At 41.3% G+C, this 72,089-nt stretch overlaps 1 long non-coding RNA gene across 3 annotated transcripts; it reads right to left on the bottom strand.

The window, feature by feature from the left end:
- Positions 1-18,584: 18,584 nt before the first annotated feature.
- LOC133475856 (uncharacterized) lies at positions 18,585-71,115 on the bottom strand. Of its 3 annotated transcripts, none has more exons than XR_009787951.1 (3): positions 70,752-71,115; positions 52,700-52,779; positions 18,585-18,660 (listed from the first exon to the last, which is right to left on the bottom strand). It is a non-coding gene; the product is annotated as an uncharacterized LOC133475856 (long non-coding RNA). The 3 variants fall into 3 exon arrangements; XR_009787950.1 differs by lacking the exon at positions 18,585-18,660 and adding an exon at positions 49,423-49,601; XR_009787949.1 differs by lacking the exon at positions 18,585-18,660 and having other exon boundaries at positions 52,533-52,779.
- Between the last annotated feature and the right edge of the window lie 974 nt (positions 71,116-72,089).

Genomic DNA, 72,089 nt, shown 5'->3' with positions numbered 1-72,089 from the left:
AGCCAAGGGCAATGACGGATAAGTAATTTGTGGATTATTGCAATTAGCATGGCAAAGTACTTACAGGGATCAAATTAAAAAATTCATTAAGGTGCACAGTTAATTAAGGAACACTTTTGGGGGCGCGTGGGATAAATTATGACACCTAATAAATGTCTGACGGCCCGCCTTAGCTCCCTCGTTTGCTCTCGTCTCCCTCGCAGGAAACGCACTGCCTCTTAGCAGGAATAATGTTAGCCTCGCTACTTTTTTTTCTCAGTGGATTATTTCTAGTGGTTTTTTTTGTTTCTATTGTGCGGTGTGGCGGTTATGACGAATTACTGGGGTGGGTGCGGTTGTCTTGGAAAGTGGAGTTGACCCCGTGTTGCGCTGATGCATCCGAAAACGTGCCGAGACCAATAAAGGACTGCCCCCTATATGTCAACATTGGAATTTAACTGAGCAGTGAATTTAAAAATGGTACAAAGGAGTTCGCCTACTCTAATTTTCGAGTTCTCATTTGACAGTGTCAGTTGAGGCATTTTTTGTTGCAAAATTCCGTTAATAAATTAACAAGCATCAAAAACAAAACATTTGTAATTAGTCGCTCATCCTCATTTGGATCCTTTGGTAAAGTATATTTTACATGGTTTATTTCATGGTGCAGATAATTGTAGATTCTTTGGAATTGGGGGTTGGCTCAGTGTTGTGCTGCTGATGAATCAGGAAAAGTGCTGAAGGCAATCATGAACTGCCTCCTATGTGTCAAAACTGGAAGTTAACGTAACTTAAAACATGTTCAATTGGACTTAACCCACTCTGGTTCTCAGTGACTCAGATGAGTGTTGTTATTTGTGTATTTGTATTTATGCGGACGATGGTGGATTATTTGGAAATGGGAGTTAGGCCAGTATTGCACTGATGAATCCCAAAAAGTGCTGAGTGGAATAATAGATGATCAAAGTTGGAAGAAAACCATAGTTTGGACCAGTATTCACATGAAACTCGAACTGAAAAATGAAAAGTTAGCCCACTCTCGTTCTCAGTGGCTCAACTGACAATGTCGGAAACCTAACCCTAGCCTTGACGCCATAACCCTGGCTTTAAAGCCCAAAACCCTAATCCTGACATTGAATGCTAATTTGTTACCCTTAACCTTGGTCTGAAATCCTATTTTGCTCCCACAACCCTGGTTTGAAACCCTAATTTGAAACCCTACCTTGCATTCATCCCTCTGGGTTTGAAAGCTGGTCCAATGAATTCATCGTATTGAAGCTTTTTCTTGACATTTCTGTCTGCTTGTGATTTGCAGCTGTGTATAATTTCCCTTAAAAAAAAAAAAAAAAAGAAACAGAATGTGATTCAAGTGAAGTGTTAGAAAGCAGCACTTAGCTCGTTAGCTCTTAAGTAAACGCCCGTGACCTCCGCGGGTTGTCAAACACAGCCGACCGGTGAGCGGTGGGCTGTTTCGCTGCAGGTGTGCGAGTTACAGAATGATTTACTTGGCTGTAACAAAAGCACAAAATGATGGCGATTGTTGAAGGATAAACAAATGAAGAAGAAAGATGAGGCGTTGTTGCGAAGATGCTCATTTGCATACTAATGAAGTCAATACTATATAAACTCAACACATGATGACACTCAATACAACTTTTAATAACGTTGATAATAATGTTACTGACTTCTTACTGAATTGCCAATACAGCAAGCAAATCTGAAACCCTGAACCAAGATTTCTAACCCTGATTTTGACCTCAAACCCTAATATGAAAAGGTAATCCTTCATTTGAAACTCTAACCCCAGTTTGAAACCTTAACACAGACTTAACTTCAAACCCCAACTCTGGTTTCAACCCCTAATATGAAACCTAAACTCTTGTTTGTATCTTTACACCTGTCTCAAAACCTTACTTTCAAGCCCTAAATTTGGATTCAGACACAAATTTGAAACCCTATCCCTTGTTTGAAACCCTAACCCTGGCTTAGAACTCTAATTTGTAACGCTATCCCAATCTTAAAACCCAAATTTTAAACCCCTACTTTGGCTTCAAACACTGAAAAAGGCTTAAGACTCAAATTTGAAACCCTTGACCCTATCTTAGAACGCGAATTTGTAATCATAACTTCAGGTTCAAACCCTAACACAGGCTTAAGACACTCATTTGAAAAGTTGAGCCTGTCTTAAAACTATAACTTGAATGTTGGAAACTTTTATCCTGGCTTCAAAACCTAATTTGAAACCTAAACCCTGTCTTGGAACCTTGCTTTGAGACTGTAACCTTGGCTTGAAAGGTTATTTTTTTGAAAATATTTTTTTAAAAGACCCCCAAATCTTTAGAAAATAAAATAGATATTTTTTTAAAATCTAGAATTTGAAATTTAAATATCAGACTTTTATTTTCTTAAAAAAAAAAATCCAACTCATCTCCCAAGATGATGAATTTGTGAGTCAAGTCGTTGCACGTCAAAGTAAGAAACTCGCGTGACAATCGAGCGAGCGAATCTTTTTTTGCACTTCTTGCGGCTAAATTATTAAGCGTGTATTTCATAACGTTAGTGACAATATGTTCAAGTGTTTCTTCGCTCCCCCTGTGGAGAACAGATGGTTCCTTTTACTTTCTTTTTTGGGGGAGTGGGGGGGGGTCGCGGTGGTCTTTTGGCCACCTGCCCCGCTCTCATTATTGATGCTCACAGCAGGACTTGTTAGCGGCGGCACGGCGGTGTGGTGTATTGATGCGGGCGGCCACACGTCAACATATTGACATCATGTTCAAGGGGAACATTCATCATCACTTAAAGGGAGATGGGGGGTGATGGTGGGGCGGGGGTGACATCCGGCCGCGTGCCAACACCTCAGAAGCCACTGACCTCCTCTTGTTTGCCGCGTTCCCGCTCGTCGCACATCTGACAAACGCGTCGGGATAATTACTTTTGGAAAATAGGCGGAAGCACGTTGGCAAGTCAGAGAGAGAAGACGGTAGATTAAAAGCAGAATGATAAGGAAGCACTCACGTTACATATTAATTAAGGGTTACAAATGTGTGGGTTTTTTTAATTGGAAAATTGGGCTGGTTTGGGAATTTGATGCATGGACATAAAATATTGCAATACGTATGATTATCATTTTTTTTAAACAACTTTATTCTTATAAGATTCAAAGTTGCAGAACACCTGATTTTTTTTCCTTTTTTTTTTTTTTTTAAAAAACTGACTTTTTTACTATTTTTATGTCATATGTAACCATCCCTTTTCAAAATAACCATATGACATTTTTATGTCATATGTATAAACATGATTACATTACGTTTTTCTTTAATAAATACGTTTTTTTACACTAAAAATACCATTGTTTTACCTCGTAAAAGTACACTTTTTTACTAAATCATATTTTTTGTAAACCCAATTTGTTTGTTGAAAAAAATACAACTTTATTCTCAACAGATTCAAATAGTTTTCCTCAAGTATCAATTACTCAATTTTGGGGGGGAAATAAAGCTATTTCTTTTAAATATTACTTTTTTGTTGTAAATATCTGACACATAGCAACATGCAAAATATCTTTATTGTAAATACCTGACTGACAGTATTTCTTGAAAAGATGTTTTTTATTCTTAACATAAGATTCAAAGTAATTTGTTTTCTTACAAAAAGTATGACTTTATTCTGTTTTGTTTTTAGCCACATTCTTGTAAAGTTGTGATTTTATTGCTATTTTAAAAATGTTAAACTTTACCTGCCCCTAAATCAGACTCTTTATAAAGTGTTATTGGGTTATTTTCATACAATTTGATCAAGAATGGTAAAGAAACTTCTAAAAAATAAATCTAATTTTTAAAACAAATTTTTTTCATGCCGCCTTGGTTTTATATTGGTAAATGTCTCCCATACTGAAACAGACACACTTAAAGACCTACTTTTGAAAAGTTATTGGTGATTCAAAATTGAATTGAAAAATTGACGACTGGTTTGAGCGTCAGCCTCACAGTCCTGAGGACCGGGGTTCAAATCCCAGCCCCGCCTGTGTGGAGTTTCCATGTTCTCCCCGTGCCTGCGTGGGTTTTCTCCGGGTACTCCGGTTTCCTCCCACATCCCAAAAACATGCACGGTAGATTGATTGGAGACTCTAAATTGCCCGTAGGTGTGAATGTGAGTGCGAATGGTTGTTTGTTTCAAATGTTCAAATATGTGCCCTGCGATTGGCTGGCGACCGGTTCAGGGTGGACCCTGCCTCCCGCCCCAAGTGTAGTGAGGGGATACACAAGCAATTCGCATAGCATGAGTTATTTGTCCCAATAAGTGAGTGGCCCCACACCCAGCGAAAGCGTCCCAGGGTTGTGTGCCTGCGGACACATGCAAGTGAATTGACACCGCTTCGCATGCACAAAGACTGGCAGAAGTGTCCTGTAATTGCTGTGCCCGCACCGCGGAGGCTGAGGACCCCGCCCAATCAATCGAGGGGCGGGATCGGGGCCGGGGTCCACCCGAGAGCAGCCCGGTGGACGGGACACGTCCCACACCGAGGAGCCCAGGGCGCTCCGCCGGCCCCACCGACAACTGGGACCCTATATATATATATATATATATATATATATATATATATATCTTTGTTCTTCTCCATGAAAGAGAGAATAATGACCAAAGGTGGCACTGAAGTAAAGTATTGATATGGTTTGAAAGCGTGGGTCCACGGCGAGACCTCCTTTTTAATCACACTGTTCTCTTCTGAAATGTGGAACACTTTCATTCTCTTTAATCCTGTCCCGCCACCATTACAAGCACTCCCTGACGTTTTTTCGACTCGGAAATATGTCAGGGATGAAAAGTTGAATGCATTATAATTACGGCGGCGTCCGTCCCATCCAAAGCCGGTCTCTCTCTCTCTCTCTCTCTTTCTCGTCCCGTCCCGTAAGCGCGCGTACCGTAGCACTCCCATTAGTAGTGGGGCCGATTTAAAAGGCTTAGCCGAGCTTTATCTACCCATTTAAGGACATGTAAGAGTGCATTGTGGCGCTGAGACAATGTGCATGAATGTGTAATAGCCTTTAGGATTAGAGAATATGCTGCAGCACTTTAATTACATATGAGACGCAGACCAGGGACAGACGGAAGGGAAATTACTACAAAAGCTTCCAGCGCTTTCATCTCCGTCAAAGTTTTGATGCCGTAATGGATCCGAGGAGACACGCGGGCCCCTCGCTCGCTCGTTCAGTCGCTGCGGTTTGGACGACACGCTCGCTTTGAAGTCAACTCTGCTCTACTTGGACGGCAATTCACTTTTGGCTCGACAACTTTTAAACGGAACTTCTTTTTTTATTGTTGTAAAATTACACCGAGGTTAGGGTTTTAAGCCTGAGTTAGGGTTTCAAACAACAAAAAGGGTTTCAAATTAGTTTCAAGTTTCAAATTAACATTTCAAAATGTGCTTAGGGCTTCAAAGAAGGGTTATAGTTTTAAATGTGGGTGTAAAGCTGAGTTCAGGGTTTCAAATGTTAGGTTTCTTGCCTGGGTTCCAGTTTTAAAAAAAAAATGCTCTAAAAAATCAATCTGTAAATTGTCTGTTCTTCTTCTTCATTCATTGCAGTCAGCGTCCTTTCCGGTCATGCGGCGCGTTTCATTTTGTCCCAACCGGGACCCTCTCAAAGTCATTACGTGCTTCCCGGTCTCCCCGGTCCTCGTTACCTTGAATGACCGGACCTACGGAGGGAGGGCGGAAGAGTGGGGGACGGGGAGGGCGGGGCGGCCCCCCTGCCGTTCACTAACCGGTACCGAATGGCGCCTCTCCTCCGGGGCCCTGACCTGCATACTGACACGGAGGACGGGCGGACAGATGTCGGCTGTCAGCCCAGCGACGACGTCGTCGCTTCTGCTGGCATCCACGTAAAAGCACTAACAGTGAATGTGGATTATTTGTAGTCCTTGTTGTTATTTCTTTTGTGCAAAGTGGTGGTGATCATGAATAACCAGGGATCTCGTTTGATGTGCGTCGCGCGTCTGAGATGCACAAAAATGAGCAGGGCCGCATGAAGTACGTTCAATCTGCGTTTTAGGATGTAGAGCTATGGCTTAGTACTCTGGCATGGTGCTGGAAATCCGGTGTATTTTTTTGGATGAGACAAGACTCTACAGTGCACCTCATTTGGTGGCACATGTGCCTACTTTCTGAATGGTGCAGCAAAAAAAAACAAAAGAGAGGCTGCCCAGTCATTTGAGGAAGACAATTTTTTTTTTGCAACTTGAAAGCAGACACAGGATGGGTTTCATCATCATGGTCGCTAAACCAATCAGCGATGGCGAAGAGCCTCCGTCCGATTGGCCCTGTGCATGTCTGTGTGCGTTTGAAATGTGGACGCTCACGTACACGAAGTTAAGTTTTCCGACGACAAGCCGGTAGCTGCAGTTGCAGAAAGTTGAGCGGCATAAATTGAATTAGTTCCACCGCGACCGATGTGGGAACATCTTGGATTCTAGCTAGATGAACGCAGCCATCCCGCTAACGCCAACAAGCCGGTATGTCTAATTTGTATAAAATCGAAACAAAACAACACAACTTAAAACCCCAAAGTGACAAAATCCATTTTAAACCCAACCATCCCACCCAATTTCGTCAGCTGGGAACAAAAAACACGGTGGGACATTTCCAGTTTCCCGTCATCTTGCAGTTATGGAACCCTTTGCTTAACGATGCAAATAAAAAGGTGACAGCGTATATGTTGCACGTATGCTCACATTATATACAGTATAGCGTTACTATTGTAAGAGTCATTGAACGTGTCACCCAAGCAGCATTTAAAGAAAGGATGCAGACTTTTAAAAAGTAGTACAAATTGGCATCAAACAGGTTGTTTTGAATTATTTGTGCTGTTATTAATGTTGCTATAATTTGCACTTTTTGTGAACCAACTTGACACTTGATTGGCAGTACGTTGCCGTTAAGGCATTCATGACTGTTTATACCTCTGTGCCAAATGTTTAATTTCATTTGTTGAAATGCAATTTTTGTGAGCAGAGCCTGAGTCTGTTTTATTTACATTTTGTATCCAAGATACTTTATTTATTCTTCCGCATTACAATGTCAATGTTCACTATTCTTAGAATTAGAATTAAAAGTAATTGTTCTTAAAAGGATGTACTTGCATTATTATGCTCTAATATCATTATATCAGTGGCATAAAAAATCATCAACTATACTATCGTTTTTCGTGATAGTTTTTGGGAAAATATACCGTCCTAGAAAAATTTGCTATACTGATGGTGGCTGGGAAGTGCAAAACAATTGTTGTTTTTTTTTCTGAAATGTAAGTGTTTCGGTTTTCGTTAATTTGTTTTCTGAAATGTAAATTAATTTCAACTTTTGTTAATTTTTTTCCTGAAATGTAAAAGAGTTTCGCCTTTTGTCAATTTGTTTTCTTAAATGCAAATTTGTTTTGGCCTTTGTTAATTTTTTTCTGAAATGTACATTTGTTTCGGCTTTTATTCATTTGTTTTCAGAAAGTGAAAAGTGTTACGACTTTTGTTATATTTTTTTTCTGAAATGTAAATTCCTTTTGACTTTTGTTGATTTGTTTTCTGAAATGCAAAAGTGTTCCACAATTTGTTATATTGTTTGGCACTTCTCAGCCACGGTACATAACATATAATATTGCAAGAGCAATGGATAACACAAACAGTATAAAAAATAGAGTAGCAACTGTAATAAAAATGTGCAATATAGCGGGACCGCAAAGGAAGAATCGTGATATCGCTTACGTGATGTTAAGTTGCAGGGACTCATTATCCCGGGACTCACGTAGTCTCAAGTATAAAATGATTGATGAACAGTGATGACGTTCTCCAGAATGCCGCCATTTTGAGTGCCGAGCAAAGTAACGCTTTACTTTTCTTGGGAAAAGTAATTAGACTACAGTTACTTCTTCAAACCAGCAACAGTTTCTTTTGAGTCATCAGTGTCTCTCATCAAGCATTAATTTGTGGCTTGTGATTCGAACAAAACGCAGTCCGACTATTCAATAGCATTAAACAGTTCACGCATTTCTCAACTAACAGGAGAAAGCGATTGGGAGGTGACTGTTTATTCTACAATGCACAGTAACGGTACAGTACCATGAAAGTGCAAAGAAATACACGATGTCACTATCGCCACACTATTTTTGTTATTTTCTTGAGTAAAAAGTGGATTTGATTGTTGTTACTTTTTTATTTACACATTATTACTACTGTGTTACTGGCGTGTTAGACGCGCAATGCATTGTGGTTTATTTATTCATACCGAAGTCACAAATCGTCATACAATAAGGACTTACAATACTCATCTTAAATAACACTTACAATGAAAAGTGATAACTTTCAATTTCTGTGAGGTGGTTTAACGTGCTGCACGGCTGACGTCGCGTACATTTCCAAGTAATGGGTACGGTGGAGTTAATGCTTTTTTTGTACTGTGGATAAGTGATATTCCTGCCACTTGGCAGCTGCTTTCGAATTTAGTCACTTTTGAAATTAAGTAATCAGTAAAGTAACTCAGTTACTTTTAAGCTCAAGTAATCAGTAAAGTAACTAAGTGACTTTTTCAAGGTAACTGTGGCAACACTGGCTATGAATAACTATTAAGAGCAGCCATCATATTAATTTTAGGACACAAAAATTGTGTGCGCACATGACCAAGCATGCCGTGGATTTTTATTTTGTATTTTTATTTGTAGTTGTTTCTTTCCATTGTGCAAGGTGGCTGTTATTAGCTTTAATAACTGGTGAGTGGAAATAAGTGATCGCATTCAAATTGGATCAAATATTCACACGTATGTACAGTACCTGTGCATGCCGTGGACTTTTATTTTACTCTACAAATTATTAAGAGGCCCGATCGTGTTGTGAGCCACTGAGCGCTAGTATGGACTAATTCCATTTTGCTCATTTTGTAACAGAGCGATTGAAAGTTTGTGGGGGGGAAAAAACTTGTGTTAGTTAGCAGTTAATCCTAATTTGGTGAAGTATGTTTTCCATTTTTTATTTAATCCAACGCAGCGTACTTGCTGCCTCGTAGCCCCCCTGTCCCCTCGTGAGGCGGCTGCGGGGCATTGAGGAGCAAACTACAAGGTTATATGGGTGTTGATGGGGAGAAGCTGCATAATTAATTTGTATATTCTAGCATGACAGATGTTTGATTTTGGCCGTAAAAGTAATTAATAATAAGAGAGTACGGCGAGAGGCAGATTGCTGCAAGATTATTTATGAAGACTCCTCACGGAGCAATTTCTGTAGCAGAGTGTGTGTGTGTGTGTGTGTGTGTGTGTGTGTGTGTGTGTCAGAGTCACCTGCTCCCTTAGCGGTCCCAGCTGTTAGCATAGCTATTAGTACTGCCATTTATGGAGATTAATATCGAGAAACAAACAAAACAAAAACAAAAAACATAACAAGAAACAAGGCTCTCTAATTGTTCAAACAACATGGCTGGATTTCCACCAATAGGGCATAAACACGTACATTACAAATCAGACATCATTAGAGACAATAAATATGATGTAAATATTGTTCATTAGACATTATTGACTATTAAATACGATGTAAATATGGTACATGAGAGCATTACATAGAATGTCAACATGTACACAAGAGGGCATAAACCATAAAATTTATGTAAACGTACATTACAGACCTTAGACCTTTACATAATTACATATGATGTAAATATGCTAAATTAGAGGTGTGTGGAACATTAAATATGATGTAAACATACATCAAAGATCATAAACGATTAAGTATGATGGACACATGTGCATTACAGATCACAGACCATTAAATAATGTGCAAATATTTTACAATCGAAATCATAGACATTCAATATTATATAAATATGCTACATTAGAGGCATGTAGAGACATAGTTAGCTTTTCTATTAATGCTGTTATTGAGGTCTGTATGACTTGAGATGATTAAAAAAGGAAAATTAATGGATGCCAGAGTAGTGACAAAGGGGTGAAAGTCATCTCCTTAACGAGGGTGTAAATCAGGCACGGAGGCCGTTAGCGCAAAGTCTTGTTGATTGTTTGAATGTGCTGTGCTGATTGAAGCCATCACGCAGCGTGACACATCTTGTAACACAGCAACATCGTCTTCACAGAAGAGCCCGCACAAACTATATTATTTTTATTAGCTGATAACAACGCCTTCAGAGAAGACATCATCGTCACCCTCCCTCTCTCACTACGCTGTAAAAGAAAAATCAGCCCCCGAAGCCTGTTTCACTTAGCAGCACGAACTTTGGGAGACACGTCCATCATGAGCAAACCCACACAAAAGTCTCAGAAAGGCATACCCCAAAAGACACACGAATGCAGCAATTCTGGTTTGAATGTTTCATTTCCATTGGTCCTTCAAAGACAAAATCTGTGGGAGTATTTGAAAATTCAGCCCCCAAAGCCAGTTATACTTTGCAATGTGAAATTTGGTAGACATGTCTATCATGAACAGACCCACAAAAAAGTCTCAAGAAGCCATTCCCCAAAAACACAGGGAGTCTGACAGTATGGTTTGAAGCGGTCTTTTCAGGGGTCATTTTGGCCGTTTATATTGGTTCGTCAAAGAAAAACTCCTTCAAAGGGGATTTTGAAAATTCTGATTTTGAAGCTTGTTTCACTTAGCAACAAGATATTTGGCAGATATGTCCATGATGATCAGACCCAGAAAAAAGTCTGAAGAAGCCATGCCCAAAAAGGCACAAGAAGGTGGCTATTTCGGGGGTCATGTTGTTTCCAGTGGTCCTTCAAAGAAAAACTGCTTCAAAGGAGTTTTTGAAAATTCAGCACCTGAAACATGTTTCACATAGCAACAGGGGAGACGCTAGGATAAGAGGTTTAGAGGTGCTGGGCTTTCATTTTAGCCCAACTTTGGGCTACAAACATCAATGCCAATCAGTAAGCTATTCAGTAGCACTTTGGCTTTAATATTATCACATGTACAACTAACTCTCATTCCAATTCAACGAGTGGACAATGCCGCTCGTTCTGACCTACTGAATCGTTTACAAGCTCGAAAAAAAACGTCAGCTAACGGAAACGGTTCTAAGTCGGAACCGGTTTTCGATTCCCACCCCTATTCAGCACCCCCAAAAATAGGCTAGAAAAGCCTATGCGTAGCAATTTGAAATTTGGTAGCTATGTCCAACATGAGAAAAACTCTCAAGAAGGCATGCTCAAAAAGACAGGAAGTTGGCCATTGTGGTTTGAAGCAGCCAAGGGAGTTTTTGGAAATCCCCCAAAGCCTGTTTTACTAAGCAACATGATAATTGGTAGGCCACAAATAAGTCTCAAGAAAAGACAGGGTGTCTGCAATTTTGGTTTGAAGCGGCCATCTTAGGTGATCATTTTGGGCATTTCTGGGTATCCTTGAAAGAGGGACGGCTCCTGTATTTTTGCCTCATTCTTACCAAATTTGCATCACATACAGTAGACAGATGGATGACAATAAATCGGGAAAATGTTGATATTTTGTCCTTACTTGTGGATGAGGCATGGCAACCAAAGTTGATGACGCCATGAAAAACCTTGGATTCCAGAAATTTCAAGCAAAGAAGACAGTCATCCAGAGCCTGAGAGATATACTGTATATACTGTCATATGCTGCCCTGCAGTTCCTGGAGGACTCTTTGCGTCCTCTCTCTCTTCCCCCCTCCCCTCTCTGTTTACAGCACCTGTCTTCAATCAGCCTCATCACCCCCGGTATTTAAGCCTGCTTGTTCCAGGAAATCCTCGCCAAAGTATTGCAGCCTCTCCTAGCGGTACCACGGCCCACCGTACTCAAGTAAGCCACTTAACGCCTCGTTCCCTTGTTAACTCTTGTGTCTCCTCGTTCCCAGTGCTCCCTTGTGTTCCTGACCCACGTCATTCCTGCCCCCTGTCAACGCCGCCGCCTGCCAACACATCCAGGACCACCTCCGTAACCTTTTGCTCAATAAACCGCTCATCATTTTACATCTGCCTCCGCCTGCTCTTGGGTCCAGCTACTCCCCACACGTGACATATACAAATCAATCTCTTACATTTAGCAGCTCATATCAAATAAATGATGACAGATTTCATCAGCACAGATGAACAAACAAATAAAACTGTACCGGTATAAATCAGGACAAACAATAATGATTCTTTCTTTGATGAAAGTGTAAGTGTTTCACAGTGAATGCTTGTTTCTGTGTATACTGTACAAATATACAGTATATGAGCGGCCATTTGCATGAATGATGGATCGCCGTTGAATGAGTGTTTATGACAAATTAGAGGCCTGCATTTCCATTCCACTTATTTTGCCTTTAATGCATGTGTGAATCAATTAATTCCGCTGCAATAAAAAAAGAAGGCCGCCGTAAAGTGTGTGCCGAGTTAATGAGTCCGGCATTACCACATCATTACACCAGCTGGCATAACAGAGCATGTGTTGTTTGTCATAATATGTGCTGACACGCTTAACAGTCATAAATTGTTTGCTACGCCATGTTTGGTGACAAAGACGGAAGGCCTCGCGCACTGATTTCAGCGGGCTGCGCAACCCCGCCACACACTCAAAATGATCTATAAGGATAAACAGACACAAGCCAGACCACCTAAATGCTTAGCATCCATGGTACAATATTGTATGTCCTGCCTTTCTGTACCGCCATTGGCTGACTTTTCAGTGGCTGCTGGGACACCTTTCGACAAAATCAACTCCTGATTGGTCGTGATGTCCCTGTGACATTGCATTCATCACAAAAGGCATAAAAAAATCAAATGGTTGATGTTTGATTTTGTAAAAAAAGTACAAAAGCTCATATTTGAAAATGTAGTCCCCGAAGCCAGTTTCAACTTAGTAATGTGAAATTTGGTAGACATGTCTATCATGAGTAGACCCAAAAAAGGCTCAATAACCCATGCCTCAAAGGACACAGAAAGTCAGCCGTTTTGGTCTGAAGTGTCCATTTTAGGGAGAATTGGGAAGTTTCCAGTGGTCCTTCAAAGACGAGTTGTTCTAGACCGTTTTTGAAAATTCATCTCAGAAGCAAGTGTTACTTAGCAACATGAAATTTGGAAGACATGCATATTAAAAGCAGACCCACACAAAAAAGTCTCAATAAGCCATTGCTAAAAAGACACAGGAAGTCGGCCATTTTGGTGAGGTGATGGGCATTTTAGGGAGAGTTCTGAATTTTCCGGTGGTCCTTCAAGGACGAGTTGTTCTGGAGACTCTTTGAAAATTCAGCCCCCAAAGCCAGTTTCACTCAGCAATGTGAAATTTAGTAGACATCATGATCATGAGCCATGCCTGAAAGTACATAGGAAGTCTGCCACTTTGTCTCAAAGCAGCCATTTAACGCCCATTTTACATGTTTCTAGGTGTCCTTCAAAAGAAGACACGTCCCAGAGATTTTGTCTCATTGCTACCAAATTTGACCCCAATACAGTATAAGAGACAAATACTGTATTTGATGCTAAATGGTGAAAAATACAAGTTTTGATCATCCCATGTGACTAGCGCATGGCAGCGATGCATTATCCATCCATTTTCTGAGCCGCTTCTCCTCACAAGGGTCACGGGAGTGCTGGAGCCTATCCCAGCTATCATCGGGCAGGAGGCGGGGTACACCCTGAACTGGTTGCCAGCCAATCGCAGGGCACACATAAACAAACAACCATTCACACTCACATTCACACCGCGGGGCAATTTAGAGACTTCAATGAACCTACCATGCATATTTTGGAGATGTGGGAGGAAACCGGAGTGCCTGAGAAAACCCACGCAGGCACGGGGAGAACATGCAAACTCCACACAGGCGGGGCCGGGTATTGAACCCCGGTCCTCAGAACTGTGAGGCACACGCTCTAACCAGTCGTCCACCCTTCCACCAGCAATGTATTAAGTTACGGTAAATGTCATACTTTGGGGAAAAAAATTCCAGATCAGAGACAACAGCATTGTACAGTAACTCACCCAGCACTTGTCCATCATAGTAAAAAGTAAAACAATTTATACTGGAAAATCCCAGTGATAAAGATCAAGACATTTAATCAAAGATGGACCTCGCAACAAAAACAGAGTTCAGGCCTCCACCCAGCTATTACTTGCAATCTAAGCCATATGTTTAAGGATGCGCTTGCAATCTCCAAGATGAAATGAAGGATTTATGTTAGGGGGGAAAAAAATCTCCATATTGGTGAAATGATTTTCATCTCTTGCCGCTGTGATGAATTCCTTAATCCGCGTCTCATTGTGACGAGCCATGTAATTACATACGCTGGGATGAATAATCCATTTTTTCAAGCTGCTTGTCGTAGCAGACGCGACATCAGTGGATTACGTCGACTTTCACTCACGGAGTCAGAGTGAACGCGGGTGCTCTTGACCCGTAAACTCTCTGGATTTTGAAGTAGTATCAGAGGTGGGATGGGGTCTGTGGTGTCCCTTTAAGATCACTGCATTGGCTCCCCATGTGTTTAAGGATGGATTTTAAGGTTCTTATACAAGTTTTTAAATGTCTTAATGGTCTTGAGCCATCATATCTATCAGATATGCTTTTATCATATCAACCCTTGCAGGTCCCGAGGTCCTCCGGAACCGGCCTTTTAATTATTCCAAAAACTAGAACAAAATTCAGCGGCACGGTAGACGACTGGTTAGCACATCTGCCTCACAGTTCAAATCAGGCCTCACCTGTGTGGCGTTTGCATGTTCTCCCCGTGCCTGCGTGGGTTTTCTCCGGGTACTCTGGTTTCCTCCCACATCCCAAAAACATGCAAGGTAGGTTAATTGAAGATTCTAAATTGTCCGTAGGTATGAAAGTGTGAATGTTTGTTTCTGTGGCCTGCGATTGGCTGGCGACCAGTTGAGGGTGTACCCCGCCTATCGCCCGTAGATAGCTGGGATAGGCTCCAGCATGCCCGCGACCCTAGTGAGGATAAGCGGTATGGATGGATAGAACAAAAAAATCGATGGAGAGGCTGCATTCAGCCATTATGGCCTGTGCCTCTAGAACAGCCTATCAGAGGGCATCAGGAACGCAGTCTATTGATGCTTTTAAAAGGAGGCTCAAGACTCACCTGTTTGGTTTAGCTTTAAACTCATTTCTTTATTATTCATTTAAACAATGATTTATCTACTTATTTGCTTATAGATTTATCTATTTCTTTTTTATTGTATTCATTTATCCCTTGTTTACATTTGTTTTATTCCTATTTTATCGTATCTCTCATTGTCCTGTCATATTGTCTTTTAGTGTTTTACGTTTTACTCCAGTGTGTCCTGATGGGAGTCAGGATGATGGTGTCTCCTGCGTTCGGTCTGCCCCCAGGGATGTCATCCTGCAGTTTCCCCGGAGCAGGGGTCCCTGCACAATGCGGGTGTTCTCTGTGGCTACGGGCTGTGGCACCGCTCATTGGCATTGAAGGGTGGGGTGGGGGGAGTGGTTACAGCTACTGCCTGAAAAGATGCCGGAAGTCTGACTTTCTGGTTTAAAGCGCTTTTTTGAATCTCTTATTAGTCAAACACAAGATATTTTTTGAAAATTCAGCCGCTGAAGCCAGCTTCACTTAACAAGGTGAAATTTGGTAGGCATCTTTATCATTAAGACAAACCTTTTTGATAATTCTGCCCCTAAAGCCAGTTTCACGGAACAACATGCAATTTTGTAAGCATGTCTATCATAAGTAGATCCACAAAAAAGTCTCAGGCCCATACCGAAAAGACATAAGAGGAAGAAGGCTGCCATTTAAGTTCAAAGCAGCCATTTGGTCCTTTTCCAGGAGTCTTTCAAATTGTTTGAAAATGCAGCCCCTGAAGCTATTTCCTCTTAGCAGTATAAAATTTGGTAGGCATGTCTGTCCTGAATAGACCCACAAAAAAGGCTCTATAAGCCATGCCTGAAAAGCTACACAAAGTCTGCTTTTGATTTGACGCAGCCATTTTAGGGTCATTCTGTCCATTTGGAGGTGTCCTCCAAAAACAAACCCAATTTCCTTCAAACTCTGTACACTTTTGCATGTTGTGTAACTAAGCAACGTGGATGCCAACATTTTGAGGAGTCGTGTCCCGAGTGCTGCGTGGCAACTCGAGGAAGCAGATGGAGTATCGCGGAAGCTCGCTCGGTCAGCGTGGCTCATAAGCTGCTCAAGATTTCATGTCTGGGCCCATCCTTGTCACAGCTTGTATCACCTCGGCGACAGATGTCACCGACAGCCGATCTAGCCAAGCCCCCCCCCCTCGCCCTAATCATGTGTGATGATCCGGGTGTGACACAGCGCTGTGGGAAATATGTCTGTCAATATTTCTGCTGCGGGCAGATGCACCGGCATACCGCCTGCACGTCTTGTAAACTGTTTACTCCAGTTTCTTCTTCAGAGTCCGTTGTCTAGTAAGACAGAATAACTGGGAAGCCAGGTGGGCTGGCAGGTAGTCTGTGTGGCGCATATACGCATTCCTGCAACTAACATTAAGCCAGCTAAAAAGATCAGTTTTTCTGCCTCCCTCTAAATATGGCAGAAGTCGGCCAGATTTTGACAATATTTTTCACTGTATATTTTGTCTAATATTTTTTGGGGTATTTTTCATCTAATATTGTGTTTCCTGTTTCTTTTCTTTTTTTTTCTATTTACGTTTTCCATGTTTTGTGTATATCTTTCTAATAATTTTCATATTTTCCCAATATATTCTTTGTTCTATTATCTGTTTGCATTTTTTATAATTATTTTAAATATTTTTGTCAAAAATGTTGCATTTTTTAATGATAGTTGTGTATTTTTTGTTTAATCTATTTGTGGTTTTTGTCTAGTATTTTTTTTCTGATATTTATTCCTCCTATATGTCTTTTTTTAATAATATTTTTGTCATAAGGTTTGTGCTTTTTTTTTTTAAATATTAGTTTTTTGTTGTAACATACTTGTATATTTTTAAAGCTTTTCTTTAATATTTTTCTGTTTCTTCTAATATTTCTGTATTTCTTCTAACACATTTTCATATATTTTTCATGTAGTATTTTATTTTTATATTTCATACTTAGCATCATTTTATAATAATTTTGCCTCTTTTATCGAATATCTATGGTCTAATACTTTAGTTTTTTAAAATATTTGAATATTTGTTTCTAGTATTTTGTATTTTTTTTGCCTAGTATTTTTCCTCATATTTATGTTCTTTTTAAATCATATTTTGTTATTTTTGTGAAATACTGTAACTTATATTTTGGTTATTTTGAAATAATATTTTTGTTTTTGTTGTCTAATATTTATGAATTTTTGTTTTGCATTTTTGTCATAACATTAATTTCCATCCATCCATCCATTTTCTGAGCCTCTTATCCTCACAAGGGTCGCGGGAATAACATTATTTTATTTTGTTGTATTTTTCTCTGGCATTTTTCTATTTTCCTTACCATGTCTGTATTATTTTTGTATTTTTCATATAATATTGTATTTTTGTCAAGAAATAGAATAATTTTATTTTATTTATTTATTTATTTATTATACGGCGGCACGGTGGACGACTGGTTAGAGCGTCAGCCTCACAGTTCTGAGGTGCGGGGTTCAATCCCCGTCCTCGCCTGTGTGGAGTTTGCATGTTCTCCCCGTGCCTGCGTGGGTTTTCTCCGGGCACTCCGGTTTCCTCCCACATCCCAAAAACATGCATTAATTGGAGACTCTAAATTGCCCGTCGGCATGACTGTGAGTGCGAATGGTTGTTTGTTTCTATGTGCCCTGCAATTGGCTGGCAACCAGTTCAGGGTGTACCCCGCCTCCTGCCCGATGACAGCTGGGATAGGCTCCAGCACGCCCGCGACCCTAGTGAGGAGAAGCGTCTCCGAAAATGGATGGATTATTTATTATACTAATTTTCATTTCGTATTCGTTTTCATTTTTTGTCTAATATTTTTGTATTTCTTGTCTATTTTTGATGCAGCATTTTTGTATTTTTCTTAATGTTTCTCTAAGGCAGTGGATGGCCTTAAGGGGGCTGACTGATGAGCATGTCTGCCTCACAATTCAGGGTGGTGGGTTCAAATCCAGGCTCCAGCTCAATGGAGTTTGCATGTTCTCCCTGTCTGTGCCTGCCTGAGTTTTCTCCAAGTAATCCAGTTTCCTCCCACATTCCAAAAATATGCATGGTAGGTTAATTGAAGACTCAAAACTGTCTGTAGTTGTGAATGTGAGTATGAATAGTTGTTTGTCTATATTTTTTCTGCAATTGGCCATTAACCAGGTCACCTCAGCCTCTCACCCAAAGTCATCTGTGATAGGGTCCAGCATACATGTGACCCTAGTGAGGATCAATTGGATGGATGTTTGTCGAATAGAACTGTATTTATTTTCAGAACATTTGAAGCATTATTACTTTGATTTTGCATGGGTACCTATTGTTTTGCCTCGTGCCGCTCCAATTATCAAATCCATGACATTTCTTTTAACAATATTGCCATAATTCAGATAACCTTGACCATTTAACATGTCATAATTGTGATTTGAATTTCTTTAATTTTTTTGTCCCAGCCTTACTATGTATAATGGTAGTGTCTAGTTGAAACAATGAGTCACATTGAGGGGGAGGTGAACTTGCATACTTGCATGGAGGCCTTGTTTGCGTGTTTTTGCTTACCTTGCACTTTCGGACAGGTCACGCATGTCCAGTGACATCCTCGTCGGCATGTTGTGCCACACAAGCACGCTGTCCCTAAAACACAATGTGGCATATGCTCAGCTAAGGTGGCGCCATCAAGCGTTGTTGCTGAGCTCAGCATCACAAAGAAACCCTCCGGGCAAAAGTTTTCCAAAGTATTTCCCATCTCGGACAATAAGGGGAGGAAAAATGGCAGCATTGCATATTTGTTTGTGCCGCTGGCCAGCTAGCTCAATGATGCTAGCTTCTGTCTTTCCTTGACAGAGACCACCCGGGAGTGGTCCCTCTTTGGAGGACACCTGGAAATGGAGATGATGACCTAGAAATAGTCGTTTCAAATCAAAACGCCAGACTTCCTGTGTCTTTTCTGGGATGGGTTCTTAAGACTTTTTTTTTGTAGGCCTAACAAATTTTATGTTGCTAACTTAAACTGGTTTATTTTCAAAATGTCTCCACTCCGAGTTTGTCTTATGTAGGACCCCCGGAAATGGTCAACTTGTCTCTAAAATAGATGTTGCAAACCAAAATGGCAGACTTGCTGTGTCTTTTCTGGAATGGCTTCTTGAGACTTTTTTTGTGGGTATAATCGTGATAGAAACGCCTACCACATTTTATGTAGCTAAGTTAAACTAGCTTTGGGGCGTTAATTTTCAAAGACTCTCCAGAAGGAGTTCGTCTTATGTACAGGTAGTACCCCGGGCTGTTTAAAATGGCTGTTTCAAACCAAAACGGCAAAGCTCCTGCATCTTCTTGAGCATGGATTCTTGAGACTTTTTTGGTGGTCTACATGGAAAGACATGTCTACCAAATTATATACATATTGCTTTGTGAAACTAGGCTCAGGGGCTGAATTTTGAAGAACACCTGGAAATGCTCAAAAGGACAAAAGGACATTGCCCATTTCAAACCAAAATGGCTCCTTGAGACTTTTTTGTGAGTCTACGCAAGATAGATATGCCTACCAACTTTCATGCTGCTAAGATGAAATTGGTTCAGGGGCTGAATTTTGAAACAATTTGAAGGAAATGTGTGGAAATGGAACAAACAAAAAAAACACCTAAAATGGGTGCTTTGAACTAAAATGGCAGCTTTCCTGTGTCTTATCGGCAATTGCTACTTGAGACTTGTTGTGGGTCTTCTCATGATAGATATGCTTGCCAAATTTCATGTTACTAACTGAAACTGGCTTCGGGACTGAATTTTCCACCAATGGCCCCCTGGAAATAGACAGAATGACCTCCTTAAATGGCTGTTTTGAACCAAAACAGCAGACATCCTGTCTTTTGTACGATGGCATCTACTCATGATTGACCTAACTTCCAATTTTTATGTTGTAAGGTGAAACTGGATTCACGGGCTGAATTTTCCAAAATTCTCCAGTCGAGGTCTGTCTTAAGTTGGACCCCTGGAATTGACCAACTTGACCCTAAAATAGCGGTTTTGAACCAAAACGGCAGACATTCTGTGTATTTTTAAGCATGGCTTTTTGAGGGTTAACTCATCATAGACATGCCTACCAAATTTCATTTGCTAAGTCACGTTGTCTTCGTGAGCTGAATTTTCAATTCATTGGCTGGCCAGGAGCTCGCATTCTCCTGTGTAGCCCTTCCGACATATGCTGACAAGATAATAAAAAAGGTGGCATTAAACATGGCAGCAGATTGAGTTTTGCTGGGGTCCTCTTCATGGCGAGTCCCTTCCTTCCCCTCTGGAAAGCTTTTTAATATAAGGCAGTTAATGCCGACGGCCGTGATGATGATGATGTGTCTTCCACACTGTAATTTACAGCCACCAGAGCTCCATAAATGGGGGAAGGCATTGTTAAATATTTCCATTATGCGCAGAATGTCAGCGGGTAGTAGTAAAAAAAAAAAAAAAAAAAAAGGCTTTATTCCACTGTCTTTATGCCTCTCAGTCTGTTGTTGTTGTCAGCCATTTTGAAATCTGTTCAAATTCAGTGAATATCTTAATGTGCGTGTAAAATATCATCGAGTCTTTTTACAAAGTGACTCCGGAGGCCGCCGCTCTTTGACCGGGTATTAAAAACACCCCCCATAAAGACTGCTGGGTTTTTACGACATTTTTTTCCCATCCTTTCTATTTTTTTATATGCAGAAATGATACATCTTTCTTTAACGGTGCCGTAAAGGTTACACAGTCATTTAAGCAGCAGTTGGGGCAGATTGATGTTGATGTCGGGGACGGCGGCCAATGAGAAGCGAGCTCCCGAGCGGACGGGATGACATTGGAGATATGCGGAGGAGTCAAAGTTGGTGGCTCAAAGTACTCTGATAAAGACAATCGTCTCAACTGGCAGTTTGATGAGCTTCGCCGGGGGAGCATTTGCCTTCTTACGCAGCTAACAATGTCTGGTTTACATGGTTCAAATTTGGTAACAATCTCTCATCGTCCATCTTAAGGATTTGAAAAGGACAGTTTCACACCACACACCAACCCGGCCGCACCCGCGACCACAATCACACCTCTGACCTCTGCGTTAACCATCCATGAACAGGATGTGAGACGCATCTTCAAACAACAAAAGATTAACAAAGCGGCAGGCCCGGACCACGTGTCCCCATCCTGCCTCAAAGTCTGCGCGGACCAGCTCGCGCCAGTCTTCACTCAGATCTTCAACAGATCACTGGAAATGTGCGAAGTTCCATCCTGTTTCAAACGCTCCACCATCATCCCAGTCCCCAAGAAACCTGCAATCTCGGGTCTGAATGACTACAGGCCTGTCGCTTTGACATCTGTGGTCATGAAGTCCTTTGAACGTCTTGTGCTGGACCACCTCAAGAGTGTCACAGGTCCCCTGCTGGACACCCTGCAGTTTGCCTACCAAGCGAACAGATCTGCGGATGATGCAGTCAACATGGGACTGCACTTCATCCTAGAACACCTCGACAGTGCAGGGACCTACGCGAGGATCCTGTTCGTGGACTTCAGCTCAGCGTTCAACACCATCATCCCTGAACTCCTTTCATCCAAGCTTCTCCAGCTCAGCGTCTCACCTGCCATCTGCCAGTGGATTTACAGCTTTCTGACGGGCAGGACACAGCAGGTCAGGCTGGGGGAGGCCACCTCATCCACACGCAGCATCAGCACTGGGGCGCCCCAAGGTTGTGTCCTCTCTCCGCTGCTCTTCTCTCTCTACACGAACGACTGCACCTCAGCGAACCCGACTGTCAAACTCCTGAAGTTTGCAGATGACACCACTGTCATCGGCCTCATCAAGGACGGTGACGAGTCTGCATATCGACAGGAAGCGGAGCGGCTGGAGCTGTGGTGCGGCCGACACAACCTGGAGCGGAACACGCTCAAGACTGTAGAGATGATCGTGGACTTCAGGAGGCATCCTTCGCCACAGCTGCCCCTCACGTTGTCCAGCTGCCTTGTGTCAACCGTCGAGACCTTCAAGTTCCTGGGAATTACAATCTCCCAGGACCTGAAGTGGGCGACCAACATCAACTCCGTCCTCAAAAAGGCCCAGCAGAGGATGTACTTCCTGCGGCTTCTGAGAAAGCACGGCCTGCCACCGGAGCTGCTGAGACAGTTCTACACAGCGGTCATCGAATCAGTCCTGTGTTCTTCCATCACAGTCTGGTTTGGTGCTGCTACAAAAAAGGACAAACTCCGACTGCAACGGACAATCAAAACTGCTGAAAGGATTGTCGGTACCCCCCTACCCACCCTTGAGGACTTGCACGCTGCCAGAACTAAGACAAGGGCGTGCAAAATCCTCTCGAACCCTCCCCACCCCGGTCACCAGCTCTTCCAGCTCCTTCCCTCAGGTAGGCGCTTCTAGAACTGCAAACTAGAACTAGTAGACATTCCAACAGCTTCTTCCCTCTTGCAATCAACTTCTTAAACAGCTAACTTATAATTCCATTACAACAAGCTGGCAATTTTTTGACTTGAGTTCGTTGTCACATTTCTGTGGGGCCAATTATGTATTACTCGTGCACTCACTGTAGTTGTCTCGCCGTGCTGCACTATTTGCATATACTGGCCACTCATGCCAGAGTAGCATCTGCTCCATTTGCACACTGATTGAGGAGTATCTGTAACATTTGCACAACCATTGTCCCAGATTATCGCACTACTCGTCACTTTAATCCGCATACACTCCTTGAAGTCTCAGCGCCCTTTGCACAATGGTCATTGCACCGGACTATTGCGATATTAGCCATTCGAACTGCTCTAAGTGCTAGAGGACTCTGCATCTTTTTGCACAATTGTTGTTTGTTGTTGTTTTTTGTCAATGTCTTTATGTCTCCAAAGTGTTCTGTAAATTGACTGTCTGTTGTACTAGAGCGGCTCCAACTACCGGAGACAAATTCCTTGTGTGTTTTGGACATACTTGGCAAATAAAGATGATTCTGATTCTGATTCTGATTCTGATTCTGATACCTCGAAATGGTCAAGTTGATGGTAAAATAGCCGCTTCAAACCAAAATGGCAGACCGCTTGTGTCTTTTTGAGCATGTACTTTTGAGACTTTTTATTGCGTCTCTTGGTGATAGACATGCGTACCAAATGTCATGTTGTTAAATAAAACAGGCTTCGGGGAATGAATTTTCAAAAATTCTCAAGGAGGAATACTTTGAAGGACCTCTGGAAAGGGCCAAAAATACCCTAAAATGGCTGCTTCAAACCCAAAATGGCAGACCTCCTGTGTTTTAGAGGATGGCTCTTTGAGACTAAATTACTGCTCTACTTGTCTACAATCAATAGCCTCGCCCGACCATATCTTGCTGTCGTCCTTCACGTTGCCGTACTCTCCCGCTCTCTCAGGTCTTCTGCCCGTCTGTCCCCCGTCAATGGAACTCACTACCACCTGACCTGCGAAACACTGACCCTTTAACCCTCATCATATCCTAATATAATAAGACACACCTATTTCGGACTGCCGATTCACTTTAACATTTCCCATATCATTTGCCATTTCATTTGATGTTTGCTACTTGCTACTTTTATTGTATTTCTTTTAACTATGTTTGTACATGGCCAAAATCTCAACTCAAGTTTATTTGTATAGCCCTGCATCACAAGAGTCTCAAAGGACTTCACAGGCCCACAGTTCGCAATGATCGTCTGCTTTAAAGCAAAATGCTTGATTTGCTGCATCTTTTCAGACATAGCTTCTTGAGACTTTTTTGTGGGTTTACTCTTGATAAACATGTTTACCAAATTCCATGCTGATAAGTGAAATGAGCATCAAGTGCTTAATTTGCTGAAAAACACTCTTGGAGAGTTTTGGGTTTTATGGCATGTCATCAGGTTTGCCGAGTCTCAAAACATCATTTGTTCTTTACAGCTGCTTGGAGGGGACAAACTTTCAAAACTTGATTTTAGTTCCTGGGCCTAGCTTTTTTTGTGAGATGTGGCTTGCTTACAGATAAAAAATTGGAACGGCCACATTTTTCAAAATCTGGATTTTTGTTCCTGCACTTTGTATTAGGAAATGTATCTTAAAAAAAAAAATCTCTGGATTTTCTTTAGATTTTTGGGAGAAAAAAAGATCAGTCCTGCTTTATATGTATGTCACAGACACAATTTTCGCCAAACTTTTCACGCAATATGGCTGAAAATGTTGGTTGTGCTTTGAGGCTATTTGTAATTGCCTGAATTGAAAAAAAGAAAAAAAGCAATCTGGACTATCATTCCTAAATGTTTTCTTCACAAGAAAACATTTTTGGTCCTGCAACAAATTTTGTCAGAGGAGCCTTTTCTGGACACTGGTATGACAAACCCAAGGTGTTCTTTGAAATTAAATTGACACTTTTATACTAAATCCATGTTAGGCAGTCACTCTACGGAGGTCTAAATAGCAAAAATATGGGACCTAAAGACCACCTTGGAAAAGATATTCGTGTTCGTGATGACCTGATTCATCGTGAACAAAAATCTGTATTTTTGGTTTATACCGATTGTTTGTCTTTTTTGTCAATTCTGCTTTAAATCTGTTCATAAAAGCCAATTTTTTTCAAAATCGAGATTTTCAAAGAAATGTAATTCAAAAGAATCTGGATTTTCAGTCCTATTCCTAATTTTTTATTTTTTATTTTAATTTTAAAAAACAATCTGCTTTAAATCTGTTAATAACGGTTTAGTTATTCAAAATCAGGATTCGGGTTTTAAAAGTTTGTGGTTGTGTAAACGTACACTTAAGAGTTTAATTGCAACACCTAGTGGAGAAGTTTGTGAATTTCCTTACGCCCTTTGACCTTGTGTTTACTTCCAGCCTGCAAACATCTGTCACCTCATCAAGAAGCAATAATCCCAAAATGCAAATATGTCTCCAAGACCCCCGAATATCAAGAGCATGACCCCCCAAATCCCAACATAATTATTTCAAATGAATTAATGGTCACCTACTTTTGGGGATTTAGGGATCAGGCAAATGCGAGACATCTACTTTACATATGCTCTAGTTAGAGGAAGAGGAGCTATTGCAAAGATGAGCACAGAATGCAGTACACCTAATCTGAAACTCTAACCCCTGGTTTGAAACCCTAACCAGGTTTGAAACCCTAATTTGAGACCCCAACCAATGTTTGAAATCCCATCCCAAGATTTCAACCCTGATTTCAAAACCTAAAACAACCTCGAGACACCTAATTTAAACCCCTAATCTGAAACACTAACCTCGGCTTTAAACTTTAACGTGAAACCCTAAACTTGGCTTGAAACACTAATTTGAAACCCTAACTGGTTTGGAATCCTGAATTGAAACCGTCATTTGAAACCCTAATTTTGTCTTAAAACCCTAATTTGGTACACTAACCCAGGCTTTAAACACAAACCTAAAACATTAACTCTTGTTCAAAAAAAAACTTAACCCTTATCCCCCCTTGAACCCCTTACTCTTGTTCAAGCTCACATTTGATGTTTCTGAAGATCCAGACAGAGAATTTAAATTCCACACGTGAACACGTCCATAAAACGGGATTGCTGCACATTTTATTACAAACAAATGTGTCCTAGCCTATTTCCCTTAACCGTACACCTCCTTCACCGCCCCCATTACCCCTCCATTTAACCCCCCCAACACCATGCGCCCCATTAAAGTGATCTCTCCTATTGTCTGTGAATGCAAAAATCCGATTTCTGGTTTCATTTACCGAACAGGCGCAGCACAGATTAAGAGCTCAAACATCACTTTAGTTAAGGGTCATCAGATTAATATAATAGCAACACTAACACCCAACACCAACAATGACATCGTCATCATCATCAGCAGCAGCAGCAGCACCTTTCATCATCATCATCATCAACAGATGTCAAAGCCCTAATTAAAAACCCTAATTTGAAACTGCGACCTGTTTGAAACCCTAACCCAAAATCTCAACCCTAATTTAAAACTCGAACCTTGGCTTCAACCCTCAATGTGAAAATCTTAATTTACCATAACCCCATTTTGAAACCCTAATTTGAAGCCTGAATCCTGCCCTGAACCACAATTTGACCAAGGCCTAAACCTTATTTTGAAACTCCATCTTAAAACCTAAATTTAGACCATAACCCTGCTTTTGAAACCCTAATTTGACACCTTATTAAACCCTGACAACCTCTTTTAAAACCTAACCCCGGTTTGCAAACCTAATTTGAAAGCCTAACAGTCCCCTGAAACTCCAACTTCAAAGCTAACAGTGGCTTGAAACCCAAATTTGAAACCCCAAAATTGGCTTGGCAAAACCTTAATTTGAAAACCTTACCCCGTCCTGAAACCCTGACGCTATCTTGAAACCCTATCCCAGGCTTAAAACCCTAATTTAAAGACCTAATCCTGTCTTGAAAACCTAATTCTAAACAAACCAAAAACCTTGTTTGAAACTTTAAACCAGACTTTTAAATCCTGACACTATCTTGAAACTCTAACCCAGATTTAAAACCATAATTGGAAACCTTAACATAGGTTTGAAACCCTAATCTGAAACCTTAACCGTGGCTTCCAACCTTACTATAATTTGAAATCCTAATAATTGTTTAAAACATCACCCAGACAGACTTCAAACCCTAACATTGTCTTAAAACCATCATATGAAATGCTGTAAAGAGATCTTCAAACAGGAACTAAACAAACATAAAAAAGAAATATGGACAAATAAAAATATTTTTTTAAGAAGCGTTAAATCAAACGGCACGCGTGCAATTAAGGATGGTAATGTAGGGTTAAAGAGACATGTTAGTGTTAGTGTGGCGTGTGCGCATATCAATGAGCTCTTATAAAACATCACAGAGTAATTACGTAAAGAAAGAATGATCGTCTTTTTAACAGGCACACGCAGAGGTCTCGCTTTACTCTGACGAGTCTTTGCTAAGTCCTTTAGTGTGCTAACAATTGGCACAACAACATGCTAACACCTTGATTTCAATGTGAGAGTTAGTGCTAGCTGCTAATAACAGATGCTAAATGGCACCAAGGATAGCAGAAGATTAAAATTCAAAGATGTTTTCTTGGTTAAATTCAAACTTTCATCTCTTTTTTTCAAGTAAAATAATCGGGGGGAAAAGGACTATTTAGCTTTTTTGTACTTTATTCTCGTAATAGTAGAACTTTTTTTCTGGAAAATCTTTTTAACTGAAAATGAAGCTTTACTCTTGTAACAGTATGACTTTTTTTATTGGGGAAAATGCTACTACATATTGAAAAAGACTTATTCTTTATATAATATGACCTTTTTTACTTCATGCCCGTAATAGAACTTCTTTCTTGAAAAACTACAATATCTTGCGAAAAGATTGGACGTTTTTTTATCAAGTCAGCAGTGGACAATTTTAAAATAAAACTTTATTGAAAAATAATAGTCGGCACGGTGACCGACTGGTTAGCATATCCGCCTCACAGTTCTGGGGACCGGGGTTCAAATCCCGGCCCCGCCTGTGTGGCGTTTGCATGTTCTCCCTATGCCTGGGTGGGTTTTCTCCGGGCTCTCCGGTCTCCTCCCACATCCCAAAAACATGCATGGTAGGTTGATTGAGGACTCTAAATTGTCCGTAGGTGTGAATGTGTGTGCGAATGGCTGTTTGTTTCTATGTGCCCTGCGATTGGCTGGCGACCAGTTCAGGGTGTACCCCGCTTCTCGCCCAAAGTTAGCTGGGATAGGCTCCAGCATGCCCGCGACCCTTTTGCGTTATAGAAAATGGATGAATGGATGAAAAATAATACGACTATACAGGGAAAAATAAAACTTTATTCTCTGAATTTTAAGATTTTTTCCAGAAAAAAAAAACATAATCTCTAGAAAAGATTATTATTATTTTTTAATCTTGAAAAATATATCTTTCTTGATTCAAAATACGACACACGACAAACTGCAATGAAAAATACAACTCTTGGATATTCCGACTTATATACCTTAAAAAAATACAACTTTATTCTCCATCCATTCTGTTATGGGAAAATTACAAAATATAGTCTATGCACTCTTTGAATACATTATCCCATGGTTTTGTGTGATTTTATTACTTCAATAGTCCTTTGTTTAATAGTCCTTTCTTCTTGTGTGGCCTTTCCAAATATACTTCGTAGCTTAATTGTTTAATGTAACGTGGTAACTACTCCATCAGTGACTTATATTCATTTTTTCCCCCCTCAAAATAATATTCAGCGACCCTATTGAGACAAGGCAAAAGTCCCAACTATCGTAATATTCCAACTTTATATTTTAGCTTTATTCTTTTTTGGAGAAGAAAATACTTCATTCATTCATTCAAATTCATTATTTTTCTCTCTACTTAGTTTTCTTAAAAATGCATTTTTATGTAGAAAAAAAATAAATTGTGTAAAGTGACAAAATAATTTTTTTAAAATAATCACAATGTATATCTTTTGAAATATTTGGTTCTTGTCCTTTATGACTTCCATCCATTCATCTTCTGTACCGCTTTATCCTCACTAGGTATATAGACAGGCGGGGTCGCCAGCCAATCACAGGGCACAAATAAACAAACAACCATTCACGCACACATTCACAACTACAGGCAATTTAGAGTCTTCAATCAACCTAGCATGCATGTTTTTGGGATGTGGGAGGTAACCGGAGTACCTGGAGAAAATCCACGCAGGCACGGGGAGAACATGCAAACCTCCACACAGGCGGGGCCGGGATTTGAACCCCAGTCCTTAGAACTGTGAGGCAGATGTGCTAACCAGTCGTTCACCGTGCCACCCATTTATGACTTTTGTCTTGTAAAATATAACTTCATCTCGAAATATATCAATAGTCTATAGTATATTAGTTATATCTATATTATGTATATATAGTATAGTATATTACAATTTTTGTTTTGCCCAACAAATTTTTAGTCTCCGATTTACAACATTATTCTTGTAATACTCACTTTTTAATATTCTGACTTTTTCTCAAAAAAACAAAAAAAAAACTTGTCTCAAAAAATGCTCGTTTATTCTCGATTTTTCTTGACAAAAAAATACAACACCTAAAAAAGAATAATCCTTTATATCTCAAGAAATATAATTTTGAAAGTATTATATATTTTTTGCAAATAAATACTTTTCTCATGAGAAATACAACTTCATGTAAGATTAATTTAATATTATGAATTTGTAATTAATTATTCTTGTAACAGTTCGCCTTTTTTCTTTTTAAAATACAACTTTACTCTGATCATATCGGACATGTTGCTTTTTTAACCTTTGCGAACTCTCCACATGTTTCGCTGTGACGTTTGGCAATGTCATTTTCCCCAAATCTGTTTGTTCCCTCATCACGTCCTTATCTAATTCCATCACCATCACCCCAAAAAGAAAAAATACATAACCATGCTGATTGGATGGACAGTCAGTCGCGTAATCCAATCTAAAGACCACCTTGGAAAAGATATTGCATTTCAGAATTTTAAGCCTTTCGGGAGGTCAGTGAAGATCAGGTTTTAATAGTGGCGACGGCATGAAAAACAGGAAGTTACTCTAGTGTAAAAACAACAGAATGTAGGATAATGTCATGTGTTAAGGGGTAATGTGAGGTTAAAGTCTCCAGTGTGGAAAAAAAGCCAGCAGTAAAAATAGCAAAATCCTCTGGTGTTGACGCATAGCGAAGGAGTAATACGGTGAGTCATTGCAGAGCTAATACTTTGATGCTCACAGAACTCAAGCCTTATGAGTCACAATGAGGCATTACTTCACAAAACCTAGGATGTAAAACAAAAAATAAATAAATACTCCAAGCATAATGTTTTAATGTACAGACAAGTCTTATTTTTTAAGAAATAGGCGTACGTTTTCCTTGTTAAATTGCACCTTTCCGCTCATAATATTCTAACTTTTCTTCCTCTTAAAAAAAAAAATAAAAAATGTGGCCTAGGGTATCCTGGTATCCTGGTGCCAAGTGCAAATATCGACACCCTTAAGTTTGAACAGGATGTTCGTTATGGACAATCCGTGATGAGCACAGAAGTCCAATAACAGAACAAAGCTCGGGTTCTGACCAAGGGGGCAATTCCTCCCAATCAGGCCCCTCCAGGTCTCACTGACATTTCCCACATGAGCATTGAAGTCCCCCACAAGAACAAGAGGAGTCCCAAATGGGAGTGCTCTCCAGCACCCCTTCCAAGTACTCCAAAAAGGGTGGGTACTCTGAGCTTCTGTTTAGTGCATAGGCAGAAAAAAAAACAGGCAGGACCTGTCCCCTCATCCGAAGGCACAGGGAGGCTATCATTTTGTCCACCTGGGTGAACCCCAATGTACAGGCACTGAGCCAGAGGGCAGAAAGTATGCCCACACATGCTCGGCAACTCTCACCGTGGGCAACTGCAGAGTGGAACATAGGCCAACCCCTCACAAGAGGACTGGTACCAGAGCCCAAACTGTGTGTCGAGGTGAGCCCAACTATATCGAGTTGGAACTTCGCACACAAGCCCAGGCTCCTTCCCTGCCACAGAGGTGACATTTCACGTCTCTAAAGACAGCTTCTGCAGCCGAAGATCGGATCGCCACGGTCCTTGCCTTTGGCCACCTCCCAGCTCTCTACACACCTGACCCCCTTGGCCTCTCCCAGAGGTGGTGAGCCTATGGGAAGGGGGACCCACGTTGCCTCTTCGGCTATGCCTGGCTCCGGAGGGGGGCCCTGGTGACCCACGTCTGGATGAGGGAAAACGTCTCCCAATGTTCATATATATCATAGTGGGTCTTCGTGGCCTGCTTTGTCTGGTCCCTCACCTAGGAGCTGTTTGCCATGGGGGACCCTACCATGGGCATAAAGCCCCAGACAAGGAAAAATGCAATTTTATTATTTTAATACTGCAACCATTTGTGTGGCTCCATAAAAAAAACACAAAACGATTGTAATATAAAAAAAATAACAAATCTGGTTGTATTTTTTTACAATATGCCTTTTTTCTGTAATACGAGTTTATATCTTGAAAAATACATCTTTATTCTTTTAATATTATGAGAGTAAAAATGTTTTGTCTTAAAAAGATATACCTTTTTAATGTACAAAATATGTTATTCTCATGATATTGTAAATCTTTCTTATTTTTTATAGTTTTTTCATTTTTGAAGAATATACCATTAAAAATGACCTTTTTGTGGATTACTTTTCTATATAAATTTTTTATTTTTAAATAAATATGTTGTTTTCTCTTGAAAGATAAATCAGATTTGTATATTGCAATGTATTTGTTGTATATTTTAATAAAATAAACATTTTTGGGGCAAATGAACAATCACAAAAACCCTTCCTTAAAAAACGTTACTTTTTATCTAATAAAAATACAATATTCACGTAATAGTATAATGTTCTGTTTTTTTCAATTTAAAAAAAATATATATTCGAGGGGGAAAAAAACAAATAATTTAAAAGGCTTATTTCTAAAAAAATATTTCTATTAAAAATATTTAAAAAATATGACTTTTTAAAACATTAATTCTTATCTTGATAAAATATGAGTTTTTACCTTGTAAAATATTACTTATACATCATAATATTATTTTCTTATTTTTCAGGTTATTTTCTTGTATTTTTTTTTTCTTCACAAAAAAAAATCCTAAAAATACAAGTGTCCATTTTGTAAGCTTCATATAGCACGTGTGGCTGTGCTCAAAGCAGCTGCTCGGTTAAGTGTGTAGCAAACATAAAAAAAATAAGCGAGGCAAGGTCTGGTCGCGCCGTGGGGGAAAATGAAAAAAGCATCCATGAGGGTGATTGATGTGGGACAGGAGTGAAGGTCTTGCACCTGAAAGAGAGTCGCGGTGAGAGTGATTCTTAGCGGCGTGATTAAAGTTTAAAGTGTAAGGACGCATTAGCGCTTTCTTCCTGGGATTTACCACCGCATTTCCTTGACTTGACTTGATTTAACGTTTGGCGTTGTTGAATAAACATCCTGTGAGGTTTCATTAAACGCCCCGGAAAGGCGGAACAAAAAAAGTGCAGTCCAGTTTGTCAAAATATTTATGACAGGCCAAGGATAAACACGTCGTTTCCCAGATGACCTCAAGCGTCTTGGCCACATCGACAAAGTACAAATGCTTCTTGCATTGACAAGTTAAAAAAAATCTATACATTTCAAAAATATTTTACAAGTAGTTTCTTATGCGACATTTAACTTAACACCATTGCGAATAGCAATAATTTGTGCATGTTGATCATTCAAACCCTAAAAATACCCCAAACTATGATCCCAAAACATAATAACAACAATTAACATTGCTAAACTTTATCGAAATATTTCCAACTTTTACAATTCCTTGCAAAATCACTTGAAAAAGTCAACAATTAACCTCAGGACTTTAGTCTATCTTTGAACTTAGCTAGCCGAGCCAAGCTTGGCATAACATTATAAAAACAAGATAACCTAATTTAACCTAGCCTAGCATATCATAGCCTTACATACTATAATGTAATGAAACATACTTTAGTGTATGTCTTAATTCTTCATATGTTTTCTAAAAATTATAATCAGAAGACAACCAATGCTAGCAGACGTGCTAACAGACACGAACAGTCAAAGAGTTAATTCGTGTTGTTTTATTTATATATATTTATATAAGTATACGCGAGTCGCTATGCTCACTGCTATGTGCGTGTACCCGCGTGTCCCAGGTGATGGAGCGTGAGCTCACTGAAGGGTGACGACCATCTGTAGGGGCCTTGCTAACATGCAGGTGCATCGCTACGTAGCTAACACGCGAGCTACACATATACATAAGGTGTGTGGGGGTGGTGACGTGACCATCAGAGAGTAGGGTGTGAAGTCAGACCTCATGGTCAAGTCATGCTTCATTGAAGGTGGTCTCAGCAGGAGCCAAATGATGACTAAATGTGTACTAAAATAACCCAGAACATGAACTAGTCTAGCTTTGCCTACCATAGCATTGCAAATCATAGCTTAACCCCAAGATAGCGTACCATGGCCTAGCATAGCGTGGCGTGGAAATGGTGGCTGTTGAGAGGTGTAAAGTATGCTGATTGGACCTACCCTAGCATATCACAGTGTAGAGTAACTTAGCATAGCATAGCCTTACATACTAAACAAAACATAAACCACCTTAGCTACGTGTAGATTTGACCTACTCTAGCATATCATGGCAAGGCAGAGCATAATATGGAATAGCAAAGTGGGGTGATTGTCAACTGGTGCCTCGTGACACCAAAGTGGGTCGTGGACCCGTAATGGGTGGGTCGTGCACAGGTAGTACAAAATTACAGCGGGTCCTCAACGGTACCAAGATACGATGTTTCGAGGTTAATAATGGCACTCAATTAACCAGTTTGCACAGTGGCATAAAAATACGTGGTCACATGGCACGAGAAGGCACCCTCAGTTCCGTACTTATTGTTTTTCATTGGACTATTTTCTATTTCTAAAGTGTTCTTCATACAAATAGCCAGAGGTGGGTAGTAATGCGCTACATTTACTCTGTTACATTTACTCAAGTAAAATTTTCGATAAACTGTACTTGTCAGAGTATTTTAAATGCACCGTACCCTTTACTTGAGTATTCACAGTATGTGTAGAAGGATCGATACTTTTACTCAATGATTGACATGCCGTTCGCTACTTTTATTTATCCATTCTTGCGTGTGCGCGTCCATTTTTAGATTCCAGCTTCGACTTCCGCATAGGGCGCCCAGTGCGCCAATCCAAAGTGATCACTAGTTATTTGACTCCAATTCACCAATCAGACGACACAAGGCAGTCACGTGACCACAGTCATGTCACATGACATCACTTAGCCTTCGCGAGCCAATCAAAATGACTCATTTTCTGGAGGAAAAAAAAAAAAAAAACAGCTGCACGAGTGTGTTTACTTTACAGACTCCCAAAAACAGTAGCTTTGTCATGCAGCTCTTCAATTGTGACTGCCCATACTTGGATATTTCAGCCCATTTCTAACTTGAGAAAACACCTTGCGGTAAATTGCAGATGTTTCTATTGTTGTCTTGGCAGTGCATATGGCAGCATTAGCCCTATCCTGTGGTGTCACACACGCACTCGCACACACAATCAATAAGTCTGGTCAGCAAACAGCTTCTCCATGAAGTCATTTCAATGAATAAAGCAAATACAGTATGTCTGACCCCTTTAAAATCAACTTTGTGCTTTCATGTGGCCACAACCCATGAACCACTACGCATTTAGCATACCACACTAACATGACGCCATATAGAACAGATGCTCAACCAATTAGGCTTTCTGTTATTTACGCAGGGACTGCTCGCTCCTAACTCTCCTCCTTTGATGAATAGTTGCGCAGATGTTAGCATGATGGCGCGTTCTAATCCCGCAGTTGAAATTAAACAGATCTCAAATATTTATTAAAGGAGCATATAATCCTAATATGTAGAGATTGGGAAGGCGGGGGGGGCTTTAGAGGGAGTTACGTGCAGATTTTAAATCCAGGTGTACGAGGTCCTAAATCGGGCGGGATTAGCGGAAAGGTTATTATAATTTTTTAAATAACACAAAAGCAGATTTAGTTATTATAAAAAAGGACCAGCGGACCATCTGCAACCGCTACTTGGATTCATGTTGTTTTTTTTTTTGTTGTTGTTTGACTTCAATTATTAATATTGTTTTTCATCTCAGGGGGCCAGCTGGGGGCACGTAGCGTTATTGACTGATGTCCTGAACGCAGGGCACGAGCCAAAATTCAGCATTGATACAGGCACAATGAATAGCGTAGCATAGCATATGTACACAGTGGCTGCTGGATAGCCAAAATATTGTGTCACTGGTCTCTCTCGTATTTCTGGTAAATTTCCATTGCAGACACAAAGCAGCAAAGGCATGTAAGGACTAGAAAGTGCTGACCGAGTGACGCACCACTGTGCTGGCGTTCATCACCCCTCCCCTCGATGCCCGCGCACCCCTGGGCAGACTAATGTGACACCAGCCACCTCGTTTTTGAAGCTGGGCTCGCAGCTTTGGGTGACAGGTACGCCAGGCGGCATCAGCGTATCCCGCCACGGCGCCGCCCGCCCGCCGGCCCTCAGGTTCATGCGTTGTGACGGATATTCTCTGCCGCTCGCCCACCCGCCCCAGGGGCTGCCGGCACCGCCCCGGCCGCCAATGCCCAGGCGCAAACATAATGTTTTGGTGGGGAGCGGCTGTCTTCTCTGAAATAGCTGGAAAAAAGGGGAGTTTCAGCTTGAATTTCTTTGAGATGGTGCATTGTCATGCTTAAGATGATTTTGTCAATGAAAGCACGAGTCTTCTTTTGGTACCATGGAAGATAGTGGTCAGTCAGAAACCCCACATACCTTTCAGAGGTCATTTTCACAACATCAGGGACCCTAAAGGGGCCGACAAGCTCTCTCCTCGGCTTGTTTTCGGTACAATAGAAAATGTACAATGTGAGTTTCATGGAGAGTTTCTGCTTGAATTTCTTTGCAGGATGTCAGAATAACCTCCCTGGGCTGCTGTTTGGACGTCAACTGGCTCCGACCCGCAACGATCTTTTGCTTGAAGATGCTCCAAAGGTTCTCACTAGGGTTGAGGTCAGGGGAGGATTGGGGCCACAACATTCTCTATTTTTATCCTCATAGCAGCAAATGATGTAGCGGTATATCTTGTTGCATGTCGTGAAAGCCTTAATGGTCCAGACAGATGGAGTAGTGGATGGTCAGTGGAAGGCCCCCGTGTCCCAACAAGGCTTCAGCGTCAGCAAGGAGGTGGCGGACTGGCGCAGTCGGGTATTTTGGAAACATGTTGGGGAGGGGCGGCACGGTGGACGACTGGTTAGAGCGTCAGCCTCACAGTTCTGAGGACCCGGGTTCAATCCCCGGCCCCGCCTGTGTGGAGTTTGCATGTTCTCCCCGTGCCTGCGTGGGTTTTCTCCGGGCACTCCGGTTTCTTCCCACATCCCAAAAACATGCATTAATTGGAGACTCTAAATTGCCCGTAGGCATGATTGTGAGTGCGAATGGTTGTTTGTTTCTATGTGCCCTGCGATTGGCTGGCAACTAGTTCAGGGTGTACCCCGCCTCCTGCCCGATGACAGCTGGGATAGACTCCAGCACGCCCGCGACCCTAGTGAGGAGAAGCCGCTCAGAAAATGGATGGATGGATGTTGGGGAGGGATCTTGTCAGACCCTTTAGGGTCCCCGAAGGTGTGAAAATTATCTCTGAAAAGTATGCGGAGTTTCTGACTGACCACTTTCTTCAGTGGTACCAGAAGAAGAACCATGCTTTCATTAGCAAAAATCTTCTTCAAGCATGACAATGCACTATCTCAAAGAAATTCAAGCAGAAACTCTCCAAAAACTCAGTCAATCAGTCAGTTTAATGGATGTAAGAATTGTGAAGCTGCTATCAAATAAGGGGTCCTATATAAAAATGTAACTTGACTTGTTATGATGATGTTTTGATTGAAATAGCTTTTGATTTCAGTAAATATGACTTCCTAATGCTGCAAATTCAATAAATTACTATTTTCAGTTCTTTACAACCTGTCAAATGTCTTGAAACTCTGTTGTGCATAATCATTTGGAACAGTGCAGTTTGAAATTTTATATTTCCCAAAAAATACTGTTATCATTGGGATGTTTGCTAATTGCTCAACATTTCAATTATATCCTGAAGGTTGATGACTTGAAAATTATGTTGACTACCATTTGTATCAACTATTTAGGAGAATCAGAGAAAAATATAATTTGTATAATACAAACGTAATTTGGAATGCAGTGTATTTAGACATGGTCTGAGCAGGTGTAAATTTAGACTGACTTTCTGCCACCAAATTATTACTCCACCAGAGCACGACCAAGGAAACACCCTCACTGTTCCAGAACACCCAGCGTGGTGCAAACTGGTCTGCCAAATTGGCAAACGCGCAGCGAGCCCTGCGCTTGCACAAGATTTAGTATATAGCGAGATTTGCGCCCCGCCGCAGATTCGCTGTCTACGAAAATAGAGCCCCTGATTTTAACTCAATTCGAGCGTTCAGGTGCATTTTTATCTTAAAATCAGAATCTTGAGTTGTCTGAATAGGGTTTATATAACAATGTAACAGTAAATCAATGTATTGTGTAAAGTTGAGCATGTTTTTTTGGTAATTGTGTGTGTCGTTAAAGTCAGGATGCATTTACGTTTATCCTCGGTGTGACCTTCACATTTAGGGACCTTCTTGAAGCTTCGCGAGCTGCCACCTCACACAAGTGAGCCCAGTATGTCCCACAATGCACTTGTGTTGATCGCTGGTATTTACAGCTGATGAGCGCAACGCAGCGGGGGTCTTTGCCTTGATGTATGCGCACAGTCACGGTCTTGCACTCGCAGCCACCGAGCGGTTGGGGGTCTCCACGCTCTTGTTTGTAATGGGGGGAGACAAAGGGTCAGTGGGTCCATTGGAAATGGAGTTAGAGCCATGACTGACGTTACCTTTACACCACAGCAACCAAGGTCTTCCTTTGACCTTAAAGTTGAAGGAAAATATGTTTTTTTCATCCAGGGTTTACGGTTGGTCTTTGTTTATTTAGGGTTAAAGTTAGCTTTTGGGATTGAAATAAGTGTTGGGGTTAGGACTAGAGTTAGGTACAGGATTAGGTTAAGACTATTGTTTAGTGTCAAGGTGTTAGGTTAAGTAGGGGTAATAGGGTTAAGTTTAGGGTAGGGGTTAGGATTAATTTTGGGGTTGAAGTTAGATTTAGGGTTAACTGAGCCTGAGTCAGCTGCATTAGAGTCATCAATGTGCAGCACTACACAACCAACAGCCCTTTAGACTAAGTTTTTACAGTTTCAGTATTTATTTTATGTGTATGCCCAAGCATCTTTGTGTTCTTGGGAACATTCTGGAAGATAGCAACAGATCTCCTGCATGTGTGTGTGGTTTGTAAGACAGAATTAATTATCACCACAACAAATGTCTGCTGTCCTGCTCTGTGGGAGGATGTGCTTGTGTGACGCTCAGACATTTGGAGACGGAACACTTTCGCAGCATTTCTTTACACTTCGGACTTTTGGCAGGGAATAATATCCTCATTCTTTACCCCGCAATGGCGGAATGCAACGGAAACAAACGGACAAGTTGAGGCCGCAGATGCTCGCCGCTGCCGAGTCTGACAGCTTTGTCAGCTCGCACCTGTCAGGTGCACCGTGCCAGCCGTGTCACACTCATTCACTTCACTACAGAAACTCTTTAATCACACACACACATATGCATGCACGCATACACACACACGTACACACACACACACACACACACGCACGCACGCTTCAAGTAAATGCCAAAGCAACAGGTGGCGCTACAAACCTAAAACCTCTTTTGAGCAAAAGAACATAATTCCTTCACACAAAAACTTAATGTGTCCTTCATTGATGAAATTAGTTGTTGTTTTTGCATAATCTTATTAACCAGCTAACCGAACGACCTATCATCATTCAAGCATACAGGCTGACAAAGCAGCTAACTAACTGGCAGGACAACTAAGTGACTGACTGGCAGACCCACCAAACAACTAACTAACTCACTCACTGATCAACCAACCTACTAACCGATGAACCGGCTGACTAAAGAACTGTGGGACGGTCAAAAAACTAACTAACTATCAAAAAACAATCAACCACACTGCTGGGTTACTAACTAGCTAAACTGGCTACCTACCAACAAACTAATATAGCAATCTAATTCATTACAAAACAATCACAATTGAGTGACTAATCAACCAAAGGAATGCCAACCAACTAACCAGAACTGACCCACCAACAGACTAACCGATTAGCTCACTGCCTGACTGACTAAATTAACAACAAACCAACTACTAGCTGATCTCACAACAAACCAACCCAACACAATTTATCAACTGAACACCACCTAATTAACGAGCAAATAATCTGGCCAGCCAATAACGACTGCTTGCCTGACTAACAAAATAACTAACGATCTACCAAACAAACTAGCCAACCAACCACAACTGACTGACTGATTGACTACCAAATGACAAACCAACTGCTTGCTGACCAAATAAATAACCAAATGCAGCCTTACTTAGCACATGAAATGATCTATTGATCGAGGTGCTCCAAATCTACACACTATAGAGCTAAATATCCCAATTTTACACGTGAACCTGAAGGTGACTCTCAGTCAGCCTGCGATGTTTGGCACGAGAACAGTGGCGGGTGGGGGTTCGAGGGTGGTCTTTTGTGAGGCCGGCTGATGCTGACCAGGTGGGAGATGTTAGCCACTAAGTCTGCTGAGTGATGTGCTGATGGATATAAACAGCTGTTATTCTTGCTAATGGAAAGCAATTAGAAACATCTGCACGCTTGGCGGCCATTGATGCCCCCCCCCCACACACACACACACACACACACCTTCTCCCAAACCCCCTCCCAGGTGCTGCTGGCAAGTAATTACATCATCAGTACAGAGGGAAAGAGGGTGGGGCTTTTTGGACGGAACTGGAAAATGGCTGATGGGCTGTGAAGAGCAAAGACTGCTTCCGGATCTGAACCAAGGAAGTCCTTCAGGTCTAACAGCTTTTAAAGGGTTAGCAACAAGGGTTAGAGTTTCAAATTATGGTTTAAAGACAGGGATGGGGTTTCAAGCCAGGGTCACGGTTTCAAATTTGGGTTTGGCAGGGTTTCCCCTTTAGGTTTCCAAAGTAAGGTTTGCGTTTCAAGCCTGAGTTAGGGTTTCAAGCCAGGGTTAGGGTTTCAAATTTGGGTTTGAAGCCAAAGTTAGGGTTTGAAATGGTTTAGGTAGGGTTTAAAAATTAGGTTCACAAACTAGGGTAAGGTTTATTTAGTGTTTTGAGCCCTGGTTAGGGATTCAATTTAGAGTTTGAACCTAGGATTATGGTTTCAAACAAGGGTTAGGCTTTAAAGTTAGCATTTTAAGACAGCGTTACGGTTTAAAATTAGTATTTCAAGCCTCGTCTAGGATTTTCAAATACGAGTTTCAATAAAGGGTTAAGATTTCAATTTAGGGTTTGAAGCCATGAAGCGGTTTCAAACAAGGATTAGGCTTTTAAAATAGAGTTTCAAGCCTGGTTTAAGATTTCAAATAGGAATTGGAGTTTCAAATTATGGTTCCAAGACAAGGTTAGAGTTTCAAGGCCAGGTTAGGATTTTGTGTTAAGCTTTTAAATTGGGTTTCAGGATAGTTTTAGGGTTTCAAATTGGGGTTTCAATCCATGGTTAGCGTTTTGTGTTATGGTTTCAAATTAACGTTTCACGCCAATATCAGGATGTCAAAAGTGTTTCCAACCAAGGTTCAGGATTCATGTTATGGTTTCAGTTTAGCCTTTCAAGCCAGTGTTGGGGTTTCAAATTAAGGTTCCAAGTTAGGGTTTAGGTAAATTAGGGTTTCCAATTAGAGTCACAACAATATTGGGGTTTCAAGATTGGGTTATGGTTTTAAATTAGGGTTTTGAACCTTAGTTGGGGTTTCAAACAAGGGTTAGAACTTCAAGATTTCAAGAGTTTCAGTTTTATGTTTGAAGCAAAGGTTAGAGTTTCAAATTAGGGTTTTACGACAATATTAGGATTTCAAGCAATGGTATAAATAGGGTTTCAAGCAATCGTTGGGGTTTCAAGTAAGAGCGCTCAGTGTGACTCAGTGGCTGGCTGCTGTTGTGAGTCGTGTGTGACGCGGCGCGAAGCCGCTGCCAAGGAGTGCAGAATGTCATTAGTAGCGTGAGCACACCATAACGGCGAAGGGGAATTCATCAGCTCCGCTCATGACGCTAATGGACTCGGCCGCAAATGACTTTGGATGAGCGGCGCTTCATTTCTGCTGCTGGCACGCCGTAATGTTTGCGCCATACCTCACAAACCTGAACAGAGGCTGCCAGCTGGAGGAGGCTGTGATGATGTCACCAGGCTTCAGCCAATGAGAGTCAATGCTTGTTTTTGAGGTAAAAAGACTGTTATGGGGTTAGGGTTTCACTTTAGGGTTTGAATACAGGGTTGGGGTTTCAAGCCCTGATTAGGGTTTCAAGTTAGGGTTTTAAGGCAGAGGTAGTGTTTCAAGCCTGGGTTTGTGTTTCAAACAATGATTAGGGCTTCAAATTAGGGTTTCAAGCAAAGGTTAGGGTTTCCAATTAGGGATTCAAACAAGGGTTAGAGTTTCAAGTCTGAGTTATGACTTCAAACTAAATAGGTTGTCAGGTTAGTTTATTCTTAAGATGGGTTTCCAATTAGCATATCAAACCACAGTTAAGGTTTCAAACAATGGCTAGTGGTTGTATATTTGGGTTTCAAACCTGTGTCAGATTTCAAATTAGGGTTTGAAAGCAGGGTGAGGGTTTCAAGGATGAATTATGTTTTCCAGTATGGTATATTATGGTTTTAAGACATTTAACGTTTCAAATTACAGTTTCAATACAGGTTTATGGTTTCAAGGAACGGTTTGGGATTTAAATTAAGGGCTCAAGCCTGGATTAAGGTTTCAAATTAGGGTTTCAAACAAGGGGTAGGGTTTCAAATTAGGCTTTCAAAATTGTGTTTAGTTTTCAATTTAAGGTTTCAAGTCTGAGGAAGGCTGTCAAATTAAGATGTCAGGGTTTCAAATTAGGGTGTCAAGCTACAATTAGGGATTCAAACAACAGTAAGAGGTTGCACGTTTGGGTTTCTACTAGCCTGATTTAGGTTTCAAACTAGGCTTTTTTGACAGGGTTTGGTTTTCAAGTTATGGTTTCAAATTAAGGTTTCAAGCCAGGGTTAGTGTTTCAAATTTGGCTTGGAGGCCAGGATTAAGATTCCAAATTACATTTTCAAATTAGGATTTCATATTAAGGCTTCAAGACGGTGTGAGGGTTTCGAATTAGGGCTTCAATCTATGTTGTCACAAACAACCCCTTATGATCATCTAATGAGATTGGTCACCCTGGTCCACGTTGCAGTGTTCCACTCCACCGCTAACGAAGCTAACGTGGCTAACAGCATGTCGCGTGGCCAACCTTGTCATGTAGGTCATGTTGGAGCTTTTAGCCAAATCGACTGTCTGCATATTCATGCAGCCCCTTATCAGCTCGCTTTACTGCAGGCGGGGCTCCTTTCTTTTCCCAAACATATGCAATGCAAATTGAGATGATGGCTGCTAACGGATGCTAAGGGCTAACTCAGGTCGCCCCAAGTGCTATTTATTTATTTATTTATTTAGGGCGGTTGTGTGTCCTGAACTAAAATGCAGTATGTTTTGTGCCCGCCTCAAACGGGCGCCACAGCATCATTGTGTCGCTTTTGAAATGCTTGAAAGGACTAAAAGGACGTAACTAAAGACACTTGTATCTCAAATCATCTTCCCTCATTGAAATGAATAGAAATGTCATTAATCTGTTCCAGGCTTAAAATAAATAAATAAAATATCTGGTTTTTAAATAAAGGAAATAACACTCAATAATTGTACTATGTATTGCAAAAAAAAAAAAAAGACATAACATAATTCAATAGAATATAAAGAATTAAACAGTTTGTGCATCTTGATTAATTCCTTGTGACTCTTTCTGGTGAGTGCGACTTGGCCACTGGGGTCAGTATAATACAGTCAAAAAAGGAAGTGTTTCATAACGCCTGTGACTCAGTAATCTGCAGTAGTATTACTCATTCTTCGCAGAGTTTAATAAGGAAGCCTGTGAGTATTATTATATTGTCTGACTAAATGTGTTGCTGCACATATAGTTCTTTGCTTTGGGGCTGCGACAATCGGAATGTTAAAAACATGCGAAATATGACTTTTTGGTAAGGTGTCTTTTAGAATCATTTGGGCCATTTCCAGGGGTCTTTCAAATTGTTTGAAAATTCAGGCCCCAAAAACAGCTTCACATGGCAACATGAAATTTGGTAAGCGTGTCTATCACGAGTAGACCCATAAAAAAGTCACAAGAAGCCATGGCCGAAAAGACACAGTAAGACTGCTATTTGGTTTGGTTTGGAAACATGGAATTAGGTAGGCAGTGTTGCGCAAAACCACAAAATTCTTGTGAAGATATGCTGTAAAAGACAAGGAAAATGTGCTGTTTTGGTTTTGGTTTTTCATTTCAGGGTAATTCTGGCCATTTCAAGCAGATCTTCAAATTGTTTGAAAGTTCAGTCCTCGAAGCCAATTTCACTTAGCCACATGAAATCTGGAAGGCGTGTCTGTGTTGAGTAGACCCATAAAAAAGTCTCAGGGAGCCATAATCGAAAAAGAAACAGTAAGTGTGAGGACACGGGGTGCGTCAGCTGTGTCGAGTTCAGCTGTTATCAGTAAGGCAAACGCAACCGGTCAGGATGTTGTGATGAAGTCTCCCTGCCGTGTGGCAGCCATCTTCAGCTGAGCCTCACCAAGCGTCTGCCTCCATGTCAGTCAAGTTTTGTTTACAAGCACCCCCATCGCGCAAGGCGTGATGAATCGTGGGTAATCGGATAAGTTGGGTTGCATCCTCCCGCTTTCCCTCCAAAACGACAACACGGAGTGCGCTCCAGTGAAAGCCAGAGTGCACGTGTCAGGAGCGATGACAGAGGGATGCCTCCGTCTTGGTCTGCCCAAGATCTTCCACCAATTAAAATGACACAGCAGGGTGCCCATTGGAAATATGCATGACAGAACGTTGCATTATGGGCGCACAGAGAAATCAGTGCACTTGTTTTTACCTTATGGCTTGCTGCACTTCACAACCACTGAATGCATTTGCCCATAGGAAATAATGGAAAGGAAAATGATATGATATATACTGTATGTAATTATTTTCTAGAAGAAAAATATATGCTTTCTTATATTATTTCATTTGTTGTTGTCACATCTACTTTAAAATTTCCTAAATGCAGAATACAAACAAAATGCAGATTTAAAAAATAAATAAATAAATAAATTACACAATTAATTTTATCGGTTGCATAACTACACACTGAATTAAATTAAATAAGTAAAATGAAATAATAATTGGTAGTGTGATGGCAACAATTTGAACCTACAATGGATTGTTTCTATGTTCTTTATTTGTTATTAAATAATGACCACATGCATTAGTGAATAAAAACTAAATGAATACTTAATACATCATTTTAAAAAGTAAAATTTTTATTCGTCATGTCTGTTAAGATAATGACAGATTTTACTCCGGAGATTATTATAATTTTTTTTTAATTTCAATTATTTATTCATTATTCAATGATAGACATAAAATAAATTCAACCAAAAACAATCAATAACAAATATTCAAATAGAAAAGTAACAATAAACATGACGAATTAGTAAATAAAAAAAAAACCTTTAAAAATAAAAAATACAATTAAAACTTACAAACGATTTAAGGATGATATGCTCAAACGGCTTTCTGTAGTCATGTGATTGACTGAATGTTCTGCACGGGATCAGGAAGATGAGGAATCCGTCATTGAATCACCATGGCGACGGCAGCCATTTTCTCCTTCCGTGTGTCCTATAGTGTCCCTACAGTTCCTAATCTAACCCTAAACTGAACCAGGTGAAGCCCACCACCAATGGGGATTGCACTGGTATACTAACAACAACGATTTAGGCATGGTGGACGACTGTTTAGCATATCGTTCTCACAGTTCTGAGGACCCGGGTTCAAATCCGGCCTTGCCTGTGTGTGTAGTTTGCATGTTCTCCACGTGCCTGCGTGGGTTTTCTCCGGGTACTCCGGTTTCCTCCCACATCCCCAAAACATGCATGGAAGGTTAATTGAAGACTCTAAATTACCCGTAGGTGTGAATGTGCGTGCAAATTGTTGTTTGTTTATATGTGCCCTGCGATTGGCTGGCGACCAGTTCAGGGTGTACCCCGCCTCTCGCCGAAGATAGCTGGGGTAGGCTCCAGCACGCCTGCGACCCTAGTGAGGTAAGCAGTATGGAAAATGAATGAATAAAATCAATACATTACAAAAATGAAATTAAAACAGAATAAAAACTTTAAAACCTTTAAAAAAATGTAGCAATGTTTCTTTTAAATTACAAAATTGAAATAATTGCAATTTTAAAAGTAAAAGAATAATTTAAAAATAAAAACAAACTACTGAAATAAATAAAACATTGAATTCTAAAAGTATCCAAATTAAATGGAAATTAAATCAATAGTCCAAATTAAGTAAAAATTTAGTTAAAAAGATGAACTTTAACAAATTAAAACGTAATGTTTGAAAATAAATTAAAATATTGAAAAGAACATTTAAAAAGTGCCAAAAAATAATTAAAAAATAAAAAATAAATATGAAGTTTAAAAATGGGAAATTTTAAAACGAAACAATTCAAATGTTTAATGTTATTAATTTGATGATTGTATGATGACAGTTTGACTCCAGAAGTGTTGATTTCTATTTAAGTCGTTTTAGTCAACACATGATTCCAACATAACTTTCTTGCATCCTCAGAGCATCGACATCCCTGCATTTTGATACCACTGCCTGCAGTCTGAGAGACTCTAAATTAGCGTAGCATTTTTAAGGCAAAAAATATATATAAATAAAAAACTCAACTAGGGCTGCGGGTCCAAAGTGTTGTTGACGCTCACTCCCCTTCCGTCTTTGTCAAGGCGCAGATTAGCATTCCCGATGCTACCGGACAGCTGCTGCTGGCAGGCCTCTTTTTCCGAGTGGCCCAGGCGGGAATCTGTCAGCCAGGCGGCGTAGCCAATGTGCTCCACACACCCCCCGCGGTGGAGTGGAGAGGGCAGGGGATAGTGTGTGTGTGTGTGTGTGTGTGCGGGGAGGGGGGGGGCGGCTGCTTGGTGCACAGCAATGAGGGCAGACAGATGTAAAAGTCCACTGTGGTTTTTTACAGCCTCAGTGCTTTTCCCGCTTCCCATCATGCAGCACTCTGGCAGGAGCGCATTAATGCTGTGTGAGTGGACGCCTTCGCTCGGGTCCAGCTGCATCGCGCCTGGCGTGTTGACACAAGCGCGAGCGGCACATCAAAAATAATGAGACAAAGCCTCTGCACTTGTTTTGAGAAGCCCTGACACAGGAAGTCTGCAATTTTGGTCTGAAGCAGACATTTTAGGATCATTTTGAGTGGTCCTTTAAAATTGGACTCTGCTCAGATATTTTGACCAATTGCGACCAGATTTGAAACACGTACACTAAATGGACGACACTAAATTCTGAATTTTTTTACATTTTCATCATTAGGCAGAGCGTGGTGGTAAAGTTTGATGATTTGCCATGTAAAAACAAGACTCTAAACCACAAGAATTGATTTAAAAATTCTGCCCCTAAAGACATGAGATTTGGTAGGCATGTCAATCATGGGTGGCATCACAAACTAGTCTCAAGAAGCCATGCGTGAAAAAAACTCAGGGGTCCTTCAAAAAGTTAGAAAATTCAGCACCCAAAGTAAATTTTTCACTTAGCAACATGAAATTTGGTAGGCATGTCAAGTTTGAGTAGACCCACAAAAATAGAAAAGTCCCAGCATGCCAATTAGCTTGAGTTTTGCTTCATTGTGTTGTGTGAGTGCGACAGATCATTATCAGTAGCGCTCTCATACTGTTTCTGAGCTCTCAGTGTACACATCAAATTGGTGCAATGGAGGGGTTTAGTAAACAATCAATTCATCAAATAAGCGCAGTTAGAACTGTCAGTCAAACTGAACGCTCACGTAATGTCGACATGGAGGGAGACATTTTGACTCCTCCGCTTACAAATTAGCCGAGAGACAATATGGACGCTGCTCGCTAGTTTGGCAAAATATGCTAAGGTCATCCTAATTGCCAAGTCACGACACAAACGGAGAGTTCCTGGGTTCATCACATGCGCTCACCCATAAATCACCATGCTAGGTGGCTACATGTTAGCATTAGACAAAAGGGTGACACAAAATTTTAAAAAGTTAAAAGCTATGGTAGCAGTCTATTGCTTTACTATGTGGTCAAAGATAACAAGCAGGTCCTCTCAAATGCACCATACCGTTCACACAAGATCGAAATCAATCCTTTGTTCGCAAAAAGCTGCTCAATACCGTCAAAAAGCTTATGTGGGCGTCTACATCTTCGCTCAAATGTGCCGTCTTGTGAAACATCACAAACAGATGGACTCAAACGCAACACACCGGTCGCAGAAGATCTAAAAAAAAAGCTTGACAAAAAGCTGCTAAATACTGACGCAAAAAAAATGCTAATGAAGCAGTATACATCTTCACTCAATGCTCTTTCTTGCCCAACATCCCCTGCCAGAGTGGTGCATCAAAATCAAGGAGCTATATCACAAAAAGCAGCTAAATATGGTTGTTCAAAAACCCTAATATAGCAATCGACATGATCACTCAAGTGCTCCTTTTAATCAAACATCAAAAAAATGGACTCAAATGCACCACACCAGTCACAGAAGATTGAACTCAACGTGCTTTGTTTAGATCAGTATCGGCACAAAAAGCTAACATAGCAGTCCACATTTTCACTCCTTGTCAGACATCAAGCAAATGGACTCAAATGGACCACACTAGTTAAACAAGACTAAGATCAATGTCGTTTATTTACAAAAAAACTTGTTGATAACGGCAGTTCTGGGGAACGGGTGTTACACATCCCAAAAACATGCATGGTAGGTTGATTGAAGACTCTAGATTGCCCGTAAGTGTGAATGTGTGTGCTAATGGTTGTTTGTGTGCCCTGCGATTGGCTGGCGACCAGTTCAGGGGGTACCCCGCCTCCTGCCAGAAGATAGCTGGGATAGGCTCCAGCACTCCCGCGACCATTGCGAGTTTAAGCGGTAGAAGAAAATGGATGGATTGTTGATAACGATGCTGGCTGAAAAGAGGTATAGCGAATCACGCTGATGAGCCTCCTTGTGGTGGAGTTTGGATTTGAATTGACAAATGGGCGCCATTAGGGCCTCACTGTCTTCATGAAGATAGACTCCTTTGCAAGTGACACTATGAATCATGGGGGCACATTAGGACGCCCCCCACCCCCAAATGTCCCACCTAGATAGCCAAATGCTAACGATTAACGACGCTGGTGAGGGAAAAGCAGCTGTAGACTACAGTATTGCTTACCAAACACACGCTTGCGTCGCAGCGTTGCAGTGTCATTGGCTGGCATATGAGTCCATGTTAATAAATCATTGGATGAAACTGATGCCAATCATTATAGCAGAGCCACTCATTGGGGTTTTCATTATTTTACTTCTCATTATTTATTTAAATGTCATGCAACTCAGTTAAAATATTTTTTTTAATACAAGAAAATATCAAAAACAGACATCAAACCTATATATGTTTTTAATTTACATTCATCTATTAATTTAAAATACATTTGAATCTATCTAGCAGAACCACTGTCTGTTTTTTTTATTTTAATTTTAATTTAATTTGAAATTAATAGGCTCCAGCAGGCCCGCGACCCTAGTGAGGATAAGTGGAACGGAAGATGAATGAATGAATGAATTCAATTAATGTTTACAAATGGCATAATTTAAATTTATATAGATTTTTAATTAGAAACACATTACTAAAAATAGACATCAGTTATTTAGGCAAAGCCACTGATTTATCCCTCCATCCAACCATTTTCTTTTCTTGCTTCTCCTCACTAGGGTCGCGGGCTGCTGGTGCCTATCCCAGCTATCTTCGGGCGGGAGGCAGGGTACACCCTGAACTGGTCGCCAGCCAATCACAGGGCACATATAAACAAACAACCATTCACACGCACATTCACACCTATGGGCAATTTAGAGTCTTCAATCAACCTACCGCGCATGTTTTGGGGACGTGGAAGGAAACCGGAGTGCCCAGAGAAAACCCAGCCAGGCACGGGGAGAACATGCAAACTCCACACAGGCGGGGCTGGGATTTGAACCCCGGTCCCCAGAACTGTTAGGCAGATGTGCTAAGCACCCACCACTTTAACAGAAATTTCTTGTATTTCAAAAATTTATCTATCTTTTAATTGATTTGAAAATAAATCTAAAAGTCATTAAAAAATAGACCACTACAGCAAAACCATGACAGCAAACCAAATTAAATGTCGTATGATTTTATTTCAATTGAATTTAAAATAAAAATATCAAAAATAAACAAAAATCAGAGCATTTTAAATTTAAATGGAATTGAATAAAAATGAAATAGTGGATAGTCAATATTCATTTACTGTTTCTATTGAATTCATTCGAAATTAAATGAAGATGTAATTTATTTGTAATTAAATGATTTAATTGATTTGAAATTGAAACATAGTAAAACTAGACCTCAATCATTGTTACTTTTTAAAAACAAATTAAAACTAGTCACATGATTGGTCACTTTATCTGTGCAACATAAAAAAAAAATTCATTTTAGAATGTAATTATTAAAAAGTATATTAATCATACATTATATTACAAGTGAAGCATGACGCAAAAGATGTGATTTTTTTTTAAGGCTATTTTTGCCCAACCTCCATATTTAAATCAATAAAGCTATAATTATAAAAAAGTAAGTACTGACATTAGCACTGAGTAACTTGTGGTGTTGGCAACATCCCCAACAACAATTGGTGGCACAAAAGCATCTCCGGCCGGCGTTTTGTTTCCAAGCATCTGATAGCCACTCGAGATGATGAACAGGCTCGCACTTCACACATTTTAGTCCTTGGCACCGGGCACCTCGGAAACAAGATCCAGAAAACAAGATCCAGAAAACATGCTCCTTTGGACGCAGACTCAGCAAGGACAGATGGCACCGTCGTCTTTAGGGGGGGAGACGGACAGAGACGGGACCGGGCCCTTCGAACCGGCAACAATGCGGCATCAAAACTCCCCCCGGGCTTCATTAACACCGCTTTTTAGACGGACAACGAGACTCTGCTTCTAATAGAATATTAGTCACTACAGTGTTCCGCCACTGTATCGTGGTTCATCCTTCACTATATCGTAGATTTGTATTACTACTTAGGAACATTCGCCTTACGAACGTCTCGGACACGACCACTTCTGTATGAGTCAAAACATGTTTTTTTAATACAGTGGCATCTAAACTTAAGAATGACCCGACTCACAAGGTTTTTTTTTTTTTTTTTTTTTATAAATTTGAGACACGAGCGCTCAGAGGGTGGCAGCGAACTTTACAAAAACCTGCAGTTGAAGTTTACGTTAAAAATATACATAAAAGAATGAGAATTACACACTTTGTAACTTTGGATAAGTGTGCTAGCTCAATACTAACACATGATGGGAAATGCCATAGACAAGCAAAAAAGAAAAAAAAACTAGCATTGATATTGCGGGAGTTTAAATCTTTTAACAACCTACATTTTAACACAAACGGTAGCAGCACATGCAGACAGACAATACTCACAGGCGTATATTCTTTATTATGTGCGAAAAATGACAAATATTACTGCAGCTTAGTTGACGTTATTCTTTTGTGTTGTCATCGAAACTGCGTGTTGTGTGAATGTATATATTACACTGCCCCCTGATGGCCATGGCGCGCACACCAGAAAGAGCAGCACAATGTCCATTGAATGAAAGCATGAAATCATGATGCAAAAACTGTTCAGTTATTTACTTTTTACAGTTTAAGTGTGTTTTAATTAGTTTAAATGTGTTTGAAGGTGGTTGGAGGGTTAATGCTTTAAAAAAAAAAAAATCTGACAATATATAGTCTCTCTATATTGCAGCTTTTTTACCTACCTATAAATGGGGGTTCACTGTATTTACTGTATGTAATCATTGGTTGATCTGCATGTCAATAATTTTGGCAGCACCACTGATTGGTCGTGATGTTACTCAGTGTTTTCAGTCACTGTTCATGCAAGCTTTGGTCATTGTACCTGTCAATCATCATCATTATTTGTCCTGCAAGGTGACCAAGCACAGACAGACAAAGGGCAGTTTTTTGAGGGACTGATTTTTTCAATTTGAATTTAATCAAAACAAATGAGAAAAAAAAGAATTATATGTAGTTGCTACGTGCATGAGCTCTCCCACCTAGGGAGGCGTCAGGCAGAAGTAATCGATCGGCGCTAAGCAGATGGATGTAGTCACTGATTATAACCACTTAATTCTCCCCACCCCCTGATCTAAATAAATTTTGTGCGGCTAATGCACATATTTTACACCTCATTAGCTGCACGCTGATTGGCACTAGAAGAGGATGGGGTCCACGAAGGGGGGGTATGGCATTTATTCACATGTTACAATGTGCGCGGTGTTTCGAAGCAGAAAGTGCATTGTCTTCAAACATTTGAGACCACAACTGTGACGAGCTCCGGGAGCTGACTAATACTCGGTCAAATATTTGCTGGTCTACATGGCAATCATTATTAGCAGATTGATCGTGACGTCACTCAAGTGTTTTCAGTCACCGTTCATGTTATCATTGGTCGGTCTATATGTCAAACATTATAGTAGTAGCATTGATTGGTCGTGACGCTGCTCAGTTTTTTCAGTCACCGTTCATGGAATCATTGGTCAGTCTAACTTGATTTTTTTTCTTTTATTTTTTTCTTTCAAAAACTTTATTTCAGAAACAAACGGGGGTCACGTCAACGTACACAAGTAGCATCGTCACCGGTCAGTGGTCAATCTACATGTCAATCATTTTAGCTGCATTACTGATTGGTCGTAACACCACCTAGTGTTTTCAGTCACTGTTCATGCAATGATTGGTTGGTCTACATGTCAATCATTATACTGTAGCATCACCACTGATTGGTCATCACTGCAAATATTTTACACCTCATTAGCAACAATCTGATTGGCGGCAGAGGAGGGGGGCTGAGGTAATGGGAGGCGGTCCGGCAGCCATTTGCATGATACAATATGCGCTGCATTTCTAAAAAGAAAGTATCTTCAAACACTTGAGGCCACATCTGTGACGAGCTCGGGGAGGTGGCGCATGACTAATTCATTTTTGCACATCACAATGAGGACGCACCCCCCTTTGCATCGCAAACACACCCCACCACCACCCCTTCTTCCTCCCCCCGTCCATCTTGTGCCAAAATGTGCATCGCGGGGTGAAATGGGCAAGATGTCGGCTAATTTTATTTTTAATCTCTTTTTTTCTGTCTCTCTCTCGTGGTGGTGGTGGTGGTGGTGCAGGGCCATCTTGTGAAACGTCCTCGCCTCTTTGATGGAAACATATTGGGGCGGAATGCGCCAGCTGTCCGCCTCCTCTTCCCCCGTCTGCCGCCATTATCCCGGGGCCCCGCCCCGCCTTATGGCCCGGCCCCGTGCTGCCAGCCAGCCGAGCCTCGGTCCAAAATCAAAAGGTGGCTCTTTTAGATTCAGGCCTCCACCCTGCACCCCAACCCCCCACCCCACCCCACACACCGTCCGCCATCCCTCCTCCACCCTGCGACCAGCCGTGCGTACAACCTTCAGAAACACGCCATCCGTGTTTATGGCCGTCCTGCGTATCATCACACGCTACGCTTTTTGGCTCTCGGGCAGCTCGCCGTGCCTCTCGTGTGACCATATGCCAACTTCTGTGTGCCTACCCCCTCACCCTCACCCCGTGTGACCCTCCTTCCTCATCCCTAAACATTAGGAATTGTGGTGTAGTACGTCATTTTTAGACCATTATGCATCTTTCTTATGCACTTTTACATTTTATTTATGAAGTTTTTGGGGTTTTTTTCCACAATAAATACACTAGATACAGGAGGTCCAGAGTTTGATTCCCTCTTGTTGCGCAGTCTACATGTTGTATGAAGTTGTAGATGAGAGAGAGGAACAAGACCGAAGTCTGTACTGACCAGTATGATGATGCCGTGTTGCTGGAATTGTAATCTCGCGAACACATCGTGCATGATGTCACTCACGTTGGCTCCAGGAACTGAAATTTGAATGTAAACAAACAACTGTATTTGCAATGAAGAAAAATAGCACTGACTTTTAAAATAGAAAACGTAACTAAACATTATAAAAGAGAATGTAAAGCAATAAACTGTTTTTATGAAGTGTGCTAAAGTTTTTACCACCTTCAATTCTTATTTATTTGCATAGTTTCCCCACTTCAATGTTTGCATTCATCAAACAAAGTAAATATCAGACAAAGATAACACACTAAACAAATGCATTTTTTTTTTTTTTTTTTTTTTTTAAATCATGATTCGTCAACAGGGGGGGGGGACCTGGCCCTGTGTGAAAAACGTACTTGCCCCACCTATTGCCCCCCCCCCTTGTTAAATCATGAATTAACTGTGGAAAATGACATTTTTTGGAAAGCTGAGTTCATTTTCACTAAACTCACCCAACTATGATTACCTCCAGACCCGTTCAATCAATAAATGATTTTAAAAACAACCTGTCTAACAAAGTCAGCCAAAAGATCTGAAATAGCTTCAACAAAATGCCATGAACCAAATAAATTCAACAACACATTACAACACATGATGCACCATAACACCCTTATCCACAAATGGAGAAAAAAATGGAACAGTCATGAACCTTCCCAGGAGTGGCCGGTCAACAAAATTGCCAAGAACACAGCGACAACTCATCCGGGAGGCCACAAAGGAACCAAGGAGAACATCTGAAGAACTGCAGGCCTCCCTCGCCTCAGTTAAGGTCAGTTCATGACACAACAATAAGGAAGAGACTGGGCAAAAATGGCATCCATGGCAGTTTTAAGGCGAAAACCACTGCTGGCCAAAAAGAACATAACGGCTCGTCTTACTTTTGCAAAATAAAAACATCGGAATGATTCCTAAGACTTTTGGGAGAAAACTGTATTCTATGGACTGATGAGATAAAAGTTAAAATTATTGGAAGGTGTGTGTCTCTAACATCTGGCGTAATTGTAACACAGCATTTCAGAAAGAAAACATCATGCCAACAGTCAAACATGGTGGTGGTAGTGTGATAGTCTTGGGCTGCTTGGTAATTCTGCTCTAGAAAATCCTGAAGGAGAATGTTCTGGCATCAATTTTGGACCTAAAGCTGAAGCGCACTCGGGATCTGCAGTTGGACAACAATCCAAAGCACACAAGCAAGTCAACTTCTCGATGGTTTAAAAAAAAAAAGGTTATGGAGTAGCCTCGTCAAAGTGCAGACCTGAATCCGGTTGAAATGCAGTGACGTGAACTTAAAAATTTTGCTATTGCTAAAAACCGCTCCAGTGTTTCTGAATTAAAACAATTCTGCTAGGAAGAGTGCAGCAAAATATCTCCACAGAGATGTAAAAGGCTCATTCCCAGTTATAGAAAGAACTTGGGTGGCCAAACCATTTACAGTATTAGGTTTAGCGGGCCATTACTTTTTCCCACAGGGCCAGGTAACTTTGAATACCGTATTTTCACGACCATAAGGCGCACTTAAAAGTCTTAAATGTTCCCCAAAATGGACGGGGCGCCTTATAATGTGGCACACCTTATGTGTGCACCGAGTTCCAAAATCTGTAAACGTTGTTGTGTGACTTTAATGAGCGCTCAGCTTGACTGACTGGGAGCATTTCCTGCCGACACGCTGCTTATATAGAGGAAAGGCGGACATGACTGAGGACAGCATGCGGACGTAAAGGGGGAAGGGTGCGCGTGACAGAGGACGCTAAAGACATGCCCCCAGTAGGTATATAGTTCCGGTATGTGCATCGGTTTGGCTAAGGACGCCCGAAAATGGCACCTACGAAGAGACACGCTTACTAAGCACAGTTTAAACTGCAAGCTATCAGTTACGCGGAGGAGGAACATGGGAATCGAGCAGACGAATCCATGGTTCGCAAGTGGAGGAAGCAGGAAAACGAGCTTTGCCAAGTGAAGCAGACGAAGCTGAGTTTCCGTGGAAACAAGGCGAGGTGGCCCGAGTTGGAAGACCAAATCGAGCAATGGATTAATGAAGAAAAGAACAGCCGGGAGAAGCGTCTCTACAGTCACCATTCGACTGAGTGCAATAACTCTGACAACTTGAAAGCTGGGGCACTTTGAAGTCAAAGTACCTATGTAGTTTTTTTTTAACAAGTGTTTTTAGTGTTCTGTAGGTTCCATAGCACAAAATGCACAAAATTTGAATTTGGTAGATTATTTCTTTATTGTTACAATGCTTCTTGGGAAGGAATATTGTACCGTTGAAAAGCCCTTAAAAATGGTGCCACATTTGTAAGGAACATGCATTTGTGGGAGGAGCAATCAAGCTGCGCGAGTAGGTTGCACCAATGAATAATTTGCCACATTTTCTCTGCCTACGTCCACCATCTTATTTTGTTGTTGCAATCCCCATACTCTCTCTGTTATATATGTAGTTTACAATACAGTGTTATTTTTCTTTATCAAAAACTTGACAAAAATGTGATGTTTTGGAGGGGGGCTGAGACTGATTAAAGGAATTTCAATTCATTTCAATAGAGAAAATGAATTTGATATAAGAGTGTGTTCATTTGTCAAAGTATCACTGTATGTAGTTTTAGAAACATCAAAGACCATTTAGCATCTTCACGAAGCCTAATTAACCTCACGTCTTATGTGTCTATCTTCCCAAAAACATTTGCTTAATAAACCAATGGCAATTTCCCAAAGGTATGTTGTTGTTTTTTATAAACATCAAAGAAAATGTTGTCTTCAATGACGTAACAGTCTTTCCTATGCATCTAGAAGTTTGAACACTCAGGACACCCACACATTTTTCGAAAACTTCAAAAGACAATTTCCAGCCTTCACCGGGCCAAACATAAGTTTTCGAAAACATCAAAGACAATTTAGTGTCTTCATTGAATGGAACAGACCATCCAATGGGTCCGAAAACAGAGTCAGGGAAAAAGGTAAAGTAAAAACAAAAGGAAAGTCAAAGTTTGCTTCTATCCAATGAGAATGGCAGGAAGTGGCAGCTTTTCTGTGGATTAAGTCAGGGGAATTCTCTTGACCTTTTCCCACCAAATGTCACATTGTTATTAGGTGTACACACTTAATTGGATCTGAATTTCTTTTTAATCTTTATATTTTTTTTTACCAATTGTTGTTGTTCATTAGAGGAAAGTTGCGGTAATCCCGCTTCCTGACACTGTCCTCCCTTTTGCTTCCAAGGGAGCCCCCCGTTAATGAGGCCTTCCCAAGGTCCGCTCCAGTGATGCCGGGATATTAGCGGAATGATATGCTCTGCCTCTTTCTGACCAATTCCTGGTGACATTTGCCATTAGCTCCTCGCTGAATTTAACGGGCAACAAAAGGCGAAGAAAAAGCTCAAATCATTCCCAATTAAAGGGGGCATCAAAGATTGCGTGGTGGGGCGTCCGACCGAGCAGGAGACTCGACAGCCAGCGTGAAGAGAAAGGTCACAAACAAAGCGGTGGCGTTTTGTTATGACTAATGAGCGCTTTCATTAGACGCAATTAACGATCAGATTCCAGCTGAACCGCAAGCAAGTAACACGCACAAACTGGACTGATTGACACGGTCACAAAACTATCAATGTCTTCCAACAAAATTTACTTAAATTTTCATCAACATCAAACACAATTTTGTGTCGGCAAGGAACCTAACATTCGTGTTTCTTAAAACATCAAAGCCAAATTAGTCTTCGACAAATATAGCATACATTTTTCAAAACATCACCAATTTTTTACTCCTTCATGAAGCTAATGTATATACGTGCTTGTCTTGTGCTTCCCCATGTCAAAGACTCACAGTGTGCGACTGGTGTGCCACCTTTAAAGGGAATGAGAGGAGCCACTTTGATTGGACATGATTGAAGTCGGCTGTGTTCACAGCCACAGTGGCGCAGACTTCCCTTTTAGAGACGCCTGCTTGCGCCGTCTGCAAAATTGCCAACTCCCGGTCTAACCCGCCTCCGCACAGATTAATGCTGCCTGCCGAGCCAGATTTACGCCGCTCACAAAAACACAGCCCATAGTCTTCAATGAACTAATTTATTTTATTGATTTTTTTTTTTTTTTTTTTAAATCAAAGACTATTTAGACTATGCTAACATTTCGTAAACAACAAAGTAAATTTAGAGTGTTCAGCGACCAAATCAGTCATATCTTTTTTCTTTTTTTTACTAAAACAAGTAGTCTCTTTCCTGGGGACCCCCGGGATCCCCCACTTGACAACTGTCTCCACGACGAGGTGACCAGTCAATCAAAGGGCACTCAGTACGTACCCTGGCGACAACGCTTTTCCAATTCCAGGCGACGTCCTATAGTGACAAGCATGTCACGGAGGAGGATGGATTCCATTAAAGAACAACTGGGATCCCCCATCATCCCCCGCATCATATCCTCCATCATCCTCCTCCCCAGAGCGCAAAGCAGCATATGACACAGAGCCTGAGGCGAGTAAGCCAACCTTTCATCATCCACTGGACCAACTCTGCTGATGTACACCCAACACAATATCAAAATCAATCACTCACTGACTTACTTTTTAGTTGAAATCATTGACTTTACTTTGTTGGAGAGTTTTAAACGGTCACTAATATTTGGTGTAATACACGGGTGACACATAATTGAAAATGGATAGTTAACTTAGATAGATAACTTGTCTTGAAAACTAAATTGTCTTTGATGTTTTACATACGTTAGTTTTGTCGGAGATGCAAAAATTTCAACTATTACGTAAGCTTAGTTTGTCTGAAAGTATAAATACTGTACTGTAATTCCTCAATGTTTCCATAAAGTGTGCCTTGGCTTCATAAAAGACTGGTGTCTTTCATGTTTACATAAAACACCTGAAAAGTCCTCAGTGTTTAGGGAAAAATGTATCTTAACGTCTTTGATGACTCCACATTTTCTTTGTTGTCAAAAACATGTTAGGTTCATCAAATATGTTTAAATGTCTCTGATGTTTACCAAAAAATGTGGGTTAGGTTTGTTGGAGACTCTTTGTTTGTGTTACACATACTGTACGTTAGCTTAATGGAACACTCATTTGTCTTTGATGTTTATGGGAAAAACATACGATAACATTGTAATTTGTTTTATTTAAATTGCCTTTGATGTTTTCGAAAACATTTTTCAGGTTTGTGAAAAAAATAAAAGAACGATAAATTGTCTTAGATGATTATGAAACGCGCACTCCCATTCAAAGCCACCAAAAATTGTTTCTTCCTTCACCCCTACGCTACGCTTACACAAAGTTTTGCATGAACTGCTTAAGTCGTGTTTTGTGTCATACTGCTAAGCGACTAACAACCGGCGATAAAATCATAAACCATCTCGTGTTGTCTTGTTAGGAAAGGCTTCAGATTGCAGTCATTCATCCACACGCGCACTCGTGTTGTTGATTTCCATCCCAGCGACTCCGAAACATCGACGGGCCATTTTGAAAATGTGCTCCTCGCCCATCATGTGCTAAAAACGTCGTCTGTCACCGTACCGATTACACTTTGTCACCATTAATGCGGGGGGGGGGGGGGGGGGGGGGGGAAGTGCACGCGCATGTGTGATGGGAATGAGCTTGATTAAAGTGAGACGCGTGTGCGTCGCCGTGAATTAAAAAGAATCAGGAGTCAATGTGGCGGACCGCAATCCCAGCAGGCGGCCGATAAACAGCCCATTAGAAATTTCCCAGAATGCTCTCTGCTCCAGCGCTCCAGCACGCCGACTTTTCTGCTTGACTTCTGCAAAGCTGTGACGCTAAAAATGTCACGTTATACATCCACGTCTTTCCCCAGGCGAAGGGTGGGGGTGCAGTGTAAGAGAATGTGTTTGTCAGCATGCTTAATAAGTACAGCATGACAAGTACGTGTGTGTGTGTGGGTGGTGACTGTGATTTTGTTGTCGTCGCTTGCCTCCTTTAAGTTGATTCACCGGCGCAATCATAGGCCCCTTAGGTGCACCCCCACATCTTCAACAAACCTAACGTACGTTTTCTGTAAACATCAAAGATCAGAATCATCTTCATTTGCCAAGTATGTCCAAAAAACACACGAGGAATTTGTCTCCAATAGTTGGAGCCGCTCTAGTACGACAACAGACAGTCAATTGACAGAGAACACTTTGGAGACATAAAGACATTGAGAAAAACAGTCACTGAGCAATAAACGGTTGCTAGTTATCTGGTAAAGCCGGTACATTTAAAAAAAAAAATAATAATTTTGGGGGATAGTTTTGTTATCAACGTGCTAATGCACGTTTTCGTAAACAGTTAAGACTATTTTTATTCAATCTTAAGGTTTTTACATAAACATCAAAGACATCTAAGACAAAACATCTAATACCATTTTAATTGTTCAAAGAACCTGACATACATGTTTTACTGAAAAGGTAAGACAATTTATTCTTCGATGACACTTACATTAAGTTGAAAGACTGTATAACGCTGTAATCTAAAGTTTTTTTTCAAGACAATTTAGTGTCTGACACAGCCAAGATACCCAACGTTTTTTCTGTAAACATAAAAGACAATTTAGTCTTTGATTAATCTATCTTTTTGTAAACGTCCATGAATTTCTAGTCGTCATCAACCCTAACTTGTTTTTTTTTTGTAAGCATTAAAGACATTTCATAGTTTTTCAACGTGCGTTGGGGGTGTGTTATAAAAAGGAAAACGCAGTGTTTGTCAGCATGCATAATAAGCTGGTGTTGACATGTCGTGTCGTGCCTCGGTTGTCGGGTGTCCCCTTGCCGCCTCGTCTGCTTTAAGTTGATTCGCCAGAGCAACGGCGGAGCACTTAGGCGCACCCCGGCGTCCGCTTTTGTCCGCATCATCATCACAGCCAGGCGGCGGCAGCTGGACCGCAACAGATGCACGTTAAGTCTAGAAAAGCGAGCGGACGTTCCCGGTCGTGTTCGTCTTCTGCTGCGAGTCCAGTCGAGTGCGCGTGTCGGCCCAGCAGGCTTTACAAGCAGCAGCTGAGCCAGTCGCCCCACACTCACTACGCTCACTCCGGCTCGGGGGCTGACATTTCCAGAGGTGCTAAGTCACTCGGCATCTCGTTATGCCCGCTGACAAGTCGGGAGGAGCCCCGGCCTGAGGGGGGAGGGCGGCCGGCCGACAGGTTATCGATCTCCCCCCACCGGAGGAGGCGAGCTCTCAAGGTGTTTACAGGAGATCGGTCGAGGTGTCAATCACGCTGGCGGACCGGCACGTTAAAGCCCTGGTGGGTGCCGGTTAGGTGCCGAGCGGGGGTGGCGGCGGGATGGGGTGGCGGTGTTTGATGGAGGGGAAGGGCATTGGGGTGGCAGCTTGGCGGTGTCAGCGGTCAGATTGCCCAAAACCAAACTTCATGGCTTATTTTCTTGTGACACAAATTCCCGCCGCCCGAGGTCTCGACGGAAGCTTGATTCACTTGTCATGTTTGTCGCATTGCGTGGCGAACAAGTCTGTCACACAACGTGGAGTGAGCGGACGCTACACAGAAAAGGTCACTTGACTGCTGAACTGACGAATCGCCGACGCGGTCGCTCGTTACTGCTGCCGCTGCCAGAGCTAGCGATGAATCCAACGTAGGTGTTTTCAGAAACATCAAAAGACAATTACATTGAAATTATTAATGGAGATAGCAAATATGTTTTCAGAAACATAGAACGAAGAGAAATCTTAATTCAACTGTGTTCATTTTTTCTAAACAAAGATAATGCAGTCTTCAATTAAGCCAATGCAGGTTATGCAACCATCGAAGACTATTAGTCAGTTTTAAATAAATGCTTAAAAATCCAAGACAATATACGGACTTCAATGAACCTAAGGTTGTTTTTTTTTCAAAATCAAACACAAATTAGGTGTGTCTTTGCCTTAACATTTTAGCCCTCTTAGAGTGTTCAACAACCCAGACTTGTTTTGTCTTTAACTTCAAAGACATTTTAGCATATTCAATGAAGCTAACGTTTGTTTTTGAAAACGTCAAAGACAATTCACATTTGCGTTAACATTGTCGCCAGTTTAAAGCATTAAACAACACGACTTAGATTTTCATCATCAACAAAGACATTTTAGCATATTCTAAGAACCTCATCCATCCATCCATCCATTTTCCATAACGCTGTATCTTCACAAGGGTCGCGGGCGTGGTGGAGCCTATCCCAGCTATCGACGGGCAAGAGGCAGGCACCCTGAACTGGTCGCCAGCCAATCGCAGGGCACATATAAACAAACAACCATTTGCGCACACATTCACTCCTACAGGCAATTTAGAATCTTCAATTCACCTCGTATCCATGTTTTTGGGATGTGGGAGGAAACCGGAGTGTCCGGAGAAAACCCACACAGGCACGGGGAGAACATGCAAACTCCACACAGGCGGGGCCGGGATTTGAACTCCGGTCCTCAGAACTGTGAGGCAGATGTGCTAACACCGTGCCGCCCTAAGCACCTCATATGTTTTAAAAAACAAAAAGACAATTGAGTGTGACGTATGAGTTACATAAACACTGAAGATTAGTCTCCAACGATCCTGTTAGCATCATCAATGACCCAAAATTATTAATTTTATCTTAAACATCAAATGCAAATCTTCCGTGAAATTAATTTACTTTTTTTGGGGAACATCAAAGATCTGTTTAGTCTTCAATGAACCTAACATGCATCCATCCATCCATCTATCCATTTTCTGAGCCGCTTCTCCTCACTAGGGTCGCGGGCGTGCTGGAGCCTATCCCAGCTGTCATCGGGCAGGAGGCGGGTTACACCCTGAACTGGTTGCCAGCCAATCGCAGGGCACATACAAACAAACAACCATTCGCACTCACAGTCACACCTACGGGCAATTTAGAGTCTCCAATTAATGCATGTTTTTGGGATGTGGGAGGAAACCAGAATGCCCGGAGAAAACCCACGCAGGCACGGGGAGAACATGCAAACTCCACACAGGCGGGGCCGGGGATTGAACCCCAGTCCTCAGAACTGTGAGGCTGACGCTCTAACCAGTCGGCCACCGTGCCGCCCCCTAACATACATGTTTTCAAAAAGTATATCAAAGACAATTAGGTGTTCAAGGAAGCTAACATGTCTCGATCAATACCAAATTTTCATGGCTGATTTTCTTGTGACACGAGTTGTCGTCACCCAAGGTCGACGGAAGCTCTATTCACTTCACAAGTCTATCAGATGACGCGGCGTGACTAGATGCTACACAGAAAAGAGACACTTGACTGCTGAACTGACGAGTCACCGCCACAGCCGAGGAGATACAGTCGTTCGTTAAGACAACGGCTGCTGATGCGCAAAACTAGCAGTGAAGCTAGAATCTGTGTTTTCGTAGACATCGAAGACAATTTCTGGGTCTTAAAATTCATGAAATTGTTTAGGTTCATGTGGTCCATCAGTGGTCTCCAACCACCGGACCGCACAAGTAGCTACAAAGTTAGCTAAAAAGTCCATCAGCAACACAACCAGCACCCACTGCATCCCCCGTTCACTATCAGGTTCTGATTATTTGAGTTCAGAGAAGCAGTCAGTAAGAAAGGAAGGAAGGAGGAAGAGTGGCAGTGGTTTGGTGGAGAGGTAGAACTGGGTGTCATCCACATAACAGTGAAAGTGTAAATTGAATTTACAGAAAATATTGCCCAGAGGTAGGCTGTACTGTAGGCTATAAAGAGGAGGGGGCCCAAGACAGCACCCTGGGGTAGGGGTGTCACGATCCGATCTTTGAGTATTGGATCAGATTAGATCTAAAATCTCAGATTTTACCACTCTTACACAAGCAGTCCATTCCATGGACCGCTCCAGCACTTCTGTCCAGCAGCACCCTGACGGCATGCAGATCCCACATGATCACAACACAACAGGTTGCTAAGGTGCTAACATAGTAGCAAGGAGTTAAGAGTGAATATTGCTTGCTTAAGTCGTTTATTGATAATCCAGTTTAATGTTCAAATACGTTACAGACTGTGTCTTTCTTGGTTTTGTTCACAAAAATTGCTAGCTCAATGCTAACAGACAATGAATTAAAAACACCATTAACGAGCTCACGAAAATTAGCATCAAACTTGCGGCACTTACATCTTTCAAAATAATGAATATTGGTACAAATGCTGTATAAACACATACAAACATACTGTAACTATAGTCTTTGGCATATATTCTTCAAATCTTTTGAAAAAAGTTATATCAACAATATTTGATCGTGACCTTTTCTACTTCTTTCTTACAGCAAGTGTGCATCTTATTGCGGCCACCACACTGCCCATCAGAGGTCAAGACGTGCACAGCAGGAACAGCGAATGAAACTGTACCCCAGACGCATTGCTGCACGTGGAGAAAGCAAATGTCGTTCCCACCATATACTGACAGTAAAAAAAATAACTGAATTGAACTTGAATGCATCGCCACGGTGACCGCCGACTGGTTAGAGCGTCAGCCTCACAGTTCTGTGGACCCGGGTTCAATCCCCGGCTTCGTTTGTGTGGAGTTTGCATGTTCTCCCCGTGCCTGCGTGGGTTTTCTCCGGGCACTCCGGTTTCCTCCCACATCCCAAAAACATGCATTAATTGATGACTCTAAATTGCTCGTAGGTGACTGTGAGTGCGAATGGTTGTTTGTTTGTATGTGCCCTGCGATTGGCTGGCAACCAGTTCAGGGTGTACCCCGCCTCCTGCCCGATGACAGCTGGGATAGGCTCCAGCACGCCCGCGACCCTAGTGAGGAGAAGCGGCTCAGAAAATGGATGGATGGCTGGATGTACGTTAGGTTAATTGTTCATGTCTACGAAAAGCACATAATTTGCGAGTTCATTGAAGACGTCTTTATGTACAAAAGAATGTACCGTGTGAAGTCTATTAATCTTTGATGTTAACTGTAAAAGTACAGAAATTAAACTGTCTTTGACGTTTATGAAAAAGTGTAAGTTATGTTTGTTAAAGACCCCAAAACAGTCATTGTTTACATAAAAGTACACTAAGGACTTCAAATTGACTTCCTGTTTCCACTTCTTCTGTGGCCCATTTAGGCAGCCAACTAGTTGGGAGCCAACACTCAGGCCCTCTGCTGGTTTTCTGCCATCACGCTCCCATTACTTCAAGCCTTTTTTTCCCCATCTTTGGGGAGCTTGTCACATTTGAAGCCCATTTGCTCCACTTTTAGTCTGAGCAAAGCGAGACAACAGCTGTAATTTGACACCTCCCCTTCGCTAATTCCTTTGAAGCCAAACCACCCGCCATGAAGAGGGGGGGGGGGGACCTTTCTATTATGCATGTGCCTTCATTAGGCCTGTCAAGGTGGCGTCGTGAATTAATCAAATCCGAGCCACCGACGCATCAGAGGTGACTTTGAATTTTTTCGGGTTTTTTTTTAAACACTTTTAAACCACACTTGCCCTCGATTTGGAGAGTAGCTGTAATTATTCACATAGAAGTCTATACAGTGGATTTGATTATTCCATGAAGGAATTATGTTTGATTTGGACTTGTCTATTTTTGCCAAAAACATATCCAGTGAGTTTCCTTTTTATGAATCCATTCGATTGTACATATGTTCCGATTTAATTCAAGAATATTTGGCTCATCTTTGGCTACAATGATATGATTCGATTCAAGAGTGCTTTTGGCTCATCTTGATTAATACAATCTGATTCAATTCAACAACGACAGTTTGCTCTTCTCGAATGATATATGATATGATTCATTTCCTCATAGAGTACAATGCAATATGATCTTACTCAAGAACGATATTTGGCTCATCTAGAAAAAGACAACTGGATTTAAAAATGTACAATATAATTTGATTTGAATAAATAGCAATAATTGAATGGCCTTGATCAATACAATTCAATATTTGACTTCTGTATAATAATATAATGAGAATCGATTTAAGTGCAATATTTGAGTCATCTAGAACGATACATTAGGATTCCATTCAAGAACAATAATTGGCTCAACTAGAATACCATTCAATTAAAGAAATATACTTGGCTCATCGAGGACGATACGATTCGATTCAGGACAACTGATTGATACAGTAACTTTTTCCCTTTTTTTGTAATAGCTCCAATTTGATTCAAAAACCAAAGTGACTCATCAGCAACGATGCCATTTGATTCAAGAACAATATTCTTGGACTAGTAAATTGTTGTTTACTGGCTATAAACTGATGCTGTGTGATTTATGTTTGTAATGCAATTCGATTTACCATAGTTCAGATTTGTTTCAACAACAATATTTGGCTCATCTAGATGAATACAATGTTTCAATTCAAGAACGATATTTGGTATTGAAAACAATAGGATTTGAGTGAAATTGTACTATACAATTCAATGACAACTACTTTATACAGTAACAACCAAAGTTGTGATATGATTAAAGAATGATATTTGACTCAACTATGAGATATGATTCGATTCAAGAATGACATTTGGCTCAGCTACAATCAAATTAAATTCAAGAATGACATTTGTCATGTGCTTGTCTGTCCTTCATTTCATTAATTTTTAAGATTTCAATTTTCTATAGTTTTGATGTGATTCAAAATCAATATTTGGCTCATCTAAAATGACGGAATTCACGAGTATACTATACTAACATTAGTATCTGTTCTCTTCCTCAAAGGTTTACAAATGCATTGAATTCATTCAGCATCCATATGAAAATGTGAGTCTAACTAGGTCAAAGTATTTGAAAATGCATTCCAACAATATTCTTAGCGTTAACGACACGCAATAAAACCGCACACTTTTATGTTTCCTTTTTTTCCGCCTCACAATCCCTTCATCCCCTCTGTGATTTTATTTGAAGCTTTTTCCCTTTTTTATCGCTCTGGCCTTTGAATTAGCGGCGCTGCGCAGCGGCCTGGTGGAACATGTCACAATTAGCACTCATACGCAAATATTCATCTTTTCCAAAACATTAATTTGGAGAATGAGGCTTGGCGACATGATAACTTTCAGACAAAGGTAGCCTCTTGCAAAAAAAAAAAAAAAAATATGGAAATGAGAAAAAGAATTAATTGACAGGCAATTATTTGATTGTTAGTCTCCATGAAAGGATCGTTAACAGAGGATTCAACAATGATCTGAGTCCTCTAAATGATACAATTTTAGAAGTATATTTGGATAATCTAAAATGATGCCAAACAATCTGACTCAAAAATGATATTTTTCTCATTTCTTGAATCGTAGCATTCTAGATGAGCCAAATAACATTCTTGTATCGAATCATAGGCTTCAAGATTAACATAGTGTCATTCTTCAAACAAATTGGAAATATGGAAAATTGATCATCCATCCATCCATCTTCTACCGCTTATCCGAGGTCGGGTCGCGGGGGCAGTAGCTTTAGCAGGGACGCCCAGACTTCCCTTTCCCCAGCCACTTCATCCATCTCTTCCGGGGGGATCCCGACGCGTTCCCAGGCCAACAGAGAGACAGTCTCTCCAGCGTGTCTTGGGTCGTCCCCGGGGTCTCCTCCCAGTGGGACGTGCCCGGAACACCTCACCAGGGAGGCGTCCGGGAGGCATCCGAATCAGATGCCCCAGCCACCTCATCTGGCTCCTCTCGATGTGAAGGAGCAACGGCTCTACTCTGAGATCCTCCCGGATAACCGAGCTTCTCACCCTATCTCTAAGGGAGAGCCCGGACACCCTGCGGAGGAAACTCATTTCGGCCGCTTGTATCCGGGATCTCGTTCTTTCGGTCACGACCCACAGCTCGTGACCATAGGTGAGGGTAGGAACGTAGACCGACCGGTAAATCGAGAGCTTCGCCTTTCGGCTTAGCTCCTTCTTTACCACAACGGATCGATACAAAGTCCACATCACTCCAGACGCTGCACCGATCCGCATGTCGATCTCCCGTTCCATTCTTCCCTCACTTGTGAACAAGACCCCAAGATACTTGAACTCCTCCACTTGGGGCAGGATCTCATCCCCGACCTGGAGAGGGCACGCCACCCTTTTCCGACTGAGGACCATGGTCTCAGATTTGGAGGTGCTGATTCTCATCCCAGCCGCTTCACACTCTGGTGCGAACTGCTCCAATGAGAGTTGGAGGTCACGGCTTGATGAAGCCAACAGAACCACATCATCTGCAAAAAGCAGAGATGCAACACTGAGGCCACCAAACCGGACCCCGGAAAATTGATCAAATCATTAAAAATGAATCACACAGGTTCAGGTTTGACAAAAAAAATATATTTTTGGATTGTTCAGTTTTCTTAGAGTCAAATCATACATTCTATATGAGCCTAAACATTGTTCTTGAATCCAATCGCATTGTTCTAGATCAAATATCGTTCTTGAATTGGATCGTATTATGCTATATGAGCCAAATATTGTTAATATATATATATTATATGAAATATGGTTTCACCCTGTACACCGAAAAAAATACACTTATATAACAAAGGTGTCATGTTTAATAATTTTTTTTTCCATTTCAAATTGTTGGAAAAATTTACTCGTGAGTCATCTGTGGTACTCTTTCTAGGCATGAAACCGTACTGTTGCTCGCAAATACTCACTTCTGTCCTGAGTCGAGCCTCCACTACTCTTTCCCATAACTTCATTGTGTTGCTCATCAACTTCGTCAAAAACTCCACAGCCACCTCTCCTAGATGCTTCCATACCTCCACAGGTATGTCACCAGGACTAACTGCCTTTCCATTTTTCATCCTCTTTCGTGCCTTTCTAACTTCCCCTACTACTTCCTGGTCCACCACACTTGCCTCTTCTACTCTTCCTTCTCTGTCATTTTCCTCATTTATCAACTCCTCAAAGTATTCTTTCCATCTATCCAGCACACTGCTAGCACCAGTCAACACATTTCCATCTCCATCCTTAATCACCCTAACCTGATCCTCATCCTTTTCATCGCTATCCCTCTGTCTGGCCAACCTGTATAAATATTTATCCCCTTCTTTAGTGTCCAACCTGGCACACATCATCATATGTCTCTTGTTTGGGCTTTGCCACCTCTACCTTCGCCACTACGTCGCATCTCCATGTATTCTTGTCTCCTCTCCTCGGTCCACTAAGTGTCCCACTTCATCTTAGCTAACCTCTTTCCTTGTATGATTTCCTGTACTTTCTGGTTCCAGCACCAAGTCTCCTTCTCCCTTTTACTACCAGATGATACACCAAGTACTCTCCTGCCTGTCTCTCTGATCACCTTGGCTGTAGTGGTCCAGTCTTCTGGAAGCTCCTCCTGCCCACCTCTTCTCAAAAAGCAGCACAACACTCATCCTTTCTCAGGTTCCACCACATGTTTTTTTCCTCTGCCTTTCTCACCACCAGTCATCTTACACACCACCACACTATGCTGTCTAGCCACACTCTCCCCTAACACTACCTTAAAGGTAGTTTCCCCTAATGACTGGTTAGCACATCAGCCTCAAAGTTCTAGGGACTAGGGTTCAAATTCGGCCTCACATGTGTGGAGTTTGCATGTTCTCCACGTGTCTGCGTGGGTTTTCTCCGGGTACTCCGGTTTCCTCCCACATCCCAAAAACATGCATGCTAGGTTAATTGAAGACTCTGAATTGCCCGTAGGTGTGAATGTGAGTGAATGGTTGTTTGTTTATATGTGCCCTGCAATTGGCTGGCAACCAGTTCAGGGTGTACCCCACCTCTCGCCCAAAGATAGCTGGGTTAGGCTCCGGCACGCCAGTGACCCGAGTGAGGACAAGTGGTACGGAAAATATATTGATCGATTCAAATCCTGTCGTTTTAGATTAGCAAAATATCCTTCTTGAATCAAATTGTTTCTGCGTAAAAACGAAAACAAAGTGGTCCTGTGACATTCTGTTTGTCAGACATTTTTTCCTGTGATCTTGTCTGTGTCCTGTTTGTTACTCCGTCTCCTGGTACGACACCCACTTCCCACCAATCTCCACCCACCCTCTGCCTCCCCTTGTGGACTCCCGCTCAGAGAGCCTCGTTCTGGGGGTAAGAGCACGTGGGTAACAGCTGGGGCTCCATCTCTTGTTGCTGGGCTAGTGAGAGCTACGCGGTGATGACAGAAATGATGCACTCCGCCCCATCCCACCTAATGAGCGGCGGCGTTCTCCGTCATTATGGGCTATCATGAGGAAATTAGGGGGACAGAAGGTATTTACTGTAAAGCTGCCACCTCCCGAGGAGAGATAAATAGCGGCTGATGAATGCCACCTGTCCATTAACCTTCCCGTTTTCCCAGCGCCAGCATATGCGCGCGAAATAATCAGTAACAGTCATCTTAGCATCATTAATAGTGGCCATAATCATTAATAGACGGCTTAACAACCATTGATAGTCGTCTTAACAATCACTACTCTTTTGCACAACAGTCATTAATAGTGGACATAACAATCGTTAATAGATCTCAGAACAATCATTAAGTGGCTTTTTGAATTAAAGGTGAAACATCTTCAAAAACAACAGTCCAGTTGCCTTGATTCAAACTTCACGGCTTACCATGACCTCGAAAACTGAGAATCTATATACTGTAGACATTAATAGGTGGCTTTACAATCATTAATAATGGGAATTACAGTCATTATTAGAGAACATAAGCAATAATAGTGGGGATAACAATCAATAATAGTAGGCATAACAATTATTGGTAATGGGTTTAACAATCATTATAAAGAATAATAAGCAGTTTTAACGATCATGTATAGTGGACATAACATTCACTATGGTAAGGCCCAAAACTGTTATGTTCCTAGTTGGTGTTGCCATTCATTTGATTTCCTTGTCTTTCAGTTCCCTTGGTGATCATTGTTGGGCGGAGCCAGCTGAAGCATATCTGCAAACTATTGCAATCTGTGGGGTTTCAAGCCCAGCGGTAGTGGGAAGAAGCTCTCAGATTATTACTTTTTGCCTACTGCCATTGCTATTTTGTACTTTCAACTATTCCAAGTTTTCATGTCCCTGTTGTACTGCTGTGTCCTGTTTTTATTCCTACGCGAGTAGTTTTCTATTGTTGTTTTACATCCTGGTGTGGGATATCTTGTCTCGGATGTTTACAAAAATGCAAGTCAAGTTGTTTGCAACTCTAAATAGTCTTCATGTATGTTTAATGTTTATGGAAAAACTAAGATAGCTTTGTTGAAGACTGATTTGTCTGTAGGGTCACTATGTTGATGTTTATTCAAAAAAAATTCAGTTAGTCTCCACAGAAACACACTTTAGCGTCACTGAAGACAAAATTGTCTTTGTTGACAAAACACTTGTTAGGTTAACTGAAGATTGTGTAGGAGAGAGGTACTACGACGCTAGCGAAGAGGGATGTGGGTGGGGTTAGTCAACAGAGGGAGCTATTCCTGAACATATTCTTCAGACCTATACCCAAGGGGCACCATCTTGCCATTTCAAACTATCACCTGTCTCGCACACACACACACACACGCGTGAAACTTCTCGGTCCCCTTTGAAGTCGCGGTTGGAAACGAAAAACAAATAATTCCCCTCCGGCCAGCGTCCATCTTGTGTCTCCTAATTTATTTGAAGGCTGCGAGATGAAGTTGCACAGATTAAACGCACAGAATGCAGTACACAGTCTTCTCAGTAACACTTTTTTCCCCCCCTAAAAACAAGAGCACCGATGCAAATGCAGCGGCAATTAGCGCTTGTGCTAATGACGACAATTTGAGACATAATTGTGAAAGCACTACTTGCGTGCACACTCTGTTAATTAGCGCATTAGCATGGGCCACAGCGTGCCATGTGCTTGTGTGTGTATTTGTCTTTGATGTTTACAGGAAACACACATTAGCTGCACCAAAGACAAGGATTAGTCTTCAACCCTCTGGGGTCAATTGATGCCCGTGCATCCAGATCACATAACTGCTTTGTGACGACATTGCTGCAAGCCTTGCTGAGTCTCCCTTTCAATTTGTGTCGAAAGTGCTGACTTTAAACTAACTATGTATCAGTTTTTTTTATTGTGATAATAGGCCAAGTAAAAACAGAATTATGATTTTAAAAAAACAAACAAAAAAAAACTATTTTTTCCCCAGGTTATAGTCACCTTTTGACTGGACATACCGCTGGCTGCTGTGGCTCCTCAAAGCCTTCATGTTAAGGTTTGTGGTGCAGGAGGGGACCCAAGAGCAGCTACGGGAATGCAGGTCAGAATTGAGAGATGTTATTTAGTTCAACGAGTGGCCGCAGGGTTAGGAGACTGGGACTCTGGCAGGCGGCAATGTCTTGCGATGCAAGCTCTGGGTCAAGTGGCGATTTCAGCAGACAGGAGTGCAGGCAAGGAAGCAGGCGTGGAGATTCCAGACAAGAGTACAGTCACTGAAAGTTCTGGACAGGAAACAAAAGACTGATTAGGATACTGCGTACTCAGTAGAAGTGATCCGAGCGAGACGCGACTGACAGCGTGACTGCTGAAGTCAATGTGGTGACGAAGTAGAGTTTGGGACTGGTTTAAGTACACTGCTGATGATGATGTGTCGCAGCTGGTCCCGGCTCCAACTCGTCTCCTCCCACCTGCAGAGAAACACTCCAAACACAAGGCGCAGTTCAGGGTGCCGAGGCATATTTACAAATGATGTCAGGATAACTGCACACATTAAACACGTGTAAATTATGGATATATTTGTGAATTTGAAAACGTGCAAATAATTTGTGGATTTTAAAAACACGTGTAAATCGCGGCTATATTTGTGGATTTGAAAAATACATGTGTGAATTGTGGATAATTTGTGGCTTTTAAAAACGCGTGCAAATAATTTGTGGATTTGAAAAACGTGTAAATCGCGGATATGTTTGTGGATTTGAAAAACACATGTAAACCATGGATATATTTGTGGATTTGAAAAATACACGTGTGAATTGCGAATATATTTGTGGATTTTAAAAACACGTGCAAATAATTTGTGGATTTGAAAAATACGTGCAAATAATTTTGAGACATATCTCTACCCACAGGGTGGGGCTGGGAAGGTTGTAAAACTAGGAAGGGGGGATCTTAAGAACCAGCCGGGGTCGATGTCCTGGCCATGTCTGGAGAGCGTGCCTTGTCACTGTCCCGCAAGTGTCTTTATGAGGGAAGTAAAACTAGGAATGAAAACAAAAGAACCAGTCGGGGTCACTTGATGTGCTGGCACGACTAGGGGGAAAAAGAACCAGCCGAGATGAATAGTCATGGGCACAGCGCCTCGAGTCGCCGGAGCAGAGCGAGGTGGGAGGCACATATCAATTTGGCGAAATGAAGCGAATGCCGTTCAGTGCCCTGTGGTTCATTTACTGTGTGGCGTATTTTGTTTAGTGTAGTTTTTTGTCTAAAAAAATATGAGGTAGCTAATGGATATGGTGCAGGCTTTGCAGCTCTGAGCTGGAAGGAGCTGACCGAGATGCA

Source organism: Phyllopteryx taeniolatus, chromosome 3, assembly GCF_024500385.1.
Source record: "Phyllopteryx taeniolatus isolate TA_2022b chromosome 3, UOR_Ptae_1.2, whole genome shotgun sequence".
In the NCBI taxonomy this organism is placed as follows: Eukaryota; Metazoa; Chordata; class Actinopteri; order Syngnathiformes; family Syngnathidae; genus Phyllopteryx; species Phyllopteryx taeniolatus.
This window is presented reverse-complemented; position numbering and strand designations above follow the sequence as displayed.